This window comes from Hydra viridissima, unplaced genomic scaffold (assembly GCF_058129835.1).
Source record: "Hydra viridissima isolate aposymbiotic clone 2 unplaced genomic scaffold, HvirCarnegie_v1 scaffold_8, whole genome shotgun sequence".
Lineage (NCBI taxonomy): Eukaryota > Metazoa > Cnidaria > Hydrozoa > Anthoathecata > Hydridae > Hydra > Hydra viridissima.
In genome coordinates, this window is record NW_028324307.1 from 3,566,972 (window position 1) to 3,639,060 (window position 72,089).

General features: G+C 31.5%; 1 protein-coding gene, 1 long non-coding RNA gene and 7 pseudogenes across 4 annotated transcripts; 8 read left to right on the forward strand and 1 right to left on the reverse strand.

Moving 5' to 3' along the window:
- Positions 1-16,228: 16,228 nt before the first annotated feature.
- Positions 16,229-18,931, forward strand: LOC149884562 (uncharacterized; annotated as a pseudogene). The gene is made up of 3 exons (XR_016454832.1): positions 16,229-16,974; positions 17,914-18,114; positions 18,189-18,931. The product of XR_016454832.1 is annotated as an uncharacterized LOC149884562 (transcript).
- A 411-nt stretch (positions 18,932-19,342) lies between these two features.
- LOC149884563 (uncharacterized) lies at positions 19,343-21,084 on the forward strand (annotated as a pseudogene). Its single transcript, XR_016454638.1, has 4 exons — positions 19,343-19,529; positions 19,873-20,061; positions 20,217-20,711; positions 21,034-21,084. The product of XR_016454638.1 is annotated as an uncharacterized LOC149884563 (transcript).
- On the forward strand, positions 20,903-22,088 carry LOC149884564 (uncharacterized). Its single transcript, XR_016454828.1, has 2 exons — positions 20,903-21,302; positions 21,771-22,088. It is a non-coding gene; the product is annotated as an uncharacterized LOC149884564 (long non-coding RNA).
- A 235-nt stretch (positions 22,089-22,323) lies between these two features.
- LOC149884565 (uncharacterized) lies at positions 22,324-24,044 on the forward strand (annotated as a pseudogene).
- Positions 24,045-27,896: 3,852 nt separating this feature from the next.
- Positions 27,897-31,464, forward strand: LOC145196357 (uncharacterized; annotated as a pseudogene).
- A 2,345-nt stretch (positions 31,465-33,809) lies between these two features.
- Positions 33,810-36,460, forward strand: LOC149884566 (uncharacterized). Its single transcript, XM_090095386.1, has 3 exons — positions 33,810-34,661; positions 34,765-35,521; positions 35,744-36,460. Exons 1-3 carry the CDS (start codon positions 34,079-34,081, stop codon positions 36,372-36,374), a joined length of 1,971 nt encoding a protein of 656 aa, XP_089951512.1. The 5' UTR covers positions 33,810-34,078; the 3' UTR covers positions 36,375-36,460.
- Positions 36,461-46,513: 10,053 nt separating this feature from the next.
- Positions 46,514-53,740, reverse strand: LOC149884567 (uncharacterized; annotated as a pseudogene).
- An 8,795-nt stretch (positions 53,741-62,535) lies between these two features.
- Positions 62,536-65,255, forward strand: LOC149884568 (uncharacterized; annotated as a pseudogene).
- A 2,053-nt stretch (positions 65,256-67,308) lies between these two features.
- LOC149884569 (uncharacterized) lies at positions 67,309-68,664 on the forward strand (annotated as a pseudogene).
- The last annotated feature ends 3,425 nt before the right edge of the window (positions 68,665-72,089 follow it).

Here is a 72,089-nt window from a genome sequence, read left to right on the forward strand (position 1 = left end):
GAGGACAAGCATCTTGCTCTTTCTACTGATGATACTCAAGTCATAGCTATGGATTTTCAAAAGAACCTGCTTCTACCTGTTACTGGGATTGGTCAGGAATACTACAAAAGACAGCTGGCTGTGCATAACCTTGGCATTCATGATGTTTGCTCTGGAAATGTTTCGATGTATATTTATGCCGAAAAATTTGCTGACAAAGGACCCAATGAGGTTCTTTCATGTCTGGAACACTATATAGATGAATTGCCAGAGTCGATAGGGAAACTGGTCATTTTCACAGATAATTGTTTTTCACAAAACAAGAACCGATACATTGTTGGTTTTTTGCAAAATTTATGTATTACTAAACTCAGTGAAGTTGTTATTAAGTACCCTATTCCTGGTCACAGCAGAATGCCATGTGACAGAGACTTTGGCAGGATTGAAAAAAAAAAAATTAAAAACAGATAAGTTTCATAAGTCTTCTGACCTGGTAAATCTTATTGCCAAATCAAGCATTAATAGTTCATGGAAAATTGTGTATGTCGAACATCCATTTACTGACAATTTGGAAATGGACAGTAGACCTGTTGTAAGGGTTAAAGATTTTAAATCTAGCCTGGATAAAGTAATTAAAGCGCCAGAGGGTATTGCCAGTCTCAGAGGGATTTTATTTGAAAGGCTGAAGAACCCTGTAGGCAGAAGCTCAATGACTGGCCCCCTCACTTCCACTTTAAATTTATTAAAAAGGGGAAAATCATTGAGCACCTTAAAATCGGCAATTAAAGATTGCCCTTTGGCATTCAACGGTTTTCTTCCAATAAAAAAAGCAAAATTTAATGATATTATGTCACTTTTGTCGCATGTCCATCTTCCAGAAAGTGTAACTTTTTACATTTCCCTCAAACCTATAGAAATGTCTCCAGAAGAGGATGAGCAAGCTGATGATTTTGAATAGGGCATTAATTTAATTTAAATTTGTATAGATAATTATTATGGTAAATAGTGTTACCATCAAGATTGTAAATAATTATCACATCACATTTGTTTTACTATTTTTGTTGACCAATAGTGTAAATTCACTTTGTGTTTATACTTTTTTGTTTAAAATTTGAATGGAAATAAACATTTTGACATAATCATAAACAGAATCTTGTCAAAAAAGTGTGTTTATTGTTAAAGAATATTACTATTTGCCATTAGATGTTTACCTTAAAGGCAGTCTTTTAATAAAATGATTTTCCAGTAGGTATTATTCAAATAGCAACTATAACAAGTATCAGTAGATTATTCCATCTTATTTAACCTACACTAATAGGCAGATGATCACTGATGAACTTACCACTGGCAACAGAAATGTTATCTACCCATTAATTAAACATCATACTAACAGCTGCTTTAATTATAAATAACAGGGTGTGAGAAGGGGACTATTATAGATTGACAAAAACATTTATTGGTGCAAAACATTGCTGGTAAATTTAAAAATTAAGTTGAAAATAAAAATTTAGGGCAAAAAGTACCTAAGTGCAAAACATCTTATTTATCACAAAATCATTATTTTTTTACAAAACAAGTATAAAACTTGGTTTAGATATGTAGCAGTGTGTGCTGGATATAAAAAAAAATGTTACAGTTGAGTAAAATGAATAAAAGGTATTTCAGCTTCAATTTAAAAACTTTGACCTACTTTTTCTCAAAACTCTCAAAATACACTTAAGTACTTTTTCCACTGAGCCCTTCATCTTCACTTAGTTCTTGAAAAATTGGTTTAATTACATCCCTTATAGCAGGTGGTAGTGTGAGTCTTGAAGTACGTGTGCTTTTACCTGTCACTTTATTAGATTGCCGTTTACACCAGCTATCTTTTGTACGATGACAAAACTTATGACGTTCTTCTTCAGTAACATTTTCTGAACAGTGAAATAACATAGCCATAATAACAATAGCTTTTTTCATCACATAAACTTGGTTAGTTTGATGAATTGCCATACCATAGTACGACTGTGATATATTGATGGCTTTTTCCGTCAAACGACCTTTTCCATAAAGTTTTTTGCCATCTGGCAACAATTTATTTTTATATTTTGTTTTTAAATTACGTAACGTTGCACCTAAACGTTTTTGAACGTGATTAACACATTCTATTTTATGAATTAAAAAATCATCACCATAAGGTTATGATTCTACAACTTGTATCCCCATCTCAAATGTAATACTTGTTTTAAGTTATGCCTTGACACTGATCTATGAAATATTGCAACTGCCCCATCTGACTGACAGTTATACTAGATAAGTTGATATTACTAAAGGTATAAAGCATGAAGGCTTTACACCTTTTATTAACTTTAAAATTGTTTTATCATTGTTTATCAAAAAAAAAGTATGCAAGTTAATTTGGATAATTCTGATGTAACAGAACTGTAATAAATAATGTAACAGAACTGTAATAAATGTAATGGAATATTTGATTGCATCCTAATACCCTTGTAGCTACTTGAATAAAGAAAATATATAAAAAATTTTTACATCAACTAAAAACTCTAAATGTAGGTATTGGATGTGGCACAAAAATTTCATTTTTTGCACATCAAAAAAAATTATGCTAGAATACAATAAAAATGTATAATGTATGTGTCATATTTATATACATGTATAAATATACGGGCTGATCTTAGAGATCGGTGCCGGTCTTAAAAGAAGATAGATAATAAACTTAACATAGCGCTATGAGTATGTGAAGAAACGTGGGAAAACTTTTTATTATTATCTTGTTCAATCCTACGAATTGTTGCACATAAAATGGCAGAAAGTGGTAAATGAGGTGTTTCTCCTCCAGTGTTGGATTTAACTGTAGATAGATTCGCTGCATTTCGTTCATGGATTGAGAAATGGCAGGATTATGTTTTGTTGTCAGATTTAGAAAAGAAACCAGCAGCATATCAAGCTGCTATGTTAAGATATACGTTTTCTTCAGAAATTCGAAATATTTATGAATCATTAAACCTAACCGAAAACGAAAAGACAGATCCAGCTATTATATTGGAGAAAATGGAAGTGTTTGCTTAGGGTATTGTTAATGAGACTTTAGAAAGGCATAAATATTTCAAACGTTTTCAAGAAGATGGTGAATGTTTTCATGATTTCTTAACAGAAGTAAAATTGTTAAGTAAAAACTGCAATTTTTGTAACACTGCATATTGTTTTGGCAGTTTATTAGGAGATAAAATTGTATATGGGATAAGATGTGACAAAGTACGAGAAAAATTGCTTTCTGAAAAGAATTTGACACTTGATAAAGCAGTAGTAATTTCTCGTTCTTCAGAAAAAGCACAAGATGGTGTATCTGAACTACGAAAAAATAACACTGAAAGTGTAGACCGTATTGGACAGCAATTGTACAAGAAAAATAAGTTTACTTCACCCACACGGAATTGAGATGTAAATTCTGTTTAAAAAAGCATCCTTTTATTCAGGGATCATGTCCAGCATGGGGTAAAAAGTGTAGAGACTGCGGTATTATGAACCACTTCTCGAATAGTTCAGTTTGCCTAAAAACAAAATAAAATATTCCTGATAAATGTGTTGATCAACAAAGTGATAATAAAAATTTGTCAAGCACGCAGCAGCATCTAGGCGCATTGTTTTTGGATAGAGTAGGAGTAGATAATCAAGAAGGACCTAGGGAAATACAATTAAAAGTGAAATATGGAAAAATAACATTTAAAGTTGACACATGTGCAGAGGTAACAGTTATAGGAACTAATCATTTAAAAAAGTTTGGAGTTAAAATTAAACATTTACATGTTACTAACAAACAATTAATAGGTCCTGATCATAAAGCACTTGATTGTCTTGGTTACTTTCAAAAATCATTTTCAATCAATGGTCAGCACAGTGAATTAATTACTATATATGTTTGTAGGAATGTACAAACTGCTTTATTGGGAAGAACTGCCTTACAAAAGTTTAACATGGTTAAAATAGACATTCCAGAAGGATTCATGTGTGCTACAATTACAAAATCAAAATGTAGCATTATAGAACAGTTTCCATCAGTATTTAAATGATAAGGGACAATTAAAGGTGATTCCGTACATAGTACAGTACAAGAAAATGCAACACCATACCACATTGGAGCGCCACGGCGAGTAGCATTCCCACTACTTGAACCACTAAAGTAAGAACTTTAGCGAATGAAAGAAATGGGTGTTATCAAAATAGTGAATCAACCTACAGACTGGTGTCATCCAATAGTAGTCGTGAACAAACCAAACGGACAGCTTCGTATCTGTATTGATTTGACACAGTTAAACAAAGATACAAAACGTGAATTCTATGAACTTCCGAGTGTAGATTATACGTTGGCGCAACTAGGAAATGGGTGTAAATATATGGCTAAGTTAGATGGCAACTCAGGATATTGGCAGTTACCAATGGATGTTTAAAGTCAATTAAAATGTGCATTTACTACACCTTTTGGTCGTTTTTGCCCAACAAGGGATCCATTTGGGCTGACATCACTCCAAGAAATTTTTAGTAAAAAAATGGAATATGTAATTGAAGGTCTAAAAGGAGTAGTAAAAAGTATGGATGACTTTTTAGTTTTTGGCAATACAGAAAATGAGTACAATGAAAACCTTGTAGCATAGCTGAGTAGACTAGCAGAACATGGAGTTACCCTTAATTTAGAAAAATGTTTATTTAATCAAACTGAAGTAGAATTTTTAGGTCATAAAATTTCAGCAGAGGGAGTAAAACCATTGACCAAAAAAGTTGAAACTATACAAAATTTTCCAAGACAAACAAATATTACAGCTTTACGTAGCTTTCTTGGTATGGCTCAGCAATTATCAAAATTTAATCCATCGCTTGCTAAAGTAGCTCAACCTTTAAGAGATCTTTTAAGTTCAAAATCAGCATGGTTTTGGACTGACAATCATTCAAAAGCATTCAATGATGTAAATAATAGTTTGACTAATACACCCATTTTGGCCCACTATGATACTAAAAAACCTGTAAAAGTAAGAACAGATGGAAGTTTTGTAAACGGACTTAGTGTAGTTGTTTACCAGAGTCATAATGGTGTATACAAACCAATTGATTGTGCATCTAGATTTTTGACAATGACTGAGAAAAATTATTATCCAATCGAAAGGGAAATGTTAGCTGTAGCATGGGGGTGCACACGCATGTCAAATTATTTTTATGGTCTACCAAATTTTATATTGGAAACAGATCATAAACCATTAATTCCCATATTAAGTTACTGTTCACTTATTGAGATGTCTCCGAGAATTCAACGCTTTAGAATGAAATTGTTAAGATTTTCATTTACTGCAAGCATGTTTCTGGCAACTTGATCACTGACGCAGATGCAATGTCTCGTGCACCTGTATCTCAACCCACAAAGGAAGACGAGATAGCAGAAAATGATCTAAACACATATGTTAATTCAATAATAAAAAGTATGCCTGCGACAGAGAGTCGGTTAGATGAAATTAGGAGGAAAACTGGAGAAGATGAACTTTTTAAACAATTGGAAGAAAGTATAATTTCAGGATACCCTAATAAAAAAAAATACTGTCCAGCTAATCTCCAGCCTTATTGGGATTTCAAAGATAAAATAGTTAAAATTGATGGTCTTTTGTTATATCAAAATACAATAGTAATCCCAATTAGTATGCGAAAAGAAATTCTTTCAAAATTACACGAAGGTCACTTGGGAATGAAGAAGTGCAAACAGTGTGCCCGTCAGAGTATTTTCTGGCCTGGTTTAAATAACCAAATTGAACAATTAATTCGAAAATGTGAGGCATGTATGAAATATCTCCCAACAAAGCCAAAAGAACATCTGTTATCTCCTGTAATTCCAACGCGACCATGGCAAAACCTGGGAACTGATTTGTTTCAACGGGCTAATAAAAACTATTTAATTATTGTTGATTACTATAGCCTGTGGACTGAAGTGTTTCTGCTTTCAAGTACTAGATCAACTGATGTAATACAAGCATGCAAAGAATCATTTTCTAGAAATGGTATTCCAGAAGAATTAGTGTCAGATAATGGTACGCAATATAGTTCGAAATTGTTTCGTCAATTTTCCCAACAGTGGGAATTTAAACACATAACGAGTAGTCCACACTATGCACGGTCGAATGGTTTAGCAGAAGCCACTGTAAAATCAATAAAATTGTTGATAAAGAAATGCTACATGTCAAATAAAGACATTTATAAAGGTATCTTAATATTACGTAATACTCCAATAAGATGTGGCTTATCTCCAGCAGAGTTATTACATGGACGTCAACTGAGGGACAATTTACCCAGATTTCAAACTCAAAATAAGGAACAATTGAAAAAGTTTAGAAATTTAGTCAAAGAGAGAATTCAATCTAAAAAATACTATGATAAAAATATTGGTCCTTTTATACCACAGGTCTTTAGGCAAGGTCAAAATGTTGCAATTCAAAATGAAGTAACTCGCGAATGGAGTTTAAGAGGTAAAATAGTTAAATGTGTTGCCCCTAGATTGTATGAAGTAAAATTGAATGAAAATGGACATATCCTTCGTCGAAATCAGATTCATCTTAGAAAAGTACATACAATATCTGCGCCTTGTTTGAGTTGGGATAATACGGCAATAATTCGCAGAAGCAATCCTAATCTTCTGGTTAATGAATACAGTAGTAACGCAACGGTTTCACCTGATTTTGATAGTGAGAAAATGATAATTGCAAAAGAAAACAGATTAGTGGAAGATACAAGAGAAGAACAATTACGAGTATCCAGTCGCGGACGAATAATAAAGAATAAAAGGCCACTCGATTATGAGGAGTTATGATTTTTTGACATTTATATTTAGGTTATGCTTTATTAGGGACATGTGTCATATTTATATACACGTATAAATATACGGGCTGATCTTAGAGATCGGTGCCGGTCTTAAAAGAAGATAGATAATAAACACAACAATGTATATTATGCATAACAGATCAAAGTATCACTCAAAACGAAGTTAATAACCAACTTTTGCTTTTGCTCTATACCTTTATTTAATACAACATGTACAACACTATACGCATATGGAATTATACTTCATGACAGTATATAAGTAAATATATTAAATGGAAGTATATGACAATATATGACATATCCCAGTGAAAGAAACAAATATTTTGTATTAATTTTACAAGAAGCAAGTCAATCTAAATTGAATGATGAGGATAAGAAAATAAAAAAAAGTCAAAACAAACGAAAAAAAAAAGCTTAAAAAAGAAAAAAAAAAAACAAAAAGAAAAAAAATCACAACAACAGGAGAAAGAAATACAAAAGTTATCTGAAAAAGCTAAATAAAAAGTTATCTGAAAAAGTTCATTTCAAAAAAGAAGATTCAGTTCAATTCCAATGTTAAATCAAGAGATAGTCAATAGATGTTAAGTCAATATATAATAAAAAAAATGCGTATTACAGTATCAGAAAATGTAAATCTTTCCTTTGATAATAATACTACTGAACTAATATAACAACTAGATGTACATTATCAATATATTGACAAAATTCCTAAGTATATAATAACAATATTTATTACTCATATATTGACAAATACATTTTTATATGCAAGTTCCAACCCTATAACACCTATGTTACAGCCAAAGCGACTTTTTATTTAAAAATTTGCTTTAGATACTTTGCCCTTTGCATCTTTTCTATTTATGTTAAATTTTGAGTTACAATAGCTTAGATCTGACTTATTGTAAGCTTTGTAAAGTATTGTTATCCGAAGGTATCATGAATAGTAAAAGTAATACTTTTTTATATTTAGGCTATAACTAGATTATTATGTAAGAAAAAGTAAATTTTTTTAAAAAAGTTTTTCACATTTGTATTTCTCTTCTTTAGAAAGTGTAAGAAAAAAATATTGTAATGCAGAGAACCTATACATTGAGCGAGCCTTGATCACAGATTTCATCAACTCGAGAGACAGGTGGGCGTGCGAAGGGCAAAAGAGCAAATAAAATTGCTCTAAATTAAAGTTTATTTTATAGACCTACATTAATATAGTGTTAAGAAATAATAAATGAAACTAACATTTTTATAGTTTGTATGTTATTTCTTTGTTTTAAAACATCATGGATTTAAAGTAACTTTACATTATTTATTAGTTAGAGGCAAAAGGGTAAATAATAAACCCATATGGGTTTTATATGGTTAATCACACATGGGATATTGGTAACAAATTCCACATGGAACAAAATAATAATCTCCGCATGGATTACATGCGGAAAAACAACGCGTATGATATGTGCGCTTTTTCACTGAGCTAAAGCACGGTTAATAGTGCGGAATTTAAAATTATGAAAAGTTGATGACAAAGCTTTTAGGTTCTACGAAAATGAAGTAGACAGGAGTTTCAGCTTCACGAAAAGAAGAGAGTATAAGAAATAGTTTTTATATAATTTAAAGAGGAGAAACATTTATCAACGATAACGATACTTAAAGGAAAAAGAATTCTTATTACTACAGTTTAAACAAGAAATACAGCGCGTAAAGAAAAGTATGCGTATAAACATTATTAAATCAGAGTACTACCATAATACAGAGTCAAGAGGCATCCCCATAGCCCTATAAATCCAATCCGCCTAACATACGAAAAACTAATCCCGCCATTCCATCAGCCTAACATTAATAAATCGGAGTGTTAAATACACGTAAAACCGTTTAAAAACCACGTCTCACATTGGAGGTCTTACCGAGATTCAATTCGTTTCTCTACTTTAGCATAATTAGAGAAAACTTTATTGAATTCAGTATTCATATATAATTCACATAAACGTACAGAACATCGATAACCATTCACCGTTTTAAAGAAAATTGTAAGAACAAATTTATAATAACAAATTTATGAGAATGAAATATGAGTCCTACATGAACTTTGCCTTTTCATAGTGTATAATCAAATTCTTAAGACTTCGTTTAATAAAGTCAAAAGAATACTCTCCAATGGAAAGTGTACTACATGCGTTTCACACTCTGTACAACAGTAACGACAAGATAAAAAATGATCTACCCACACCAACCGAAGTCGTAAATATTAAACAACAATTAATTTATGAAATTGAAGAAGGTTAATGGAAAATTGAAATTTTTGAGGAATGCAATTACAAAATATTTAAGACAAACACACTAATCCAAGATTTTTTCGAAATTCGCCGATTTCCCGCCAATTTAATGAGTATTCAAGCCACATTGAATACCACGTTATTAACACAGAATGGTCATTAAACAGATCAAATTTTTGAAGTAGGAATTTGCCCCATCAATAACTCCTTAAAAGTTATTGCGTGGAAAGATCCTCAACACGACTACGAAGAAATGCATTCCCTCGAAACACAAGCAGGAGACTACGTTTTAATCTCAAGCTTCCAAACTGGTGAGGCTATCCAACAATTACTCGATAATCAAGATAGAACAATCCAACTAGACAACAACCTAAACCTTAACAACAACAACAAAAAATCGCAAAATCCTCTAAAACCATTGAACGACGCAGTTAGGGAATACGCCAGGTCTGTCGTGGACACAGTTGTTACTCCACTTCTAGAGACATACATACCAAAAACAATTTTTTATCAAAAACAAGTCATGGTTAAGGAATGGGAAAGAACTTGGTTTTTGCAAAAATAAATATCTAAATTCAATACTGGATGATCGCTACATTTCCAAACATTTTGTCAAGATGGATCCGGCCAGATGCCGGAATTCTTTTACATACAGTAGGCAATGTCCTACAGCTGAAGAAGTGTCATCAAATATAAAAATATAAATTGCATTTTGATCAAAAAATTTGTGAACTTTATTTCACAAATTTTTGTAAAACAAGTTTCACTAATTTTCTTTATTCGGATTTTCCTATATCCGTAACTAATGACAACATAACTCAGTTTTTACGGGTAATCGACCATCACGCAGTTAAATTCACCCCGAATATACCATGTAAAAGTAGGCCTTCAATTTCAGTTTTGTGCAAATTAATTGCATCAAAATCAAAAATTATAAAAATCCAGGAAATTTTACGTTTTCTAACTCTAATAAAGTAAAAACTCATACACTAATATTTTGTGTATCCTCTTAGTGCTGCTAAAACTTTCTACACACATTTTGGCATGGAATATACCAAATTGTTACAATTGTTTTGGATGTCTATGTCTTCAAACCAAATCTGAAGGATAGTTGTGGTAAGCTTAGTTTTAATTGTGCAGTGATGTTTTCATAGTCTTTTTTTAACAATTGCCCTGAGATTCTCAATTGGATTAAGATCTGGGGAGGTGCCAGGCCATTTAAGTGTTTTAATATTATTTGAAGTTATCACTAAAGTTAAAAAAAAAGAAGCTATCATGTATTTCCAGTAATAAAAGTTGTTTTTTCCTATTGGGGGGCACCGTACATATCAGGAGAAGTAGATGCCAGCTAGTTTCTTATTGTCAGTTGGAAATATTAACAGCAAAGTATGTCATTTAAAATAAATTACTGTTTGATTCAAGCAGTTTCAAAGTTTGTTTACATCACAACCCACAGTATTCTTAAAAATAACTGAGTAGATGTTCATAGAAAAAGAATGCCAAGTAAAGATTAACTTAAGACCACTACGAGCAATTGAAATTTTTAAGTTGAAATTTAACGCAAATATTTTGTGAATATGGTTAGAATTTTATGTGAATTACATTTTTTTAAACTTTTTTTACGCAAATATTTTCAAAAAACTTACAAAAACATTTGTAGCAACTTTAATGAATAACTTGCCGGTCAGTTCCCGGTGCTGCCCTGGATAAAAAAGAAATCTTTAAAATTTACTTATAAAAATTTCATTGAAAAACAACAATTATGATTTTGCTTTATTCCTTTCCACTTATAACAACTTTTGCAGAAAACACTTTGTAAGATTTTGGCTCCATAGGGTACCCTGTGGAGTAAATCATGGGAGAATCAAGGTAAAGTCAGAGCATCCTAAAGTTTGAGCACAATATAGAGAAAATTTTGTTACACGAACCCATTGCAATAAACAACTTTGCTAAAGACATTTTGTAAGACTTTGCCTCCTTGGGGTACCCTATGTTGTTAACCAGGGGGAAATTTAGGAAAAAATCAAGACATCCTACGTTGTGAGCACAATACCGTGAAAATTTTGATATTCAAACCCACTGTGGTGAACAACTTTTGGTAAAGATAGATAGTGAAATTCTACTTCTTTGGTGTACCCTGTGAAGTACATAAGGACGACCTTAGTAAATAAGGTACTCCCTAGGGTCAAAACTCTAGGACGAAAATTATCCGATGACCTTGCCCTGGTAAAATGAGGGGTCTGTGCAAAACTTGGTGAGGATCGGATCAAAACTGTGGATTTGTATAAAGAACTCACCCACATACTTACAAAATTACAAACCTTAGGCTTTGTATATTAGATATAACAAACTTCACTGCTCTTTTTTTGAAGCTTTTAGTTGAAGTTATTTTGAAGCTCATTAAAAATGAGGGGTTTCTAAACTTGGTTATATTTTTTGAGAACCGAAATAAAATGTAGAAACAACTTATCTAAATGGCCGTCAGCAAGTTAAAGAGTTGGGAAAAATTAAAAAAAAAATGACAGCTGCTTCTGTGCTATTTGCTGATTAGGGCAGGACACTTGAAGAAGCAATTCATTTCGCTAAGAATGCTTTCAAGTAGTTGGTCCAGGTATTTTTCACCCTTGAAACAAGAAAGTAACTTTTCAAAACTTAAGTGCCTAAATTACCTTTAAAATCGTAAGGCCTCTGACAGAGTTGTTTCTCATGTGCTAAAAGAAATATCTGCGGCCAGTAACGGCATAAACTTTAAACCAGCAACAGGAGGAAAGGTTTTTGATGTCAAAGTTTAGAGAGACAGATCACCTATAAGACAAATAAGAAGTGAAACCATCTTGAACTTGAAAAAAAACTACGATCTTTCAGATTGTATGATGATAGGTATAATGAAGGATATTATTCAAGATTTTAGTAGAACCGAGATGCAAGAGAGCACCAATTTGGATGTTAGAAACAGGTCCCACTACTTAGATAGTTTCCCCACCCCCCCTTTTTTTTTTGATTGGTTTGTTAGAGATATAATCTATATTAGGCATTTAATCTACAAATCCATCTTTGTTTATACATACTACATATATCATAATCTATTACATTTAATTTTTGACTGTAAAATGGTTTACAATAGTTCCTTTTTAAACTTCGATTTTTAAATCCTGCAACTTAACATCAAAGAATTTTCTCCTTTGCGGCAGATAAACATAGGTTTAACTTGCGTAAATTATGCAAGATAAAGTTACTTTAACGACTTTTTAAAGTCAAAATCTTGTTGTTTTTGTGTTGCTTTTTTTGACGCTAGTAACTTGCTATTCTCAAAATGGTGAATTTTAAGGGGTAAAAGCTCTCAATTTTTTTCAAAAATTGGATTTTTTTTTCTAATAATTGTTGACCGAAATCTTATGTAGGTTTTGAATCTGCAAAGAAAGTTATAGACTTCTTTATAAGTTTTTGTTTAACTTATGTTTTTTTTAAACCCAAGTGAAAAATATTTGCTTTACTATGTGGGTGAATATTTTGTTTGTGAACATTTCCAGGAGAACTGTTTCAAATATATGTTTTGATTTATATCTTCTTTGCTAATTAATGTTCTGTTCATTATATTCAAACATAGACTATTTACAATTGCGACTTTATCAAGTTATCAAAGCTAATTTATCCAACAGCAGAAAAAAAAAAAAAAAGATAAAATCCTTTAGATGTTTTGGATGATTTGGATGTTATTAGAAACATAAAAATGAATGATAGAGTAAAGCAGAGAACAAAGTACCACAAACAAAGAAGAGTATTTAATGTACAGAGAAATAAAAGTGCATGTAATGTAAGTGGATTTGAGTTAAATGACAGTAATATTTTAGGCGCATCTGCTAAGGAAGTTAAATTCATTACAAATATACTAAGTAAAAACATTTAAAAAAATTAGTGGTTACAGAATTATGGACATTGAAATTTTATCTAAAGTTCTTTCACTCTTAATGTGTCCTATATATGAAAATTGTGCACTGTACCTAGGTGATCACTATGAAAAAAAGAAAGGTCTAGCATCGTTGCTATATTAGAAGTGTACTACACTATCTTGAGATTATAGACATGAATTTTATACATCAGATAATTGTGATAAAGGGTTTGATATTAACAACAGGACAATATATGGAATGAGAGTAGTAGGACATGGTCATACTGGAATTGAAAAATTTACTCAGCTCAAGAATATGCATAAACTCATATCACCCAAAAACTATACAAAAATAACAACAAAAATAAAAATCTTTGTAAACGAGACAATGTCAGATGCTGCAACTGAATTAAAAGAAAATTCAACTGGTGAGGATATTGTTGATGTTGGTGTATCATGCGATGGGATCGTGGCAGAGAAGAGGATATCAGTCAATAAACGGTATTTTTACCGCAATTTTAATATATAGCGGAAAAATATTTGATGTTGAACATATGAATAAGTGATGTAAAGCATATTGTATGAAGGAAAAATGAAGAAAATCAAACCTTATGCATATGCTAATTGGAAAAACAAACAGATTTGCTTGTACAATTATCAAGGTACAGCTGGTGGTATCGAATCTGTTGGTGCAGTGAAATTTAAACGTTCCATTGAAAAGCACAAGTTAAGATAAACTGAATTTCTTGTTGATGGGGATAGTAAATCCCATCTTTCTATTAAAGATATATACCCAAACACGGAGGTAAAAAAGTTGTAGTGTGTAGGACATTACCAAAAGGTAATTATGCTGGTTTAGCCAGTTTAGAGCTCGGAGTGTACGATGCTGTTGCAAATTATAACATTGGTAAGAAGTCTGTTATTTTAATTTATGAAAAACTAAATATAAAACCAGGAAATTTTAATTAAGCTGGTTGCAGACTCATAAACAAAACACGAATAAATCTATCATCATTTAAATCGAGTGTAAGATTTAAGATTAAACGAAAGTTGTTACGACGTCAACGATTGTCAAAAAGTGATCACAAAAAGTGAATAGAAAAGTACAAGGAGTATCAGAATCTGGTTAATGTTCTTATAGATAAATAGAAATATGATATGGGACGTTCTATTGCTCGAACTAAAAAAAGAAAGTTTTCTTGTAATCAACACCTAAAATCTTCAAAGTTTATTCAGATTGATACATCAATTTCTGAACCAAGTTTATCAGGAAGCTCCAAAAAGTAGTTAATTTTCAAGTCGTTACTGCTTTTCGTGAAATTTGTAAAGGTTATCAATCTATATGCAAATTTGCTGCAGTAATGAACATGCTATCTCCTATGAATTTTAAAAACTATAGTGCAATAAATAACAATTTGTTAAATATTTATAATGAAGTTGCTTCTGGAAGTATGTCAAGCGCAGCCAATGAAACCAAAGATATTATTTCTAAATCAAGCAATGTTAATGATGTTTCTGCTTGCCAGGTTTCTGTTGATGGTACCTGGCAAAAGAGAGGCCATCAATCTTTAAATGGTAGTCACTGCAATATCAAGAGAGAATGGAAAATGTCTTGATTCAGTTTTGTAAACGAAGTTCTGCAAAGCTTATAGTTATTGGAACAAAAAAAAGTCAACACCAGCTTATCAAAATTGGGAAATAAATCATATTTGTGAAGCTAACCACAATAAATCATCAGGATCCATGGAAGCTTCTGGTCCAATATATCCTTCATATCTCAAACCATGCTTTTCAATTTTTCAACGGTCAATTGAAAAGCATGGTTTGAGATATGAAGGATATATTGGAAACGTTGACAGCTCAGCTTATAATGATGTTGTTGCAAGTAATCCATATCCAGGTTTTGAAATAAACAGACTGCATTGTGTTGGACCAAAAGAAAAAAAAGTGTTTTTCTCAAAATGTCATTTTTACCAAATACCTAAATTTTAAAACGCAATATTTTCAGTTTGGGACCATATGTTGACTTGAAATTTTCAGGGTGTTTTTGTTATAAATTGACTTAGGTAAAGAACCAAAACTACAAATAAATATGATGTATAAGTATGTTTAAAATCTTTTTTTCTTGCTTTTTTTGTTAAAAATTTTCTTAAATATATAGAAAATTATTTTTAAAATGTTCTATGCATCTTTAATGCATGATTTTGGTTCATAACCACTTCGTACCTTTTAAGAACATAGTGTTAAAATTTCAGAGTTAAAAGATATATAGAACTGGAGATATCTTGTTTTAAATTACACCCATATTTTGGCAATTCGTATGGAATAAGTGAGGCAAAAGTTGGGCAATCAAGATTTCTTATTCAAAAAAAAAAAAATCAACATACTTGTTTTAACTTATGTATTGTAGTTTTAATTTTGTATTGATTATTTTAAGGAAATTTTTTAGAATGGGGCTGTACCACCTTAACTGAAGTTTAACTTGGCTTCTGACCTCAAACTTATCAACATCGTCATTGCCTTATCTGTAATTACCTTACCTCCTTACCTTGACGGTAGATCAAATTTAAATTTTAAGTAAGCAATACTTATAAGTTTATTTCAAATATAGGGCCACGGTGGAAAATACTCATGTCGCTAGTGTGAATATTGAGAAGGGAATTCTAAGGACTTTCTGATCACAAGCAGATGCAATTGAAAGGTGCAAATTTTATGGCAAATCTTATTTGCACAAATGTCACTTATCCAAACCTGTTAGGTGAGAAATTGGATGATGAACTTATCACACGGCGATCTGTTTTCTGATATTTTTTGCACTTTTTTTTCAGTTCTGTTTACTGAAAAAAAATTAACTTAATGGTTTTTTTACTTTTTTTAAATTTGGTTTTCTGTTTTATTTTCTGTAACTATTAGTCTACGTTGTAGTTTAAAAAAGATTGTGAATATCATATTTTTATTTTGAATTATAGAACATTAAAGTTGTGCGTCCGTTCAGGATATTTCTTGTATCCGTTCGGGATATTTTATTTTCATACTTTATATTTGATGGTACGTATTGTGCGATTTCTATCCGAAAAAAATTAATTTAAACTCCTAAACTTAAGATGAAATCAAAATATTTTTAAGAATTACATTACAAAACGCTTATATTTATAATTTATCATTACATTCAAATTTTTGTATTATTTATTTTAAAATAATCATTTTTGTCATATGTCTGTTCTGTGTTATACATCATTGTAAGCGAGAAATGTTTCGAATGTAAAATAAAAAATAATTTTTGTAATAAAAAAAAGGTTTGTTTTGAACTCTTGATTTTAAAGTTATTTCGCTATTAAATTATTATATTCTAAATGGAATGTAATGGATAGGAATATTAAACTTTGGTGAAAAAGTTGATAGTAATGCATGGGATACAGAAGAATTAAATGAGTATTCAGCAAAAAGAAAGTTTGTTTCGAATTCAGGAGAAGAATCATTTATAATTTTAAATGTTATCAAATCTTTAAATGGAACACCTTTATATGAAGGAATATTTATGCGTGATAATAATATACTAAAAAGTTATATCTGCACTAATCCAACATCAATATATCGTAAAGTTATTTTTTTTTGGTTTAAAAACAAAAGGTAGACTCAATGGAAAACGATTTTATGGATTAGACTCTAGCAATTTTAAGTTTCGTATAAGTATACCCGGATTTGAAAATTGTAGAAAACAATATCAATCCCTTGTATCTAACTTAACTCCCCACACAAGATTGTGCTCATGGTTAGGTGTTGTAAGTTATGGTACTGGAATAAATTGTGACAGCTTGTTGTACATAAAAACAATTGGATCAGTTAAATGTCGCATTCAACCAGGGTATGAAGCACAAAGGTTATTAAAGCTTAATGATGTTAATGTGGTTACAACAATGAAGATTGAGAAATCAGATAATGGTCCTGTTTACCAAATTGTTGTTTCTGACTTATTAATTGATTGCAAGTCATTAGGGGAGAACCTTAATGAACGGGACGATTATTGAATGGGACAAACTCAAATTCTTATAGAAGCATTGATGTAAGGATATTCAAATTCCTGTAACAAAGGGTGATAGAAACAAGAATTCAACTGACCGACTCATCCATCCTATTGCTCTATGACTGTAATGGCAATGGATGTTATTGTGTTTTCGAATGTAAAAAGTAATTTTTAAAAATGTTTTTTTTTTTCTGATTTTGCAGCAATTTTTGAAGTTACGGAAAATAAAATTCCATGCTTAAATAGATAACAGTCTCTAGTACTACAGTGAGTAAAACATTCAAGCTTAATGGTGTTTTTGGTGTGACTAATAATTTTTGGATAAAGTGTTGCGCATATTGAATGGGAAAAAATAGTAACTATTGAATGAATTTAATAAAGTATTATTTACAGCTCAGCAGAGGGATGCTGCAGTTCCTTACTTTTATCCCCATGGGTAATGGGTATTATTTACACACTTTTATACTGCAATAATTTACTTAAATAAAAATAACTAAATATAATATTCTAAAATGAGAAAGTTCTACTTTGATTGAAATTTAATTAGAGTTAAAATGTTTAAAGTTAAAAATTTTTTTTGTGTGGTCTTTATGTATGTATCTATATATTTAACTACATTTACAATTAATAAACTAATTTGAAAAATGATTAAATTAAATACGTTTATTTTTAATTCTTTTGTGTTTGTCCTATTCAATGACACATACTTAATGAATGGGACAAATATCATGCTCCAATACAACTCTCTTTTTACCAATAGCCAAATGCAAATCCAATATTTTTGTTTTACTATATCATTGAGCAAGAGTTGGTGGTTATCAAACATATTTAAATATAATTATTAAACAATTTTATTTAAGTTTAAAAAGTATTTTGCAAAAACTGTCCCATTCATTGAGGTTTTCCCCTACATTCCTCTTCGGTTGTTAAAGATGCTTTTAGAAAATTAAACTACATTAGTTCTAAAAACTGGTCTGGTTTTCAGTTTTTTGGCTTGGATAGAAATGGAGTAATCAATATAACATCTTGTCCAATAATAAAATTTATAAATAAGACAATTCATTCATTAGTAGAGTTAGCAAGCTATGGTGATGTAAAAAGTAAGTAGTTCTAATGTTCTATATTTTATTTTAATTAATTTATTGAATCTATAAGATTTAAATCACTTTTTTAGGTTTTGTGAGCTACATAATGAATGAGTGCCCAGAAATTGTTGAAGAAGTTATAGATGAAAACACTGATTTCTTAGTTCATATTGTTGAAAGGCTTAGGTTTGTATCATCTATTAAAAATCTTGATTGTCATCAAACTGCTTCAATAATGATGGATAAAATTGAAATTTCACAAAGATCTTATAAAGTTTTAAAAGGTACTCTAAAGAAAAATAATGTAAACATTCCTACATATGACAACCTTAGAAAATACTGCCTTAATATAGATGTAGGCCTAATTCAACATGTTCATAATGATGCTAGCGTTGACTGTGAGTCTTTTGGGTACTCTTGTAATATTGAAAATACACTACAAAGAGTCCTATCAACCCCTTCCTTTTATGAAAAATTTGAGTTTTTCTCTATTGAACAACAAGAAGTGATAAGGGATTTTTTAATTCTGAAGAATAAAACTCTATATGAAAAATTTGACATAAATAGCAAAACTTTAATTCTGCGTGATACTGGAGATAATTTTCGTGCTGCTAGTTGTTATCCAACTCAGCACACTTCTTTTGCTATATTGAATTAAACTCCTATGATTAACAGCCCATACGGACAATTTGTAACAACTCTTTGGCGTGGTAATGAAAGTCATGAGAATATTGAGTTACATGTGCAAAAAGTATACACAGATTTGACAAATCTAGTTAAAAATGGATTAACAGTGTGTCTTAATGGAAGTAATTTGAACTTTTTAATGTGATTTTATTTATAGTTGCAGATATTAGTTTTACTAAGGAAGTTATTGGTAAATGCTCCAGTAATCAAACATATGGTTGCAATCATTGCAAGTTGCCAATTTATGACTGGGCTGCCATAAATAAAAAGATTGGTCCTATTCAATCAGTTGTTGATATGCAAAAACGGGGGGACCATGCAAGGATTGAACTAGGGCTGAGACCAAGCAAAGATTCAGCACAATATAAGAAGCTTACTGATGACAATTATGGACGATGGGTAAATACTTTTTGTACTTTTTGTATTAAGTTAATAACAACAGTCTTATAGTTAAAACTTAGGTACTTCTAAAATATGAAAGTTAAAAACAAATGAACAAAAACAATATTTATTATTTAAGGGAACAGTGTTCAATAAAGGATTGATTATTTATTTCATGCCACCATGTGGCTTGCATTTAATTTAGGCACACCATAGATATCTTTGGAAATTTTTATTTGATGTAATAAATAAGCGTTATATGATGTAATAAATAAGCGTTCAAAAGAAAACCTTTTGTCTGACGGATTAGGAAAGATTGGGTGTTCATATTTAGCATTTCAACTTGATTGTTATTTTAAAAGGTAAATAAATCATTATTGATTTTTGTGTGATATAATTTGTGTATTTTATTTTTAGCTTTTTTTTATGATTTATTTTAAATTTGAGTGTAGAAATTAGAAAATAATTAGTTAATTGTAAACAGGTCCACTAATAAGTGGGAGTCTTAAGAAGCGCTACATGTTTTCTTGTTTTACCCGTAATGAAATTCAGTACAATATACTATATAAATATAGTATTTAATTATAGAGTTTTAAGTGTATATAATAAATAATAATTAGTTTTTTAGTCCGATGGACTAATAATTATGGACTTGTAATGGTTTTCATAACCATTAAATCTTATACTGCACATAATTATTTTTAGCAAAAAGAAACATTATGATGGAACAGAGAATTTGAGAATGATGAGAAATGATTGCAAGATCTTAGAAGCAAATATAGATACTTTCCTTACTATTTTTGTTGAGAACAAAGGTGTTTCATGGCAGTCTCAAAAAAGTCTAAAATTAAGACATATCCTTCAACTTTACAATGCATGGGCTGATTTGGCTCAGTACATTTTTTAGTTTATTTTTTTTAATTTTATAGTTATTAGTAATAAGTATCTTTTAAGTAAATTGATTATGCTGGAAATAATTTTCTTTAGTTATGGAAAACTTTTATTTTCTTACATACATATACTAACATGCAAGTTATAAAATTTTATAGGGATATTCGTTCCGTTCACCATAATCCTGATCGTATTAAATCCTTCAATTTTCAAGCAGAGGCATATTTTCAACTATTTCTGTATAATCCTGGTACAAATAAAATTTCAAAAATGCCATATATGCATTATTTGAGAAATCATCTTGGTATGTTAATGGAAACTTATTCCAAGTTATTTAATTCGGGGTATGGATACTTTAATGCAAATGGAGGAGAACACTTAAATAAGCAAATAAAGTATTATGAGATTTCACAAACCTATCTAAGCAAAAATCGATTCTATAAACTATTCATTTGATCAGATGCAAGCAACGTTGTTTTACAGAAAAAATTCCTCCATCTTCAAAAGTTATTACATGTTCAAAATGTCACCAGGAAGGACGCAATAAGAAAAAAAAAAAAGTTTGTCCCTTACATGAAAGTCATCCTGAAATATTTTTGCTATATATGTCATTTGTAATAAACAATAGTTTAATAAATATCATAATGTATAAAGTCTCTCTCTCTCTCTCTTTCTATATATATATATATATATATATATATATATATATATATATATATATATATATATATATATTACTCACCTCCCCAAGTGGCCACTTCAGTTGAGAAAGCTACTTTCCTTTTCTTTTTTTAATTGTGATTACAATGAGGAACAATTTATTACTCAAAAATATATATATATTATTAAATAATAACTTGTTCTAAAACATAGAATATATGGAATCGCCTGATGTTTTCAAATTATTATAAAGAATCTTTTATTTCTAAAATGTATATGAAATCTTTTATAACAACAACAAATACACATTTTTAGGTACAAAAGGTGTTTTTCAATAAACTTAACATTTTTTTTTATAGCTTCTAGATAAATGTCTGATCTGCACAAAAACCTTTTTGATTGTGCTACAAGGAACATCGAAAAGCGAGTGAAAAAGAAATTGAAGGACAACAACACATTAATATCTGATATGGCTACTCCACATCACAGAAAAGTAACATTATCGCATGTCCCTAAACTTACATTTACGTGGGTTTATGGTAGACAATTCGATGCACCTACTGAAAAATGTCAAGGTACCAAAGGTAAAAATACCAAATAATCAACTGCTATTTTTTGTCTTAAATCGTATTGTTATCTTAAAGCGTATTGTTACAATTTTGAGTACAGAAGCAATTATAAAAGTACATAAATCAAACGATGTTTCACTTATTACTCTTTGGTATAATTTGTTAGATTCAAAAATTATATTTGATGATAACAAACATTGTTTTTTTGAAAATGGCACTCTTGTACTTCCAATATATGAAGAATGTGGCGGAAAAATGGTAGTTTTTTTTGTGTGTATATTATCCTTATAACCTTAAATTCAGCATTACACCTCACTTACATATACACAAAAGAGGTATTGTCAGTCTAGATCTAAACAAAGATTTTGTATCTGTTCAAAAATATCAAAATATTCAAGATCGCGATTTTCTTAAGATACTTGACATTTATTTTGAAATAAGAGATGTCACGTCTTGTACAGATTTTGATGTAATTTGTTTTAGAACAATTCTTAACAAAACTGCAAACAACTGTAAATATAAAATTGTGAAGTCACCAACCTTTCGTGGCAATATAGCGCATGTGGAAAAGTCTTATTTTAACTTGTACCGTGGTGCTTCTCTGCAATTGAATAAAATCGATGCTGATGAATATAGTCAGCTAGATGTTACGCGTGTTTTAACTGCCTTGGTTTTTTAGTTCACGAAACGCGTGTTTTAACTGCCTTGGTTTTTTAGTTCACGAAACGCGTGTTTTAACTGCCTTGGTTTTTTAGTTCACGAAGTTTGTATTAAATATTTCAAAATGTGATGGAAAATGAGATTCGGAAACAAACAAACAAAAAAGTTCTTTTTCTTTTTTAAAGATAATTTTTTTTAAGTATAGAGTTTTTACAAAAATTACTTAATAAGTTATTATAAAAATTAACTCTTATAGTTTTTTAGCGTGAAAACTGATGACGAATGAGTTATTAGCAAACGTGATGTAAATAGTTATTCTTTTTAGAAGCAAAAAAATATAAATTAAACAAAACTGCATAATATAAAAATATAAATAATGAAAGAAACCCGTGAACCTGTACAAAAAATATTATAGATATATAAAAGTATTATAGATATATAAGAATCCTATTTGCGCAAAGCAAAAATTAATTTCAGCATTAATTCAACGCGTTAAATTAATGCTTTGCCCGAAATTTGTCTTATTTAAAATATGTGCAATTTGCGGAACATGTAGTTAAAACAATTCAAACTTCGAGTCTTAATGTTTCACTTCCAAACGAAGATCGCTGTGTCAATATAACTCCACCACCTGAATTTTATCTATATTCTCACAATGTAAGTAAAATTACTGTTCACCTTGTTTTAACTTGTTTCTAACACTTTTTGAAACAGATTTTTTTGATACAATCTGTAGAAGTAAGGGACAAATTTACCTGAGACTAATTGCAGATAATGCTAAGACACACAATTATGTTAATGTTAATATTTTCAACAAATTAATATTTTGTTGCCATTTGGGTGTTCGGGATTTCCCAATCCTACTTAAATTTTGGATTCGGGTCTAGAAAACTAGAGGAAAAACCCGGGTGTTCGGGATTTCCTAAACCCGAACACCCAGGTTTTTCCCCTAGTTTTCTAGACCCGAATCCAAAATTTAAGTAGCGAAAAACCCGAGATTGGCACCAGAGGCAGAATATAAAAATGCATTGTGAAGACGGATTTCCACATAGCGAATTATTTCGCGCGACGCGATTTTTTTCACCGCGAATGTTTTTGAGCATGCGTAGAATATTATTTTTTATGGCCTGGCAAATTACTTCCTTTCAAAAAAAAGTTGGATTGACTTCTGCTTTATCTGCGGCTTATTTATTGGCTTAAATAAAGAACCAATCAGATCCTTTTAAATATGCAAACTCAGCAATTGTGTTGAAAAGCAAACAAATCGAAATTGTTTAAAATAAATTTAATTTAAAAATGGCCGACATTAACGCGTTAATAGATTGTAATTACCACTAAAATGTAGAGTTAATGGTTTTATGAAAAGCTTTGCAATCACGGATTAAGTCGTTAACAAAGTAGTCGAAAGTGAAGAGCTTTCAATCGCGTACTTGTCAACCAGCTGAATTTGATAAAGATACTTGAAGCTGTTCGTAAGTTACCAAGCTTGTGAGATGTGAATAATGTTACATACAAAGACAGGACGCGGAAGACAAATGCTAGGAAAAAACTTAGTTGGTTATTTAACAAAGAAGAGAACTTTCTTTAGAAACAACTTAAAAAATTGAAAGATAAATTAAAGAAATGTTTTGACAAACGTATTCGTATGGCTAGATCAGGAGCAGCAGCCTCTAATTTACCAAAACGTAAGTTTTTGATCATAGGGCATTTTTGCATGAAAATAGTGCAAACAAACCAACTGAATCTTATGTAGATATTATTCCAGATTTTACTTCGTCGTCATCATTTCAAACACTGTAGTTTTTCACGATTAAGTCCAAGTACAAGTGCAGTTGTAACAGTTGTAGTAGTTGTAGCAGTGACTTAAATCTAACTGAAACTCATAAAAGATTAAATTATTCCAAACCACCCGTAAAAAAGAAAGCACGAGTCACAAATCAGAACGAGAATTCATTCTCACAATTGTCTTAATCATTAGTAGAGTGTGACAAGATTTTAAAAAAGACGATGTAACATGGTAAAGACGATGAAACTACTCTATTTTGTCGAAGCCTTATTCCGATTTCGAAAGAACTCCCATTGAAAGACGGACTATGATAAAATGATAAAAATACTTCATTATGCAGCGCTTGCATAATAATCTGATTGCCATCTATTGTACCTACAGCATGCTGGAAATCGCAATTATTTTCAAAGTCTTTGCAATTGACTTTTATTCATGTTTTCCTGCTGGGACGTACAGAATAATTCTCTCTTTCAATGAATTCCAAATGGTTACACACGTTTCACTAATAATTCTACTGATAGTGGAAGCGCTGATTCTGAAACTTGTAGTAATAATAAACTCAGCATATCCTATTATAAGGAATCTAAATGTTACGGCCAACCTCTAACTTGAACTGACAGAATCTCTCGTCATAGTTCTTTGTTTCACAATGAGAGGGGCGCTACAAACGCAAACAACTCTTCGTAAGTTGTTGGAGACACGAAAATACTTAAAAAGGTATTCGTAGGCGTCCAAACGTAAATTTTGTTCTATTAAATAAACTTTCCTAACTGTAGGCGTTCAGGATAAATATTCTTTACCCCGAATCGTTTCTTTAATTTTTCTCGTTTTTTTCTCATTTCCAATATCTTTACAATAATTATTTTTTTACTTATCAACCACAATTTTTCTCTTATAAACAACATGTTTCCTTTTAACGAAAAAAAGCGCGCCAACTTGATGGTGGAAATTAAAATTCTGATTCGGCGAAAAACGAGCAGCGAAAAAAGTCACATCGCGCGAAAAAATTCGCTCCGCGGAAATCCGCCTTTAAGCAATGAAAGTTATATTTAAAAAACACACTCTGCCTTAAATAAACTTTTTTGCGTGGCTAGTTTTTCGCAGAATTACTTTTTGGCGACGCCAATTTGTCGCCATGTCAGTCTAGAGTAGCGCCAGTGTGCTGTTATGCTAGTCTCACTCGAGAAACTCCTCTGTGCAGAAACATGTTTCAAATTTCACGCTGATTTCATGAAAAGCAAAGTAAGTCAACTGATATACACACACACACACACACACACACACACACACAAACACACACACACACACACAAATATATTAACGAAAAAGTCTTGATATCAACTTTAAAGTTTTAAATCCATTTTATAACTGTTAACTTTTGATGAAAAAAGAATTTATAAGATAAAGAAAATCATTAGACTTCTGGTGCACAATAAATTTTGCTCATCATTAGCCATTTTTAAGATAATTAAAAACCAATTTTAAAATAACTTTTCGCAACACAAAATATATTTATTGAAGTAACTTTGTTTAACAACTGTTAAAAAAACAAACAAAAAAACAGAGCAAAAATATTGAATTAGGGTGCATTTTAGTATTTTGTATGCGCACCACGAACTTTCACACATGCACGAACACGTTCACAAAAAGCTCTTTGAACTTTTCACCAGCCAGCCTCTTGACGATTAATTTTGACTTGCGATTTATCACCTCCAAGTTGGATTCGTCGCTGAAAATGACTTTGGACCAATTCTTCTACAGACCAGTGAAGCCTTCCTCGACACCACTTTAATCTATTTAATCAATTTGAGACACACAAAAGTGGTTTTCGAGCAGCGACATAGCAATCTAAGCCTTTCTTATTTAGGCATCTTTGTACAATTAGGGTTAGTTAGTCCATCTACTAACACTTACATTACCAGGCGTATATGTGAACCCTTCGGCAAGTTCGCGTTTCGAAATTTTAGGGTCTTGTTTAACCTTTTGATAGAGATAACTTTGGTCTCTTGAAGTTAGCTTTAAAGGCCTACCAAGCCTTAGTAAATCTTTGACATCATCATGTAGCTCGTAGTTTTTCAACGAAACTTGTACACATTTAAGCGAAACATTGCGCATTCGAGTTATTTCTGGTTGGCTTTTTGTTTTATCTTTTAGCAGACCTACAATATGTCATCGTCCGTTGTCTAAAACAGCTTTTATGCCCATTTTTATCTTTTTACTTTACCAAATAATTACCAATGCGAATAACTCAAGATATAAAAATGATAACTTAATTTTATTTTCGCAAGAACGTTTATTTAGTTCGAAAGAAACCAACCACCAAACTTTAGATCGCTCGGATAACATTTCATTGAGATATTTCAATTTAAGTCGTTAAATTTTAGTTGACTCTGAATTTTTGCTACATTAGAAATGCAGGTATGTTCTAATTGAATTAATAATTACTCAAGGCTGGTTAACCTAACTAGTTCAAATTATATACCATTCGATAGAGTATCAATGAACTATCACATGTAATACGTTTTTAATCGTATTAATTTGTTGGTTTCAAAGATAATTTTGAAAAAAAGAAAAATTTCGCATAAAATAACTAGTGATCCTATAATTATGCAACCCACTGTATATACTAGGGTGCCCCAGAAGAAAAAAATTTGAATTTAGTATTGTGCACTATGTCGATCCTCCTTATATGGTCCCAGTAGACCACCACAAAAATATCTGGGCTCAAAGTCATTGTTAAGCTGAAGGTGTTTTAGAAAAGAATTTCATACACATTTTAATGAGTTTGCAGAGTTTTTTTTACATTTTATGATTAAAACCAGGGTCGTCCCGAAGGGTGGGGGTGTAGGGGTGTCACAACGCTGTATCTCAAAATGAATTTATTGAACAACTAGCTAAAGAAACACGTAACATAATAATAAAAGAGATACATGAAGCAAACATTTATTCAGTATCTTCTAATACTAGACCATATATATTACATCAGGATCGTTTATCAGTATGTGTCCGATATGTTAATTGTCAAGGCAAATCTGTTGAGCGACTTTTGGAAATTGAAAAAAGGAAACGATAAAACTGGTTCGGGTACAGCATCACAAATAGTCAACATTTTAGAAAGTAATTTATTAAATCCGGAGTTAACACCCTTTCAATCCTATGATTTTTAAAGTAATATGTCAGGGAAATTTAACGGAACCCATGTTAAACTTTCTGAACTTGTTGGTCGCAAAATTATATTTATATCATGCCAAGGTCATCGGTTGAACATGTTTTTAGAGCATTGTTGTGATGCTAGTAGTATAATTGGAAGTACTATTGATATATCAGAAAATCTGTTTCTTTTTTTCCTCAAGTAATAAAAGATATGGTTTGCTTAATGAGAAAATTTCCAAAATTGAAAATGTGTTACATTTAAGAAACTTATCAAAAACCTGGTGGAAAGCTCGTGCTGAAAGTGTTAAAGCTGTATGGAATTCATTAGAAGCTGTTGTTGAAAGCCTTGATTAAATTCTATTATTAAACGAATGTTTTGATAAAGGAACAAGATCAAAAGCAGTTGCTCTTCGAAAACAAATACTTCCTTTTGATTTTATTGTTTCTATATCTTTCATGAAGAACATTATGTACAAACAAAAGGATCTTACTGAAACTCTTGAGGCAAAAAATTTATCTATAACTGATGCAATAACTTTAATTGACAGCACAATGAAAATTTTAGCATCAATCAACTCTAATGATTATGCAATGAACAATTTCATCAATAGTGCTAAAGAGTTTGCCACCTTACTTGGAATAGACTCTGAAGCTGATTTTCGAAACCATCATCGTAGAAGATTAGCTCGATTCGATTGTAATTCTACAACGCAAACAGAGTTTGAATGAATTTGTTTTACAGAAAAGAGTTTAAAATAGTTCTTGATACCATTTTAAAACTAACAAATGAAAATTTAAAAACATGTATTTCTTCTATTGAACCATTATATCTATTATTTTCTCAGCTATTTAATAAACTTAATATTTCATTGGGTAATGTACAAAAATCTATTTCAATATTTCCACCAACCAGTCAAGGCGCAAATCTTCAAGATTTTGACTTATTTCAAACAGAACTAGAAATATTATTTAATATATTAAAAGAAGACGAAACATCATTTAATTCCTTAATGGAAAAATCAGAACAAGTAAAGCATATTTTACCATGTGCTAATCAAATTTATCGTTTAGCCTTGACTTCTCCAGTTACTGTTGCAACAAATGAAAGAACACTAAAATTGATAAAAACACATCTTAGATCAACAATAGTTGACGAGAGATTGAATTCTTTAGTGTTATTGGGTGTAGAAAAAGATTTTGTTGACCAGTTGGATATAAATGAAGTACCACATCTAAGGTCGCTTTTAAAAAACCAGGGTATAAAGATTTAACAAGTTTATACAATTTATTATAAAATTTTTACTAACGTCAAGAAATATTGTTTAGATATTATATAATTTTAATAATCTTCTTTTAATAAATAGTATTACAGTATTAAAACTGTATTTTGATATCATAATATACGCCCATTTCATATATGATAGTTATTACTCCAATGCTCAGTAGGCCAGAATATTTTTTCCGTTGTCGAAAGTTCCAAAAAAGTGAATTCTTCAAACATTTTCTTTCTTTTATTATTAAAACATAATTAGTTTACTCTACTCAAAAATATTTGGCATTGTATATTTATAACTTGACCAACAAGTTCAGAAAGTTTAACATGGGTTCCATTAAATTTCCCTGAAATTACTTGCAAAATTATAGCTTGCCTCAGGCAAGCTCGCTATAATTACTCATAATGGTTTTAAAAATGTCAAATTTTCGCTTATTTTATTTCAAAACTTATCCTCAAAATCTACGTAACTGTACAATGCATTATACAGTTGTAGATTTTAACAATAAGTTTTTTTGAAAAAATAAGCGAAAATTTGTCATTTTTAAAACCATTATGAATAGTTGATGAATAGTTTTGAGTGTTGTGTTAATGAACAGTGTACATTAACACAACACTCAAAACATCGAATCGATGCATGTAATGGCGATAACCCATGCTCTAAACTTTGCGAATCCGTTGGACGGATCAGAGCTTTATCTAAGTTGTTCAATGATTTAGGAGTACAGAATTTAAAGGGTCAGAGATCCCCAAAACCTAAAAAGTAGGTGTATTTAAAAAAAGGCCCAGTATTTCACTGTTTTCGAGTGTTAAAATTTTTTTTTTGAGTTGGCATTTACAGGAGTTTCACCCCCCCCCCCCCTCTAATAACTAGGTTTGGGATGGCCCTGATAAAAACTCTGCAATATTTTTTAGTAATACAAGAAATAAAATTTTAACAAAATATCAGTTATTAGGATGTTGAAAAACAGTAGCACTATATATTGTATACTGCTACTTAATTCTAATTTGAGTAATATGAATTTATACTATATATTTTATACTGCTATTTAATTCTAATTTGAGTATTAATACAATTTTTACGTATATGTAAAATATATATAAAAGTATTGTATATTTTAACATATATAAAAGTATTGTATATTTTAACATATATAAAAGTATGGTATATTTATAGAAAATAATTTTAAATATGACTAGTGCAGGGCATGTTGGAAAAGTCAGTGGATGAAGAATTCTTTATCTGTTGGGGCACCCTCTCCAGCTATTTTCTCGAAAAAGACTTGCAACCGGAGGGAAAGTTTGTCGCAGAATTTACTGGATTAACCAGAGTCATGCAGCTGAAATTAAAATATTGTCATCTAAAATTGGATGCCCTCTGGAGAGTACAGGCAAACTTAAATGCAGTAATGGTATATCTTATGCTGATAGCATAAACGAAATATCAAATGTGCATCATAAGGAAGCTGATTAACATTTGGAACAACGTAGGCTTTTATAAAAATTTTATCACCAGTGAACGGTCGATTAAGTAAGTTACTAAATATCTAGAGCAATTTTCTGTAGCAAAAATCTCTCATAAAAATTAAGTATTCTGTGAAACATATTTATTTGTGAAATATAGCTACATATAAGTTTTTATGCTATATTTTAAAATGTTAACATTCTTTAAGTGGTGCCACTTTTTAATTCAGGAATAGAATTATTGCTCTGTATACCCAGTATGTTAAAACTTTAAAGATGAGAACCCTAGAGTTGAGCAAAGAAACCATGAGCCAACATATTTATAAGTTCTTAGACAAAGCCAATGTTTTGTTTTCTATACACAAGGAGAACATTTTTAATTTAATTAGCCAGAATCCTAGAAGGATTAAAGAGGCTGTAAAGAAGGATTCAACTTGTTTAAAAAGATGTTTGAAAGGAGACATGGTCAAAATGTCCTACAAGAATGACAAAACATTTGTTGAAAGAATGAAAAACTTGCGAATGTAAATGGTAAAATAAGAGCAACATGAGGAGAGACTGAGAGCAATTGGTGAGTAAAAAAAACAAAGTCAATTACTGGAAAAAGCAGAAGAAGAAGAAGCTTTGAAAAATTTTGAGCAGGAATTCTCCAGTGTGTATCGTGGAACAGATTATGGTTCAGACTTTGAAACTCCTACTGTAAAGAAGAAAATATTGTATGATTCAACTAAGATTTACCTTCAACTCAGTCTGAATGATGTTTTGGATAAGTGGTTTCCATTTATGACAAGGTAAATAAGTTTATGTATAAAAAAGTTAAAACAACTAAAATGTTACATAATTTAAAAAATGACAATGCTCTGTTGTTTTTTTTAAATATCAAGTTAGTATGAGAGCTGAAACAGCAATGTTGTCTTCCCTATTCCAAGCTGCGTGAGTAGATATTGACATGTTGAACATTTCTTAGTCACACATTGCAAGAAAAAACCATGAAATTGTAGAGATGAAGCGCTTATAGTATAGAGAGCAGAACCTGGATAAGATAAGAGGTTTAAAACTTGCTCTTCACTTTGACACAAAGTTAGTCTAGCAGTACAGGACGGAGGTAAAGATTTCGGAAACAGTAGAAAGGTTGGCAATTAGTATTATTTCTTCAGAGACCCGCTAACTTGACTTTCTTCTGGAAATATTTGAAGTAGCCTCTTCCATAGGGAAAGATCAAGCACTGGCTATCCAAAGTCTTTTGGAATATTATGACTTAACAGACCAGATCATAGCTTGCTGCGCTGACACAACTCGCTCAAACACTGGAAAACATAATGGTGCAATTAGAAATATTGCAGTTTATTCTCTACCTTGTCCTATTCTTTGGCTAATGTGCAGGCATGATGCTTTACTACATAAATTTTAAGCATTTTTTTCTTTTCGTTTTTTCTGAGAGTAATGGCAGAAAATGGTAATAATAATAAATTTAGGCACCATGTAATGAAACGACATGTTCATCATATTATGATGGAATAACAGGGAGAAAAAATGGGACCCAGTCGATCCTTATACAAAAAATATCAAGATCTTTGGTCAAACATTGAAAATGTTGTGAAAATATTTGCCAACATTGAGAAATTTGATTCGAATAGATCTGAGTTTGTTCTTGGAACCCTCTTTTACAAACTTGCAAATGAAACAATGGAATTCTGCACGACAGCTCTTAAAACAAATATTTTTGACTGTGGTGATTACAAGTATTTATGTCAACTGGCAGCTTTTTATCTCGGAACAGATTTGTTGAACTTCAGGTTTCTACAACCAGGTTCACATCACGAAGAAAGGTTTATGGCTGAGTCATTATCTCTATTAGCAATCCAAATGAACAAGAATCATAACAAGCAACTCAGTATCAATGAGATTAAGATGATACAGGATGCAACAGATTATATAGTAATTTCGCCGTTTATTCTTTCTGAAGAGCCCAATGGCAGCTCAGGCTCCATCCAATCATCTTAGAGCATTTAAGATTTCATCGCAGATCATGATAGATTCACTTTATCCCAAGTAGTACGGAAAGATTTACGAAGCTCTTAGTCTTAGTATTCTAAGACACACTTGGCATTTTTCACCACAGTGTGTAATCTTTGCTTTAGCTGATTAGCACTTAGAGGAGAAAGAGAGGATGGATATTCTTGCGGAATTATTAAAATATGGTTTTCCAGAGATAATGAACTTTGACAAAGAACAACCAAAACCTTTTACACAGGTTTGTCTCCTCCCAAAACTACCAGACTTTGTTTCTCAGTAGTCTCATCTCATTTTTCCCCATCTTGGTATAACTATATAATGACATTCTCTCATGGAAAGAAGAAGGAATGTCAAATTTTAAAAAAAATTCTCAACAATAAGTCTTTGAAGACATTTGTGTCCAGTGTACGTCAATTAGCACATCAAATTGTCACAGGATTTCATTGGAAGGATACATTCCGAAGAAAGGCTCCAAGACACAATGATAGTGGTTTTAGACAACCGGCAGAAGGTGCCTAAACGTGCCACTAAACAAGACTTGAAGAATATTTTGATAAAAAAAGCACATTATGCCTATATTTTTATTTTTGAAATATATTTTTTCCAACAAATTGTTTAATAATTCTTCAGCATTTTTTTTTAATTTTTTTTATTTTTTGTGTGTTCCCTAGTATTTCATTTTAAAAAACATTTTATAACAATCCAATTATAAAAATGAACAAAATTTCAATAAATAAATGGAAAAGAAAGTCATTAAATTTATATCCAAGTTTTTTCTAAAACACCTTCTTCAGCTAAACAGTGACTTTGAACCCGGACATTTTTATGGTGGTCTACTGGGACTAAATAAGGAGGATTGAATAGTGCACAATATAAATTTCAAAAATTATTTTTCTGGGATACCCTAATTTATATATATATATCTATATATATATATATATATCTATATATATATATATATATCTTTGGTCCCGGGTAGAGCTAAAGTCAAAACTAGTGAAATCAAAAGGGCATAACTACAGTTATCTCGTTAAATATTCATAGTATCAAGAATTTAAATGGTTACATGTATTAGGAATGTAATATATACAATATAAAAGCACTTTTTTAGAAAAAAATTCTTAAAAATCATCAAAAACAGCCGATTTTGCAGGTCCAGGGGATAAGTTAAATAAAATTTTTTCTGTGATGCTTTTTACCTATACATTTTAGTAAAAATACATGGTACCGTAATTTTTTTAAAAAAATTTTTTTTGAGTATTTAGATTTGAAAAAATTACAATATTTGATAATATATATACCGTATTTACGTTACTGACAAAGTATTATAACTATTCGTCCAAAATATATACTTTTTACTTTTTTAGTTAATAATGTTAACCTGCAATAAAATTTAGTAATTTCTATGAAATGGAAATTTGACGAGACCCAGCTATAGTAGCTCAAAGAACAGTTGAACGGTTCCATTTATTGGAGTAATAAAGTATTTCGCAACAATAATTTAAATTTCATGTTTTAGGTTTGTAAAAAGGGGATCTGCTGCAGATTTAGCAAAGCAACAAGAATTTAAAGTTTCCCTGATCTTAGGAATACAATAAAAATGACAAAAAAGATCTGATACAGACAAGCTTGAGGATTTGGAGTTTCTGGTGGACCAAGAAGGGAAAAAAAGATTTATGCTTGGATCAGAAGATATGAAGTATAGAAAAATACTCTGTATTTATTTTAAATTAAACAAAAAACAAAAAAAAAAGATTGCTAGGCTTTTTAACCAACTTACAATTTACATGCCACTTAATACGGTTTAAAATAAAAATCGCTAAACAAAAATAGCAATGTTCACTTACCATTTCAATTTCTTGTATAATTAAATTAAATTAAAAAGTAGTAAAACTTTTGTGACATTTTTAGGAAATAGAGAGTAGCCACTGTTGAAAAAAATGACCAAAAACTACTTTGAGCTGACCCGAGAAAACCGCTTTGACAGGGTGAAACTACAATGTTTCCTGACTCCAAAAATGTAAAATTTGAAATCTAACTATTTTGTCCAAGAAAATAATTTTGATTTTTAGTTTTTAGTACTTTGCACAATAGGGCAAAATGACAGCTTTTCAAATTTTGCATTTTTACAGCATTCAAAAACCCTCCAAAAATAGCATGTATTACTCTAAAACATAACAGTCTATATAGCAAGTATAATTTGTATTTATTTTAACTCAGAAGATAAAATTTTACCTACAATTTCATGGTTGAACTATATTATAAACATTTTGTTGCATCAAAATTGTAAATAAGCTAAAAACTCCGGGAATAGGCAGTGAACATGTTTGTTTTAAGTTTTGCATCAAAATTGTAAACAAGCTAAAAATTCCGGGAATTGGCAGTGAACATGTTTATTTAAAGTGTTTCACTTATCAGTTGTGTGAGAAAAATTTCAAAATGCCAAATTTTTCAAAAAATCATGAAGATTGTCGGAAATCTGTCTGTGTCTTGTGTCTGAAGAAGTGCTCTCGAGAGTTGACACAGTTCCTTGTTGAAAAGATCCTCAAGCATTACCATACAAGTCTTGATTTGACTGATACCAGAGTGCCAAGAGGCATTTGTGACTCATGTCGAACAATTCTTCGGAGAAAAGATGAAGGAAAAGATGTTAACTTGCCACCTTTGTTTCCTTTCTCATCTATAAAAGTTAGACCACCAACAAGAGATCAAGGTTGCAACTGTCTTATTTGTCAAGTTGGACATTTGAAGTTGAATGAGAAGAGCCCAGTGGACTATTCTAAACCTGTGGAAGATTGTACCCCTCAAAGATGTGGTGATTGTTTGAGTCTAGTTGGAAGAGGTCTGCCACATCAGTGCACTCCATTCACTTTTAGAGAGAATCTCAAGCAGCTAGCTACAGCTGATCCACTCGCTGCAGAGCAAATAGCTACTCAAGTCATCTCTACTAAACCTTCCACACCTGGTGGTACTGCCAAAATATCGCATCCTAAAGGCGGCCCACCACTTAGAGTTAAAACAGGTGATACTTTTATATATACATATAAAGATGGCAGGTTCAGAGGGAATACCTTTAATTTTAAAACTTAAAATTACAAAAAGTGTTAATATAATTTCATTTTTAGGAAGCTCAAGTGCAAGAGCTCTTTTTCCTGAACCCAGCATCAAAACTGAAGATCTTGTACAAGTTCAGCTAAACACAGGACTGTCCAACCTTAACATGAAGAAATTGGCATCAACCATCAACAGAGTCAGTGACACCAAGATTGTGGAGACTAGTTTTCTAGCTAAGTTTGAAGCCATTGGCAAACAGTTGTCTGAGTTTTTTACTCAAACCAGCATCCAAGTTTTATCAGAGAGTCACTCCACTGACTTTGTGGTTGTGCATTGCAAGGATCTTGCCGAGCTTTTAAATGAAGTCCTGCTTTCTCGAAGAGTTTTCCAGAATCATATTGTCAAGTTGGGAATTGATGGAGGTGGAGGATTTCTGAAAGTTTCTCTTGGCAGCATGGAGTTGGATTCTCACTGTGATTCAAGGTCACCACCACGGAAAAAACTTTTAACTCAGAGGACTGCCAAAGACAGTAGTGTAAAGCGTCAAATGCTTGTGGCTTTATCAGAAGGACTACCAGAAAACTTTGAAAATGTGAGGCAGATCTTGTCTTTAATCAAGTTAGACAAAGTCAACTTTGTTGTCTCATGCGACATGAAACTTGCCAACATCCTTTGTGGCCTTCAGAGCCATGCAAGTACTCACCCTTGCTCTTGGTGCAACACAGAATCAAAGCATCTTTCTCAATCAGGATCTTTGAGGACACTAGGCTCACTTGTTGCCTGTTATCAAGAGTTTGCTAAGTCTGGTGGTGATATCAAAAAGGCAAGATCTTTTTTTTTTTTTTTTTTTTTTTTTTTTTTTTAATTATTTTTAGGTGCCCCCAAGAAGATCCAACGATCTTATCACAGGGCACACCGCGGAAGTGCATTTAACTAGGAAGTTCACGCCTCCTTCCTTACCGTGACACGAAAATTTGTCCAAAGGTCGTATTGAACCAGGAGCTCCTTGCTTATTATGCAAGTGCTCTAACCAGTGCGCCACGGCCGCACTTCTTTTGGCAATGTAGTGCATGAGCCTTTGCTATCTGGTTCTGAAAACAAACTCATCTTGGAGCTCATACCACCAATGGAACTCCATCTTCTCCTTGGTGTGGTCAATCACATGTACAAAGCCATGACAGAAGTTTGGCCCAATGTTGTCAAGTGGCCCTCAGCTCTCCACATTCAACAAGAACCATACCATGGTGGGCAGTTTGCAGGGAATGCCTGTCACAAGCTTCTCAGCAATCTTGACCTCCTTCAAAGAATTGCAGAGACTGAGTCTGCTTTTCAAGTCTTTGGAATCATTGATGCCCTTCGAAAGTTTAAGTCTGTGGTGACAGCATGTTTTGGTATGGTTCTGGAGGATGACTTTTCTGAAAAAATTGATCGCTTCAGAGACTCATATTTGGCAATCATGAACATCAGTGTGACTCCAAAAGTTCATGCTGTTTTCTTCCATGTGAAGCAATTCATTGAGATCAAAAGGGCTCCCTTGGGGATCTTTAGTGAGCAGGCAACAGAATCAATGCATCATAATTTCAGCTCACATTGGCAGAGATGCAAAAGAGACCGCAATCATCCTGAGTATGCAAAGAGGCTTCTTTCATGTGTTGTGGACTACAACAGCAAGCATTTGTGAAGAATCAAATATTGAGAAGAATTTATTTTATGTACCATTTGCTCTTTATGTGTTTAGAATCAAGAGGTTGTTTTTGTGTTTTGGCTTAGAATAACCAAAAGAATTATTTAAGAAAGTGTTTATTATTTCCCTCTTGTTAATGAAAAACTATATCAGTTGTGTCAGAATAAACTATTATTCAAGTGAATTTTAGACAGTTATGTTTTGGAGTAATAAATGCTTATTTTGAAGAGTTTTTGAATGCTGTAAAAATGCAAAATTTGAAAAGCTATCATTTCGCCCTATTGTGCAAAGTACTAAAAACTAAAAATCGAAATTATTTTCTCGGACGAAATAGTTAGATTTCAAATTTTACATTTTTGGAGTCAGGAAACATTGTAGTTTCACCCTGTCAAAGCAGTTTTCTCGAGTCAGCTCAAAGTAGTTTTTGGTCATTTTTTACAACAGTGTAGCGGAATGAGAAAGCAACAAGCGAAACAACGATATAAAGAGTCAGAGGGTGCAACTGATGTTTAGATTAATAAAGATACAGTGAGGACTCATTGTGCGATTCTGATTTTGATCCTAGAGAGTGCTTAAAATAAAACCTTTGTAACAAAAAGTCACTAATGAAACTCCCATAGACGTTTTTCATGGTAATGTAGCTCTTAAAGCTAAAATCAGTGATATTTCTTCAAGTGTTTCGCATAAAGTTTCAGGTGCAATTCTAACTCAATCAGGAGCTGATCTGACAGATTTGAAACGTAGCCAGTCTACAGCAGCTAGAAAAATGAAACATACAAATCGTAATATACGCATTCCACAGGAGCAGATAATCCTATTTTTAAACAGTTCTGTTTAATGTCAGATTAGAAGAAACATCACTAATTGAAGTCTGCTTTGGTTATAATTCTTTGTACATTAGATAAATATCATCTGAGATACCATAGCCATCTTGAAAACTGAAGTTAAAAGTAGAAACTTTTCAAAACTTAATCAACTGCTCCATAACAGTAATGCTGCATCATTATCTAGCTGCTCTAAATACGTATTAGAAACATCTAATTTAGACAAGATACTGACAGCTTCAGTTATATTAGGATCATTAAAATGGGTAAAATTTTCATGAAACTCCATTTTGCGTTGACTCTGTTTTTCAGTAATTAAACCTCTTTCTATTTTTAGGTTAAAATTTACGGTATCATTTTTGTTTGACTGAAAACTGGATTCAAGAAAATCTTTTTTGTCAGGTATTAAGAATAAAGTGAATTAGATAAATGAGCTTCATTTGGAATAGCAGACGGATCAAAAAGATGTATACCACATGCTCAAAAGCCAGATATTTTGTTAGCAACTATGAATGCTTAGTTACTAACATTTTTTAAAGAGTTCACAGAGATTAGACTTAATAACTGTTACTGAATACTCGGGTGATTTAAGGCCAATCAGAGAAAGTGTCGTTTTTTTAATGTTATTGTTTAACCGCGTGTGACGTGTTTTATGTATTCCGTTTTCAAAGGCCGACTTTGTTTTTATCATGGGCTTATAAGAGATGGACGTGCAACCTATTGTTTTACATCAAAGAGGCCGCAGAAATCAGCGAGCCATGCGAGTTTCCGACAAACTCTAAATTTTCACCCGTCAACAAAAAAATTTATTAAAATGGCTGGCCACAGTTTTAAAACAGAAACTCTGATCACGTGGTATTAGTTTAAACTTTTATAGCATTTGTTTAATAACACTGTTCAGGATAAAGTAACTACTTCACGCATTGAAAAGTTAATAAACAAATTACACAAAGGTAAAGGAAATTAGTCGTCGGCACGAACAGATTTTCGTGATTTTTCCAAGATTTGGGAACTTTTTTCGTTTAAACAAAGCTCCATCAATGATGAAATAGACCTGTAATGATAATTTTAAAATTACTAAAAAAAGTGTAGCGAAATATAAAAAAGCTTCAATAAAATTTTTTGTCAAGGTCTTATTTCATTCAACTCCTTGGTCCTTCATTCACCAGTCTTAATTTTTCTGTACTTTTGAGTATTTTTTCCCATATGTCGTCATTTTTTGCCTCGACTACTCTAAAAGTTCCATAATATATATTTCATTTAAAATTTTTTTTAGTAGGTCTATTTTCTAATGGGATATTTTATAATTGCTTTGATAATGCAAAACCTTTTAAAAAGTTATTCAAATTTATAACTCTCTTGCAAATTGAGGCCAGATATTTCATGTTTTCGTTTTTCATGTTTCATATATTATTTCATTAGTCATAAAAGGCACATAATAACCCTTTTTTTTTTGTCAAATAAAAATTAGTTTATATATAGCTGGTAAATAATGCTATGTTAATATTAAATACTTAGTTATTCTTGCGGTTTGCCATAAATTGGCTTTGCTAAGTTTTTTAAAACTGTGACAAATTATTTTTTTCTTTATTTTGTTTACATTCATTTTTCATTTTATGTATAAGTTATTTATCCTTAACTGTTTATATTTCTGTTGTTAAACATAAAAATAGAAAACTTTATAATATTCATAAACTGGAAATCTACAGCTATATAGTGGATGGAGTAGTTCCCTGGACATAAAACCAATATGCTCTAGGTAGCTACAAAACTAGTTGATATTTTGTATTATTTATTTCATCTCTAGTTATACATGTACTAAAGTAGTTAAATAAATGATCTCAATTTCTATGTTATCATCAGCGTTATTTCTTAAAATATTAAGAATATCTAGCTATGTAAAATTAAGCTTAAAACCTTATTCTATTGCTGTTATCTTGAATAATTAAAAGGAAGTTGATGGGACTGGTTAGACGAAACCAAGACTTTTCGACGAATCCGACAAACTTTAATATAATTTAATTTCTATTGTTTAAAACAAAAGATTTGTAACAATGCGCAACGAGCATGGTTCGCAAATAAAACAATAGGTTGTTCGTCCATTTCTTATAGGTCCGTGGTTTTTACTGAAAAAGCTGAAAAGAGATAAAAAAAAATTCAGGTAAATATAATTATTTATATTTAGCAAAAAAATAGTACTTTTTTTTTATTAAATATAAATGTTTATATTTACCTATTTAAAGTGTGTGTTCTTATTGAACTTGAGATTCCAAAATAATCCATGCATTTTAAGAATACTAATTAAAAAAATCCTTAATTGCTTCACCATCCAAACTCCTTTTCTGAAAAAGTTGGTTAATTTACTAGATTTTTTGTAAAAGTATCTTTCTTCGATACAAATCTGAATAAACTGGCACTAAAAATCTTCATACCTTTTCTTTTTTTGAGAATGATGGATTTCTTTTAGGCCTCCTAAAATTTTAACTTTCATATAAAAGCACTTAGACAGTTTAGCTATGTTCTTAGGTTCGAACTTAAATGTTCAAAACCTCCTTAACTTTGTTTACTTTCTTTTTTTTTACAAAATTCGAAATTTGCGCAATAGAAATAGGAAAAACGTAGATTATCCTAACTTGAGCTTAAATAAGTCTTTTGACTTTTTAAGGGATATTTATTACTCGTCTAAAATGCAAAAAGGCATTTTAGACGAGTAATAAATATCAAAACCTCCTCAACTTTATTTACTTTCTTTTTTTTTACGAAATTCGAAATTTGCGCAATAGAAATAGGAAAAACGTAGATTATCCTAACTTGAGCTTAAATAAGTCTTTTGACTTTTTAAGGGATATTTATTACTCGTCTAAAATGCAAAAAGGCTGAAGGTCGACCCTGGTGTATATTTATTCTGATATTTTTATTTTTCACTTTTCATTACCTCAAGCATTGACTGCATCCTAACCTTTGATTCTAACAAATCAGCAGATAATAATTTACTCAAGCTTGGGAAATAAAAATATATAGATAAACATAATGTAATAAAATATTTTCATTCCAAAAACAAATACAGTTAAAGATTTTCTTTTAAACTGCATTAACATTAGGTTTACTGGCCCTGCCATCAGTCTGGTCCACCATATGCTTCACATAACCTTGCATATATCAGCCTTGTCAAGTTCCAAAAGTTTTCCAAAGTAATTTCTAAAAACTAAGAATGGAGAAACTGGATGAAAGAATAAAATTTAGCAAAACCTTATTGTGAGATTTAACACAATTTATTATTTAAATTGATCAATTATTAGTAAAAAAAAAAAGATTAACTAGTATTTAATATTATCATTTCTTACTATTGCTATTAAACAATCTGCCTAATACTATGATTTCATTCCCATACATTGCACTTTAAAGAGTGCTTGACATTTATTTTTCATTCTCCTATGAGAAACAAGGTTTTTCAGTATAAATCCAGTACCTTTTATTATATACACAATATAATCTAGTTATCATGTAATGAATAAAAAAAAAAAAAACGGAATTCGACGAAGAAATTTTAAAAATTTCTCTTTTATAATTGCACAGGTTTTATTTAGACCCACTACCAATTAAAACTTCAAGGTTAACTAAAGAGAAATAAATATACGAGGTGTGTTCAAAAAATACCCGGAATTTTTAAATTTCGCGGGTTTGGAAAGTCCGATTTTCAGATTTTTTCTGTGTTCGTATACATGCACCTAAAGTATGATAAAATTCTCAGCTATATTCATTGTTTACTTTGTCTGTGGTAGTCGTTAAGTTTCAACGTGTTTTTATGAGCTCGGCGATTTTTGCTTGTTTAAAAAATAGAAGAACTAAACAGCCAAGGAATTTGCATTAAATTTTGCATAAAAATATCAAACAAAATGTAACAAATTGTGCGAAATGTTACAAAAAGCCTATGGTGGGTCTGCTATGAAAAAAAACAAGTGTTTATGAGTGGTATAAGCGCTTCTAAGATGGCTGCGAAGACGTTGAAGATGACAAACGTTCTGGTCGACCCAGGACGTCAATAATCGATGAAAATGTGAAAAAAGTGGAAAAAATGGTTATGAATAATCGTCGAATCACAATAATAAAAGTTGCTAATTAAGTTGGCATATCTATTGCCTCATGTGATAAAATTTTTTCAAATGTTTTGCGCATGAAACGAGTGGCAGCAAAGTTCATTCCAAAACTGCTAAATTTAAAACAAAAAAAACAATCTCATGAACATTGCTCAGGAGCTGCTAAATGACATCAACGACAATTCAAGTTTGCTTGAAAGGATTATAAATGGTGATGAAACATGGGTGTACGGTTATGACGTCGAAACCAAAGCACAATCGTCGCAATAGAAGCACCCTGAATCACCAAGACCGAAAAAAAGACGTCAAGTTTGATCAAATGTTAAGGTTTTGCTTACTGCTTTCTTTGATTATAATGGCATAATTCATCATGAGTTCTTAGCACAAGGTCGTACGATTAATAAGGAGTATTACCTTGAAGTTATGAGACGTTTACGTGAAGCAATCCGAAAAAACCACCCCGATTTATGGAAAATCAATCCATGGCTTTGGCACAACGATAATGCACGTGCTCACGCGTCGTTGGTTCGTAACCTCCTTATTCACCAGATACTGCTCCGTGTGACTTTTTCTTATTCCCAATAATGAAGAAAACCTTAAAAAGCCGTCGTTTCACTAGCATAAATGACATTAAAAGCGCATCGCTGAATGAACTAAAGGTTATCCCAAAGATAGAGCTTGAGAAGTGCTTCAAGGATTGGCAGTAGCGCTGGCCCAAGTGCAAAGTATGAAATGGGAGCAACTTTGAGGGAGATAACATTAATTTAGACGAATAAATATTTTTTCAAAAAAACGAAAATTCCGGATATTTTTTGAACACACCTCGTATACATGCATGCTATATACAAGCATGCATGCATACTCTGAGTTAGTTCTATAACCTATACATGCATGCATGCATGCATATATATATACATACTAATACATACATACATACTTATACAAACATACATGCATGCATGCATGCATGCATGGACGGATGGATAGATGGATGGATGGATGGATGGATGGATGGATGCATTTCTGTATGTATGTATGTATGTATGTATGTATGTATGTATGTATGTATGTATGTATGTATGTATGTATGTATGTATGTATGTATGTATGTATGTATGTATGTATGTATGTATGTATGTATGTATGTATGTATGTATGTATGTATGTATGTATGTATGTATGTATGTATGTATGTATGTATGTATGTATGTATGTATGTATGTATGTATGTATGTATGTATGTATGTATGTATGTATGTATGTATGTATGTATGTATGTATGTATGTATGTATGTATGTATGTATGTATGTATGTATGTATGTATGTATGTATGTATGTATGTATGTATGTATGTATGTATGTATGTATGTATGTATGTATGTATGTATGTATGTATGTATGTATGTATGTATGTATGTATGTATGTATGTATGTATGTATGTATGTATGTATGTATGTATGTATGTATGTATGTATGTATGTATGTATGTATGTATGTATGTATGTATGTATGTATGTATGTATGTATGTATGTATGTATGTATGTATGTAAGTACGTACGTACGTACGTACGTACGTACGTATGTATGTATGTATGTATGACAAAATCCGTAATAACCCATAACGTCGTAAAAAATTAATATTTTAATTTTTAACAACTTTTGCCTGGTAACGTTCATTTTAGTAAATTGCCTAAAAAAGTTATGCTCAAAAGAAATGTGTAGTGGTGCAACTGAACACTCATAAAAGCCAGACGTGTCACGATCACTCGGGTGATGCTTATTCATCATCACTCGGTCGTCATCACTCGGGTGATGCTTACTCATCACCCGAGTAAGTGTTCATTAAATCCTGAAAATTAGTATTGTAGTAAATTTTCAGATTGCCAAATACAATTCGGTCAAATGGCTGCAAACTTGTAGCAAACGGTCAAATGGCTACAACTTGTAGCAAAATAACGTTATTTAAAGATTGATACTATTATTCGTTAAAGTTGTTCATTATGTTGTTTTATTTTCAGATTAAAACTAGCCATGTTAAATAATGACTTAACATGAATTCCCCGTTTAAAAGGTGTAATAATTTTTCTGCGCTATTGAGTTTAATATAACTTTCAGGAACTTTATATTAATTATTTGCATTTCTTAAATGAACAACAGAATAGAAAAACAATTTTTTATAAATTTATAAAATATATTACAAATATTTTAACTTTAATCTGATTGTTTTATAAACCTGTTGTGTATTTATAGAAACCATGAAAGATTGAATATTCTGTTTTCTACTAATATGCTTCTTAAAACATTAATGCTTCATTGCTTTATTTATTAAAATAATTTTTAAAAAAATTAAAACTGCATAACTTTTTTTCAAATAAATATAACTGACTACATAATCAAAATATCAAATACCCTAAAAACAAAAAGCAAGTCAGTTTGTCAGCTCAATAACTTGATTGGAAAAGGTCTGGAGTTTCTTCCATCTGAACTCCCAACTTTTAGAGATATCCTTAAATATGTCAATACATACATTATTCAAATAGCAGCCACTAATGTTGTTAAATTGTTGTAACTGTGTAGTCTGGATTCTGGCAAAATATGGATGTGCAATGTCAGCGATAATTCCGATACAATCCGAGAGTGACAATCGGAAAAACGTGTACTTGTTGATATTTGAATTGGCATATATTTTATGGTGGTAACAATTAATTACAGTTCTTGTATTAGTGGTTAACTTAATTGATTCTTTTCCTAAAGCAGTAGCATTCTTTTTTAACGTATTTATAACAATTGGCAACGAAGTAAAAATGATGAACTTGGCTAACATATCGAGTTTTGATTTAGAAAAGGATGATTTATCGAATACATAGAACGGTTTGAAAATTATTTTCTGGCCAATGACATTAAAGATGCAGAACTGAAAAAAGCAGTGTTTTTATCAATTGTCCATGGACCTGCGTGCAAACTTACTCGTAGTTAGTGCAAAAATGACACTTTAAATAAAACTTTTACTTAGATAATATTACTAATGAGGAATCATTTAAATCCTACCCCAAACCTCATTGCACAACGATTTCAGCTTTATAAACGAGACAGGAAAGAGGTGGAATCAATAAATGAATATTTCATTGAGTTACGCAGACTATCAGAGTATTGTGAATTTAGTAAGAAAGTAAATAATTACTTAAGAGATAGGTTTGTATGTGGATTAAACAATGAAAATGTTCAGCAAAAGTTATTAACCATCAAAAACTTAACATTGGAGACAGCACTAGACACAGCAAAAGCATATGAAGCACTATATATAGAGATGCTAAGGTTATTCATTGTACAAAAGAAGGCCCTATAGAACAAGATTGAGTACAGAAGATCGATACTTAAAAAAAATTTGATGAAAATAGAGAATTTTTTCGATGTGGCTACACAGGTCACCTGGAAAAATTACCGTTTTCGCAGCTGAAAGTGCCACACATGTAGTAGAATTGGACATATTAAAAGAAGATGTTGATCAGAAAAAAAAGAATTTGATGGTGGGAAGGAGAAGAAATTAGGAGTGAAACCAATTGAAATTTGTGAGGGATTAACTAAAGGAAGCACTGCTGAAACAGATGAAAACAAAAATGATTTTTTAGCCTTGTATTCAATAGGTAAGGAATCTGAGAGAGTGAATGGACCAAGTATGATTAATTTAAAAATCAATGCTAAAGAGGTTGGAATGGAAGTTGATCCAGGGGCTGCTGTTTCTGTAATAGGTGTTTTAGCTTACAGAAGAATAAAAGGAAATAATGATAGGCTAAGAAGTTTTGAAGTGGTGTTAAAGACTTATACAGGAGAACTTGTTAGACCAGAAGGAATAGGGCTTGTTGAAGTAGATTATAAAGGACAATCTTGCAGTTTACCTATGACTGTAGTTAAGGGAAATGTGCCCACATTAATGGGAAGAGATTGGATTCAGTTACTGAACCTAGAATGGGTGGAACTTTGTAAAGGAATGAGAAATGTTAATGGTTTGATTCGAGGGTAGAAGCATTATTGGCAAAATTTCCAGAAGTGTTTAGTGATAATTTAGGATGCCTAAAAAATTTTAAATTTCACATACCCTTACGTAAGGATGCACAACCAAAGTTTTTTAATCCAAGACCAGTATGCTTTGAGGACTAGGATTGAACAAGAGCTTGATCTCTTGGAAGACAAAGGGGTTAGGAAAAGAGTCCAGTATTAAAAATGGGCAGCACCCATAGTGCCTGTTCTAAAGAATTCATAAGATTCTTTGAGTCCGTTGCGTATATGTAGGGATTATCAAGTTACAATAAATCAAGCTGCCCCTCTGAATACTTATCCAATAACAAACACTATTAATCAGTTAGCCACTATTCCAGGTGGACAGAAATATACCAAGCTCGACTTGTACCAGGCATTTCAGCAACTTCAGTTAGATGAAGCCTAACAAGAATTTCTAACAGTAAATACGCATCAATGTTTATTTAAGCCGACTCGTCTTCAGTTTGGTGTTCATAGTGCAACAGGGATCTTTCAAAGAGAAATGGATAGAAGGTTGGGCAGTTTACCATTTATGAAAGTACAAGTGGACGATATACTCATTTCTGGAAAAAACTGATAAAGAGCATTTAAGCAATTTAGAATCCGTATTAAGAATATTAAAGGAATTAGGATTAACTCTTTAAGCATCTAAGTGCTCTTTCATGCAACCTGAAGTGGTAATCTATGGTTTTATAATCAGCCAAGAAAGTTGTAGACCAACAGTACATAACGTGGAAGCAGTCAAGAATGTTCATCGACCCACTAATGTCAAATACTTAAGACACGGTTTGTAGATTTGGGGTCCTCATATCTATGAAAACCCTTTTAGGTGGTAACTGTGTATACTAATTGTAGCACAAATTAAGTAATTTCAAAATCCTGCATTAAAACCCAACGGACTTATTTGACATTTAAGTTTTTATCCAAAAGTGTTTCTTTCATATACGCTATGGATAGCTTTTAAGACCAAAGTACTTGTTTTTGTTAAATTTTTATAAAACATAACTAGATCTGTAAAAATAGGGACTTTCTGTTTTATTCATTTATTTTCTACTTTAATTTTCTTTCTGATAATTGATTAGAATACTCTTTAAGAAAAGACACATGGGAAAGCAAATGTTTCAAACATTTTTTTCGGAAATAAATTATGCAAAAGATCTTTCTTGTACAGTGCTTAAATTTTGTTGCTATTATACTCAGTTACACATTTTATGAGATGCTTGGCATAATCAGGGTGGGAAGAATCTCGTTTGTACCTATCTCAATGAACCTTGAAGTTCGAGTGCAAAGCTTCTGTTGCCAGCCCACTGAAGGGGCCATTTTTTTCGTCTTGATAAAATGAGGCACATGGAAAAACACTGCATGCGCTTTAGGGGTAACTGAAATCCAAAGGTGGGCACTTCCGATAAAAGTTCCGATAATCGATAATCGATAATTATCGGATTAAGAAAAAATTATTGATTATCGGACTAACCTAACTATCGGACTATCGATTATCGGACCGGCAAAGTTGAACTTCCGATAAAGCGATAATTATCGGATCAAAGAAAAATTATCGTAATAAATTTTTTTTTTAAACTATTGGACTAAATTATCGGACCGACTCAAAACTATCGGACTAAATTATCGGACAGACTCAAAACTATCTGACTTCTATTTTTTAAAATGTTCATATATTTAATATTTTGAATTTTAAAATTGGGGTATTTTTCACGAAAAAGACGACATTTAGAAAGCCTTCCGCGGCATTCTTGGACAGGTGGCGCGTAATTTGAACAATTTATAATAGTAACTCCGCTCTCGCTGGGTCCTTGCTGCATTCATTTCATCGTTCTGAGTATCACCAGAAGAGTCTGAGTGTCTCTGTGCTTTTAACAGCAGTTAAGTCTGCTATTATTAAAATGGACAGATTTTTTATCCCTTCTACAAGGCGGCCTTCTAGCGCCATGAGCCTAAGTGATGAAGAGCAAATCTGTGAAGGCACTACCAGCCGGGAAGTCAGCCCGTTAACACAGGAAAATGTCGCTTCTTTAGCCAGGACTGACATATCCAGTCAGGGGGACAACCAGATTGCCCATAACAGCGGAACCAGCAGGACCAGCTTGTCCGAGCCCCTGCCCTTTGTCTTAGAGTACATCAAAGCCTACTTTGGACCAGGCAAAGGCAGTTTGAAGATGAAGTGCAAGGCCACAATGTACAACAAGGATATCAGCTACGCAGCGTCCTCTTACAACAACCTCAAGGTCCACTAAAAAACACAGCACCCTCTGGATTATCCGGCCTTCGTTGCTGCCCTGAGCGCCGGTTCCAAGCGTGGCAGACACTCTTCTGGAGCAAGGTATATTTAATTTTAATAGTTACAGGTTTCTTTAGTATAATATCTCCAGTATTAATGTATCTGATGTATAATATCTTCCGTATACAGGTATCTGTTGTATAATATCTTCAGTATACAGGTATCTGTTGTAAAAAAGACTTCAGTATACAGGTACCTGTTGTATAATATCTTCAGTATACAGGTATCTGTTGTAAAATATTTTCAGGATACAGGTATCTGTTGTATAATATCTTCAGTATACAGGTATCTGTTGTAAAAAAGACTTCAGTATACAGGTATCTGTTGTATAATATCTTCAGGATACAGGTATCTGTTGTAAAATATCTTCAGGATACAGGTATCTGTTGTAAAATATCTTCAGTATACAGTTATCTGTTGTGTTGTATAATAACTTCAGTACACAGGTGTCTGTTCAACAGATACCTGTGTACTGAAGTTATTATTCAACAAATACCTGTATACTGAAGATATTTTACAACAGATACCTGTATACTGAAGATATTTTACAACAGATGCCTGTGTACTGAAGTTATTATACAACAGATACCTGTATACAGAACATATTTTACAACAGATTCTGTTGTAAAATATGTTAAATGTTATATGATAAAAAATTTTTATCAGCAATTTCACATGTTTTATGTTACAGAATTTCCCATTTAATATGAAAAGGGAACAATTTTTTTCTGTACATGTTTGTAAAAAGGTTAGATTAAGAGCTGGATCCTTAACTTCGGATATGGATCTATATCAAAAAGTTTCTGATCTGGAACACTGATAGTAAGAAAGTCTCTTTAAATAGGTTTGTTGTAAATTTTTTCTTTTTTTTCAGTGACACTTCAGAAAGCGGGATCCTTCCTCCTGCGAAGAAACAAAACAGCATCGAGTACGCTTTGAAAGAGAAACTTGACCAGAAAAAGGCCCTTAACCTCTACTATAACTTCTTCATCAAAGACATTGTGCCCGCTCACCTGACAGACTCTCCTGCCTTGAGGGATTTTTTGAAACTGCTGAATCCAAACTTCATTGTCCCTTCCAGGAGGAAGCTCAGCAGGGACATAGCCGTGAGAGGAGAGGAGGCCAAATGCATCCTGGCCAATCTCCTGGCAAAAGTCAGCTATGTGGCGACCACAGCAGACAGCTGGAGCGCCCACAACAGGGCCTTTATTGGAATGACAGTGCATTATATCGACCCTGTCAACCTCGACAGAAAAAAAGCTATCCTGGGCATAAAGGAGATAAAAGTCCAGCAAACTGGTGCCTACCTCGCCAGGGTCATGCTCGACCTGCACCAGGAGTTCGGCATCTCCACTAAGGTCATGAGCACAACAACTGACAGTGGTGCTAACTATGTTGCCGCCAAGGCGTTGATAACATACCTGCTGGAGAACCCTCAAAATCCACATGTGGCCTTGAAGGGGAGGTTTGAGAAGATGTTTGAGGATAAGGACCTTCTAGTGGCCACTGCCCTCCACCCCCATTTCAAGCTAAGTATGGTTGGGTATCTTAACCCAGCCTTGAAAGGTGACATCAAGAGGCAAATCGTCAGACAGATGGTGATCAGGGCCAGCCCTGGAGAAGAGACTGGTGAAGAGACTGGCCAGATGCAGAAAGAAGATGAGGAGGACCCCTTCAAGTACATGAGGGACGACGACGATCTGTTGGCAAGAAAGGGTGTCCTTGAGGAGGACATTGAAAAAGCTTACGATGAGTGGAACAGAATCAGAGTGAACAGTAAACTACGTGTCTCTAAAGACCAGTTCCCCCTGCTCCACAGAGTTGCCTGGTTGGATATGTTCCTCAAGTACAACACCCCCCTCCCCTCCTCCACAGCTGTGGAGAGGCTGTTCAGTAATGGTTCAGATATCTTGAGGCCTAAGCGGTCGAACCTGACAGCCGAAAACTTTGAAAAACTTGTTTTTATCAAGGGTAACCTTCCCTTGCTTTCTTAAAATAAATTTTTTGTACGTTTTCTTTTTACAACTTTCTAAAATTTGTTGGAAAAATTACCATTCTCTTTTTTGTCGAAATTTTCAAATGCAAAAATTTTTGTGGTTATTTTTTTTATATGCTGGACAGCAATTTTTCTATATACCACCATGGCATACTGCTTTGGGTGACAAGATAAACTATAACATGCATTTAGTTATTTATGTTTTTGATATTTTGAGATAATTATGATCGGAACATGCATTTTGGAGGTCAACATGTTAAAAAAAAACCTCAGAGGAAATTTTTTTATTCTGGAATTTTTTAACATTAATACACAAGATCTTTCAAGAGAAGAGATAATTTCATCAATTAATTTTTTTAAGTAAGATTATCGGACTTAAATTATCGGACCGGTAAATCTGGGAAATTATCGGACTTAAAATTATCGGATTGGTCTTTTTTTTGAACTATCGGACTATCGATTATCGGACCGGTGAATCTGGAAAATTATCGGACTATCGATTATCGGACCGGTGAATCTGGAAAATTATCGGACTATCGATTATCGGATTAAGAAAATAAACTATCGGACTATCGATTATCGGATTAAGAAAAAATTATCGGGTGCCCACCTTTGCTGAAATCGGAAGTTTAATGTAGTTCTGTTGGAATTGAGCAATCTTGGATTTGTAGTCAGGGTCCAAATTCTGGCCAAAGCAAGAAATCACAACATCATTGAATAGAATAAGTGTTTGCATGAAGCCATGAGCTTGAGCAAAATTTTCCTTTTCAGAAAGTAGTTGGAGTTTGTTCACACCTCTCAAGAGCTTCATGCAGTCATTCCCATTCAAATGAGCACCATGCAAAGGCTGGATGGGAATGTGAAGTGACGAGGGCCATTACTTGGCTTCGGGCCAATAATCATAAAGAATTTTGATCAAGTGATTTACAACACCAAGTAGCAAATGAAGCTCCATGGGTGGGATAGCCTCAAGGACGAGCTTGTCATCTAGAAAATTGAGTATTGGCAAGTGAACAACATTTTTGAAGTCCTTTGATTTCTCATATCTCCTCCTGCTCTGATGAATTCGGAATTTTGTCTTCTGATCTCACCAAAAGTTCTCAGGTGGCCGCAGTTTTTGAGGTTTGGTGATGAGGCATCACACTAACAACATGGATGGTTGCTGCTGTGAGACTGTATTCCACATAAAATGTTTGCCACCTTGAGATCGCAAGAAATGGTGAGAGAATCTTTTTGACATTCTTCTTGAACTTGAGTGAGATTCAAAATAGCCTTTACGTTATGGTAGCTCTCTGAAGTGTTTCGTGCAAGTGCTATCAGGATTTGTTGCTTTACTTTTGTTGCTTTGGTTGAGGGTTGAGACATCAGTTTGATAGTTTTCTGAACTGGGATGTTTGGGGACGTTTTATTGTCCTCCAAAACAATGTGAGTGAAGCTTACTTTTAGAAAGGAGCCTCCTCCATCAATTCCCAACTCCAAAATGGCAGATTCTGTTAATTTTTGAGCTGATTAAAGGCTTAACTGAGACTGCTGAGACGTTAGCAATGAACCACATGGAATGATTCCCTATTTTCTGCCAGAGTTTTGCTGCTGACAATAAACTGATCATGAAGCTTTTGGCCAGCTTGAGCAAACTTTACAGGGAAACTTGGTTCCACCAATCTTAGAGGACTAATTTGATTCAGGGCTGAGCCAAGTTTTTCATTCCATTGTTGGACAGTCCCGTATTCTGCTTTATTTGAACCATAATTTCCGTTTTAAGAGGTTCTTTAAAGAGTTGCTGAGCTAATGATAGACCTAAACAAAAAAAAAAATAGAAATTTCAAAATCAATCAAGTGATTAAACTAGATAAAGATTTGAGAATTTAATTTAGAACAAAATATAATAAGATTATTTTTTAAGTAAATTAAATTAGAATCAATTAAGAATATTAAAGGAGCATTTTTAACTTACTTTACTTTTGCCTCTCCCTATTTAGCCCTATTAAAATATTTGATTGAAAAGTTCAAACGTTTTTTTAAATTAAATTACCAATATCAAATCAGTTCCCTTTCTCATAGACAACATCTTTCCACTAGGTTGACTAAGCTTGATGGTTCCATTTGGAGAGGCACTTTTAGAAGCCAAAACTGCTGATGCAACTTGCTCTACTCCTACGGGATCTGCAGTTGCAATTTTCCTCAGATTTTCATGGCGAGTTCTTAAAGTGCAGTTGTGAGGAAGCCCATATCCAATAATTGACAAGCACTTTGTGCAACGTTTTTCACCACTTTGAGAATCCTGGTGTGGGAGTTTGGGCTCTGAGCTTTGTAATTTGCTGTAATAGATGCTTTTCTTTTCCCTTGAGCTTGGCTATTTGGCAGAGTAAACACTCACAAGCATTAGAAAAACAAGTTGCAGGTTTGATTAAAATTGTCTCAAAGTGGTAAAGTTTTGGCAGAGCAGTTGTTTTACCATCACAAAGCTTTCTATTCTGAGATCGGTATGAGATACAAGTTAGCAAAGGTACTCTCTCATCATTGAAATCGAGATCTTCCTGGATTTGTTGAAGGTTTTTTGATTTGTAGTTTTCAGTCAGCTCTTGGTCACGTTTTTTCATGCAAATGACCCAAACTTTTTACAACTTTCTCTGTTTTGTACAACTGCCTTTTACGGAAAAAATTCTGGATACGTACATAAGACTCGAGGTTTGCTCTTGAATCATCGTAATAAATCAAATTTTGAAAAAAGTTATAAAAGTAAGAAAACTTAAATTTATGATTGGCAACATTTCTTATTTTATGAACTTTTTTCACAGAGCATGTTTACTGTATGAAATTAGCTCTGACAAAATCCGAATTTAGATCATTTAGTTTATAAATACTTAGAAATACAAATTTCCATTCGGATGTTAATGAGGGATTTAAAACTGCCTCAATATGAACTCCAATAGACATGTGCTATTACCAAATAAAAAAGGATTTTCATAGGGTATTTCATTGATAATAGGACTCCAAATCTACAAACCGTAAAAAAATTTCATCAGTTTTTATATGGGCACAAGTTTACTTTGTTCAGTGACCATAAACCTCTGCTGGGGCTTTTTTAAGAAAATAAGGAACTTCCTGCAATAGTATTACTCTGGGCCCCGCTCCTGTCAGCATATGATGATAAACTGCTTTATTGTCCTGGTAAAAGGAATGCAGCTGCTGATGGTTTAAGCCGTTTACCATTAGATGCATCGAGAGAAAGTCACGCAAAAAAAAAAATTATGTGGCTATGATGGAGCTAGTAAAAACCCCTGTCACAGAGAAACAGTTGAGGATAGCCACATAAAATGATCCAAAACTAGGAGTGGTTCTAAATAAAGTGTTAGATGGGGGATCAATAATGGAAGATATTAAAATGGGCTGAAACCATACACATCTAGGTTTTCTGAGTTGTCAACAGAAGGAGGTTGTTTGTTAGTGGTGCCTAGAGTGATGTTCATCCGGGAGTGAGTAAAATGAAAGCTTTAGCTAGAAGTTATGTCTGGTGACCCGGAATCGATTTCGAAATAGAGAAGAAAGAAAAAAATTATGAGACCTCTCAAAGAAATCAGAAGTGTCCATTAACTGAGTCACATCCGTGGGAATATCCAAGTAGACCATGGGAGAGGTTACACATTGATCAAGCAGATTCAATAAATAGGAAAATATTCCTAGAAGTAGACTGTTGCTCAAAATGGATCGAAGTGAAAAATGTGAAAAGCACTGAAGCCAAAACAACAATTAGGATACTCAGGAGATTGTTTTCAACCCATGGTATAGCTAGAGTTATTGTTATTGATAATGGATCTGGGTTTTCAAGTGAAGAATATAAACAGTTTTTGTCTTCAAATAATATCAAACCAGTCTATGCAGCACCGTATCATCCAGCCTCAAATGGTCAAGCAGAACAAATGGTTCAAACGTTTCAGAACTCTTTAAAAACTTTTTAAGGGAGTGATGTTGAGATGAAATTGTGTCGTGTGTCGCTTCCATTTTCAATATCGCTTAAAACTACATTCTACAACTGGAGTTTCTCCGGATGAACTTTTATTTGGTAGAAGAATAAGAAATCCATTGTCGATGCTTCTTCCTGAGGCCATCACTAAAATCAACGAAAAACAGCTTCCAGATATTTTTAGAAATATAAGTCAATATTGCAATAGTGGAGTAGTGGATCTCAGCCATTATTGTATCGGCAGTTGGAAAGATTAACTATAAAATGTTGATATGGGATGGTCGTATCCAGATTAGACATATAGATCAGATTGTAAAACGTCACGTAAAAGATTGCATTAAACCTTTAGTTAAAGCAGCAGATGGCATGAATAGTCCTTTGTTAAACAATCAATTACCTGAAATAACTGAAACATCAGCTCCAAGTGATAACATGTATAATAGATGCGAACCGATTATCAAGGATATTACTCCCAACAGAGTATGTAAACAGTTTGAAAGTAAAAACTTTGGTCCCAAGAGACCTTGTGAACAACCTGAGTTGTTTTCTGACCCCATTTCTACAAAAAGCCGAAGGTCAGGTCGAACCTGTCTTAAGCCACCATATTTAGAACAGTATGAATGATTCGTGAGTGGAGGATTGTTGTAACTGCGTAATCCGGATTCCGGCAAATCATGGATGTGCAATGTGTCAGCGATGATTCCGATACAGTCCGAGAGTGACGATGGAAAACTCGCGTACTTATTGATATTTGGATTGGCATATACTTTATGGTGGTTACAACTGATTACAGTTCTTTTATTTGTGGTTAATTTAATTTAGTTTTTTCCTAAAGCAGTAGTATTCTTTATTAACGTATTTATAACAGAAATATAGATACAAAAAAAAAAAAAAAAAAAAAAAAAGGAAACATTTATTACAACGACAAAGACAATAGGAAAACAGCCAGCCCAAATAAAAAAAATAAAAAATAGACAAGGAAATATATAAATTAAGAAAAAGATTTTAAATTGCCCAAGGCGACTCAAATGAGACAGTGTCCATTTTTTTATTTGCAGTTAATATTTTGTGTTTTGTTTCAGTAGTTATAGACATTTAAATGCACAATTATGTAATATAATTAGTAAAATGACTGATTTGGCTGATAAGAGGACATTGGTAAGGAATTTAATGAGAATAGTTCAAGTAAAATGTGTGGGATTTAGGTTCTGAAGATGATTATATAGAAGAATGAAGGAAATCAAGCAACTCTAATAAAATAATCAAAAAAAGGCAAGGAAATTGTATCAAGCAAAAGATTTCATGTTGTCCCAAGGCGACTTAAAAGAGGTCTCTCTAGAACCCCATAATCAAAGAAAAAGGAGTACTTATTAAATAAGCAAAAAATTAAATAAAAAATTGGTTTATATAACACCATGAATACCAAAAAATATAGCTTTAGCAAGTGTAAGGAGTCATACAGGTTTAAGGGAGACTGCAGATATAGCAACTGTTACTCATATTGATGCTAAAAGTATTACACAAGGATATACTAGTCTTGACATTGATCATGATAAAGTTAAAAGAGCACAGGAGAAAATTGGAAAAAACTTGACCACAAAAGATGAAAAATGAACTTACCAATAATCGTTTGAGTTGTATACTTTTTGATAGTAGAAGAGATGAAACTAAAGTCATTGTTAATGTTAAAGGCAGGAAATTCCCAGTAAAAAAAAACTAAGTTAGAAAAAAAATAAGTGAGAAACTTAATTGGATTGCATGTGATCTACACAATGAGGAACAAGGGCTAAGTAGCCTTATTAAATTCCTTGATGGTTCTACTCAAAGTAACAACAAATGGTCAGGAGCAATTGGTAAGATGATAAATATATCTACAGACCTTGAAATTAATCCAGATTTTATAAAGGTTTATGAAGCCTCATTTCCTCTTACTTATCTCACTACTGATAAAGATCTGAGTACTAATTAGACCTATGCATACCAGATAGAAGAAAAGCGAAGAGAAACTGTTAATAAAGTAGCTGAATTAAGAGGAGCCAGAAATGATATACTTAAACTAATCGCTTATTGAATAGTTGATTGTAATAGCTAACCAAGCCAGCATCGTTGTTTCAACATTGATATTTGATTGAAGCTTTGTTTCAACGTTGGTTAACCAAATCGCAACGTTAAAATAACGTTACTATTTAAACTTTGTTCAGTAAACGTTTTTTCAACGTTATTTCAACGTTGACAAAATAAGTAAAGGTCAAAAAGTAAGTGAAATAATCTTTTAGTATGACACGGAATCGGTTATGCGTAAAAACCGCATTATTTGATTTCACAAGTCTTAGTTGGGGCATAGTCGTATCCAATATCCGGAACCGAATACCCAGGTAACCGTACCATTAACTTGAGATCCGGATCCGGATCTAATTGGCTCAGAAATTCGGTTCCCGTTTGTTTTTTTACATTAAACTTTTTATTATGTTGATGTTGGATACCATTATAGCCTCCACGTAGTTTGAAACTTGCACTTTAAAGCATAATAATATTTCAAATCAATTTAGAAAAACAATTTTAAAATGACTTTTCAAGAATCTAAAGCAATGCTCCTGTTTGGAAGCATTTCTTAAAGAACAAGCTAATTAAAAACTGCTCAATGCAAAACCTGCAGCGTCATTGTAACAATTAAAGGAGGCTGCACAAGTGTTATGCGAAAGCATCTAAAAATAAAGCATAAAATAGAAATGCCATTATTACATCCTACAAAAAAAGCTCAAAGTTCATCCCAAAAAGATATCAGAAATTTTGTTTAAGCAAAAGATACTATTGCCAATATACTAACAGATCTCATTGCAATTGATGGACTTACATTTAATTGTTGCTAAAAGTAAGAGGTTACGAGAACTTGCTTTAGCTAAAGGACACAAAATACCTTCTAGTTCAGTTTCCATTAAAAGTATTTTACTGGATCATGCTAAAGACATTAAGGCTCAACTAACAGTTGAATTAAAAGACATAAAAGCTAACAATTGTAGATTTAGTTTAACTGTTGGTGAATATACATCAATTAAAACACGTCGTTATATGAGTATTAATGTGCTCGCAAATGGAAGCCTTTACAATCTTTGAGTTGCGCGTATTGTTGGAAGTATGTTTTCTAAAAAAGCCAATGAGATAGTAAGTGAAATGTTGAGTGAATTCAAACTGGAATTTAATAATCATATTGTTAGTACAACTACAGATAGTGCATCAGTTATGGTTAAATACGGCCGTTTAATCAATCCACTACATCACATTTGCTATACCCATGCAATCCATTTAGCAGTAGGGGATGTACTTTATGTGAAACCAACTTAAGTTTTAGACCAAAACGATAATTTTGGAAATAATATTAGTGACGATAACAGTGATGATGATAGTGAAGAGCTTAATCCAGGTGAAGAGCTGGACAATATTGTATTTGAAAATAGTTCATTGTTCACTGTTGTTATAAAAGATTATTTTTCAATTTTAAAAAAGGTTCGCACAATAATAAAATTGTTTAAAAAATCACCTGTTAAAAATGATGATGTGTTACAGAAACATGTAAAATCAGAGTTTGGACATGAACTTAAACTTATTTTAGACTGGAAGACACGTTAGAACTCATAATATGATATGGTTGAACGATTTGTCAAGTTAAGCAAATGTATTAAAAGGACACTTATCCAAGTGCAGTCTCCAATAACAATATCAGATTCAGAGCTGCTGATTCTTAAAGATTTAGTTAAGGCTTTAAAGCCTATAAAATTATGAGCCGAAGCACTTTGCCGTCGACACTGAAACTTGCTTACAGCAGAAAAAGTTTTTTGTTTTGTTTTAAGTCAACTACAATCATATGAATCTGACATAAGCAAACACTTATATGATGCTTTAAAAACAAGAGTTTTAAGCATTAGAAATCCTAACTTGATTCACCTCATGGAATATTTAAACAACCCTAGTTTTCTATTATCTGGTACTTTAGATGCTTTTAGAGTGAAGCCAAAAAATTCAGCAGTTACGTTGTTAGCTAAAAATCTTTTACTAAGGCTTTTATCTCAAGCAATCAAAGAAGATTGTGAAGAAAATACTGACTATGATTTTGAAATCGAAGTAAAAGAAAATTTTAATATGAAAACACAGCTAGAAAATTCTATACAAAGTGCTGAGCTAAAACAAGAATTAAATAATGAAGATCTCAGTATAAAATCTCTCTATAAAGAATTTTCTGTCTTTGAGTCAACAAGAAAACGTACTTCTAATTTGGAGATTTTATTTTAGTGTTTAAAAAATATCCAACCACCATTTGTTGAGAGTGAACGAGCTTTTAGTGCATGCGGATTGTTTGTAATCAAACTTAGGAGTAGCTTAAATGATAATACTATTGATACCTTATGCTTTTTAAAACGTTAGTAAAAAAATAATAAACGTGATGAAAATGAAAACTAAAATAAGTTTGTTGATATGAAATGCTACAAAGAATTTATTTCACAAAGTTAGCTGTGGTTATATATTTTAAATATAAAAACTTCTTGCGTAAAATAGTTTTTTTTATTTGTTTTTAAGTTAAAACCGTATCCGGATTGGGATCCGGGTCCAAATCTTAAAAAAACATCTGTTATGTAGAAGAAGAAAAAAATTCAGAAAACGATTATAAAAGTGATGATTTTTTGGATGATTATCTGTCTCAAAGCGACGACGATAATGTATTTTTCTCAGAAAAATTGAGAAAAACAAAATTTCTTTTGACAGCCATATGGCGAAATGGGCAGTAAAGCATTGTTGTTCACGACAATTTTATAAACGAGTTGTTATCTATACTGATAGCAGAAGGGCATCATCTTCCGAAAGATACAAGAGCGTTGCTTCAGATTCCAAAATCAGTTATTGTCGAAAGCAGGTGTGGTGTTCATATAATCACTTTGGTGATAAGACTGGTTTATTAAAAGCTATTTCTGCATCAAGCAAAGATTGTTTAATTTTTAGAGACGAAATAATACTAACTGATAAAAATATTGATGGCTTACCTTTGTTTAGGTCAACATAAATGAACCTTTGGCCTATTTTATGTAGAATTGTAAGTTCTAAGGCCATTATTGTTGGAATATATTATGGAAAATCTAAACCATCTAATATTTATGAATTTATGCTTGATTTTTTAAACGAATACAAACAACTTCAGTAAGATGGCATTTATTTTGGACAAAAGAAATATAATTTTTTTATTAGGGCACAAATTTGTGATGCACCAGCAAGAGCATTTGTCAAAGGTATAGTTAATTATCATGGATATAACGCTTGTGAAAGATGTACAATTAAAGGAGCTTGGAATGGAACGGTGACTTAGGAAATCATACTGTACAAGATTTACAATCAGATGAAAAATTTAATGAAATGGGATATAAGGCTCATCAAATTACCAAATCACATTTAATTTCAATCAAAGTAAAATGTGTTCAAGGATCTTCCTTAGACTACATGCACTTGGTATGTCTTGGAGTGGTAAGGCGTTTTCTAATTTTTTTAAAAAATGGCCCAATGGGCAGTGAGAATAATGTTGGATGGGAATAAAGAAAGGAAATTATCTAAGCAAAAACTCATCATTTACCTTGTTGCAAAAGGCATCTGAGTTTTACGGAAAGACTTTTTGTGTTCATAACGTACATGGTTTGCTGCATCTTCACGAAGATGGTAAATTTTTTGATTGCTCCCTTGACAATATTTCTGCATTCTCTTTTGAAAATTATCTTGGATCAGTTAAAAAGATATTAAAAAACGCTAACAACCCTATCTGTTTGGTAGTTAAGAAGCTTACTGAAATAGAAAAGTGTAGCAAGCTCTTAGAGACCTTAAAAGACCATTCGTTTGTTATCTCTTGTCGTGAATTTGGTAGCTGAATTTACTTGGAAGACAGTTTTCCTTTAGAAAAACGAGGTGAACATTTTTATGTGACGTTATCAGCAAGGTTGACATGAGCAATCCATTTGAAGTCCCTTGCTCTTCAAAAATTTAAAATGTAGCATAATGTACTTTTAAACAAACGCCTCTAAGAAGACCAAAATATATATAAACTTTCAGCTTGAATGGTTTTAAAGCAGCTTATCTGCCGTACAAACAAGGATATGCTGTTTTTCCTTTGTTGCATGTTATATAAGTAAAATTTAAACTTATTTTGAAATTACTTTTTCTGATTTTTTACGAGCAATAAAATTTTTGGTTTGTATAAACAGCGTTCTATAAAGTAAGCCATTCTAAAAAATCAGCCGTATTTATTTAGATATGTTTAACTTTAAAATATTCCTTTTAATTTACTTGTTTTTGTTATTTTATAAATATATATAAAGACATATATATACAAAATATATATATATTTATATTATATATATATATAACATATAAATATATATATTTATATACAGGGTGCGTAAAAAGTTTCCGCACTCAGTATTTAAGACGTAAAAACACGTAGAACTATCATAATGTGCCAAAAGTTTAAACATTTATTCTTGATAACATACTAAACAAAAACAAGTCAGATTTCAAAAAGTCCTCCTTTCGTCTTGATAAACGCCCTGAGGCGCTTGGGGAATGCTTCAACCGCGGCGGACACCATATCATCGTAAAGAGTGGCCCATTCTTTTTCGAGTGCTTGTCGTAGAGAGTTCAAATTTGGATGACGAACAGCTCCAACCTTAGCCTTTATAATTCCCCAAATGGAATAGTCGAGGGGATTAAGATATGGGCTGTTTGGAGGCCACTCTTCTCGTGTGATGAAACCCGGAAAATTGGCTTTGCACCAATCCTGGACGACCGTTGCTTTGTGGGCTGGGGCGGAGTCCTGTTGAAACGTCCAAAACCGCTGTCCGAAGTGTGAATTGGTGCAAGTTAATACCTCTGTCATTAAAATATCATGCAGGTAGTTTTGAACTCTGATTTTCACTCCTTGATTGACAAAAAGCAATGGCATCTTGCCGTCTCCTGTAATCGCTCCGAAAACAATTACTGCTTGGGGGTGAGCTGTCTTTGAAGCAATTCGACCTTTCTGGTTTGCTTCTGGAACGTTTCCACCGATTATCCGGTCATTCTGATGGTTCACGAACTGCTCGACAGTGAAGAGACACTCGTCCGTGAAGAGAATCGTCGAGGCGTCCGCCGGCCTCTTGAATTGATTGAGAAGCTCCTTGCAACGGGCCAAACGAGTGGCTTTCATCCGATCAGTATATCCGTGAGCTTTATGAATTTTGTACGAGTATTTTCCGAGCTTTATGCGGACGATTTGCCGAACTGAACCTTCCGAAATCCCTTCATCCTTGGCCATTTGTCTCATCGATCGTTTTGGGTTGTACCAAATCTTGTCGTGGATTTTTTTTGACAATTTTACCCGAAGTTGCAGTTTTTGGTCTTCCAAAACGTCGACGATCATCAATGGAACCAGTTTCTTCAAGTCCCTTCAAGCAGTCGTAAACCGTACGCCACGGAACATTCAGAAGACGAGCAATCTCCTATGCTTTCTTTTTCTCTTTAGCTAGCCTTTCGATTGCCGGCCGCAAATCTCTTGATTTCGTCATACATGCATGCATGCATGCATACATACATACATACATACATACATACATACATACATACATACATACATACATACATACATACATACATACATACATACATACATACATACATACATACATACATACATACATACATACATACATACATACATACATACATACATAGATATATGTATGTATGTATGTATGTATTTATATATATATATATATATATATATATATATATATATATATATATATATATATATATATATATATATATATATATATATATATAAATAAAATATATACATAGATAAATACAGAAATAGCTTAAAACAGATAAAAATACAACATTGATATTTATTTAATTTTATTTCATGAAAATTTAAGTGTAAACCTATTCTGTTGAATGATACATTCTAAAACATTCGCCAATACATAACGGAGGTCTATTTTCACAAACAGCACATTCATATCGTGTTTCTTAACGTTTTATTTTAGAGCAGACTCGACATGGTTTGGTTGGGAATTTTTTCTTTTCATTCGGTGTTATTAAAGACAAGTAGTGAAAGCTATTATTGGTGATTCGAGGCACAATTTCATTCAAACGTTCACCCAATAAATCCGTAACAACTATTTCTCTAAACTTTAGCAAGGAAATTGTTTTATCTACTTCATATTTGCTGTTTAGACAGAAAGCATTAATCAAAAAAGTATCAAAGAGATGAAGTGCTACTTTTTTTATACCATCTAATTGTCTTTCTTAGGCAATCATAATATAATCCCATTTCTTCCGCCCTATCTACTCCTGACATACATTGATTGTAATCTTTAATAATGTTGGGTTTCATTTTCTTCTCTCCTCTTCTGTTTGTCACTTCAATCATTTGCAACGAATGCAAGTTGCTAATCATCTTCAGAATCTGACTCTGATGCAATCAAGCTCGAAGACGTAGTAGTATAAGCGAAAAATGAATCCGAATCTTCACTATCCTCACATTCTTCCATAATCATATGTGCTGATCCAAATGTGGAGTATCTGTATTGAGCTAATAAGAGATAGATAAATTTATAAATTATCTATTTATAAAAAAGAAATTACTCATCTATAAAACACATTAATTAGTATACTTTATAAAAAATTCGAAGTGCACACTAAAATGTTTTTTAATGTATTAAAAAACATCTTATTGTGTACTTCAAATTTTTTTTTTCATATTTTTAATAATATACAGTATAATGTAGTTTTCAAATATATTTTAGCTTCTAGTCTAAAAAACACAACAATTTAGAATTAAGAAAACAAAATATAAATTACCTTTTTTACTCATGATAATTGCCAATGTGCATGTGCAAAAAAATTGAAACACTATTTATAATAATAATGCATAAAATAAGCTACATTACTACACCTTTTCAAGATGTAAGTGAGAATTTGAAAGTTGTAATTAAGAAACGTAAGATGTAATTGAGAAATACAAAATGTAATTTAAAAGTCGCAATATGTAATTTAGAACATGGAAGATGTAATTAAGAAACGAAAGATATAATTTAGAAGATGAAAGTTGTAATTAAGAAACGTAAGATGTAACTGAGAAGATGAAAGTTGTAATTGAGAAAAGCTTATAATATATGTTTCAAATTACATATTGCGATTTCTTGTTTACATGTTGGGTTTCTCAGATATATTTTAAAATTTCTTAATTACATGTGTTTCTTAATTACATATTGCGACTTCTAAATTACATGTTTTATTTCTCAATTACATCTTACGTTTCTTAATTACAACTTTCAAGTTCTCAATTACATCTTGAGAAGATGTAGTCACCGCAATGAGTTATACTCATAACGATGTTAAGAGTACTTTGGCACTGGAGAAAAAAAATTTCTTCACCATTGCCAAACTACGAGTATACTCGTAGTGCTTTTTTTTTGTCAGTTATATTCAGAATAAAAAATACTATAGAATTATTTCAGATTAAAATTATTTTTTTAATTGAAATGTTGATGTCTAGCTTTGGCAATGAGAATGAAACCACGCAAAACAGCCTCGGCAAAAATTAATCATTGTAGACATTATGGCTCGGCAAAGAAATAACCCATAGTTTAAAATAGCTTGGCAGCGAACGTGTTAAAAAAATGTTTTTAATGTGAAACAAAAATAAACTAATAGACCTTTTCATAAATAAACGTCCGCGTTTCAAGTCGAGGCTTAGGGTTTACCGTTAGTAAACAAACAAAATAGATAAACAAACTGTCAAAGTCGATTTAGAAAAATTACAAACGTATACAGATTATCATTTAAAAAGGTGGCTTCTTTACCGTGGCGATTCTCTTATAGATGTAGTAACTTCACGAGACTCTCAAGTTAAAGTTTTACAGTATTTTCACAATGGAACGAATTTAATTATTTGTGATCCAACTCTTGCGAAAAAATGGTTATCAAAAAAGACATGTTTAATGGGTAAAAATATAAAAATACTAAGTATAAAAAAATTTCTTATGTTGCCTGAAAATTTAAAATGTGAGCTGTTAAGTTTGAATTCCAAAATTGGATGGAGCAAGTGTCTAGAGGGACTTCCTGCGTTTTCAGATGAGAAAATTGATGCATATGCTTTAAATGTAAATAGTAATTTTTTTCCTAAATCTACAAAAGTTAAAAAACATTAGTTTAGAGAAGTTTTTCTTGAAGAGCAATATATTGATCTTTCCTCAATTCATTCAAAACAAAGTATTGAACTATTTTGTGTAAAAGGAGTATGTGCAACTAGCATAAAAAAAATTGACAGATGGATTTTTGTTGCTATTAAAAATTAGATGGATCAGTAATGTATGCATTTTGTGAATGCCCAGCAGGAAAAACTGGAACTTGTTCACATGCATTTGCAATGATGAAACTTGTTGCAAAATAGGTAGTTAAAAAACTGAAAACTGTTCCCAATATTAAAGCCTGTACATCAAGAACATGTGCTTGGTCAATACCACAAAGTCGTAAAAGATTTGATAAAACACCAATAAGTGAATAAAAAAAAGAATTTCTCGAAAAGAAAAGTATCTTCATTCGCCACAATTAAGTATGATACTAGAACTGATTTAAACAGAAAAAGTGAAAATGAAAATAAAATAAATGAGCTTTACAAGAATCTTTTAAACAGTGATGTTAATGTGTATATGTTGAATGTGTTAAATCAACCAAAAGAAGGAACAGTCAAAACAAGTCTAGGAAGTGTCCCATTTGGGTCTGTATTATGCTATCAATGTGCTGTAGTTCCACCTAGTTACAATGTTTACTACAACTTACCTGCACCTTTAAAAAATTTAGACAGTGTTCAATACATTGAATACCCTACATTCCCTTTTAATGAAACTTATGATTTTATAACTTGTTATGTTAAAAAAATATTTTGTTATAAAAATATATACATTTTAGAAAATATGAAGTTAGTAAAGGAAATAGTAGTTCAAATTGAAAAAGAAACAAGGGAACAGGATGGAAATTCAAAATGGTTTGATTACACAAGGAATCGATTCACTGCATCTTTATGTAACAAGTCAGAGAACAAATCTCCAAAAGGACTCAAAAGTTTGGCACACATGGTGAAAACAAAACTAAGCTAAACAATTTATTTCATGTAAACTTTTTTATGGTCAATATTATGAACCTATAGCGTTAATATATTAAGAAAACGTTATGAAATCCTCTGGCTATAAACTAGATGTAGAACCATGTGGTTTGATACTTGATGAAAAAAATTTTGTTTTGGGTGCATCACCTGATAGGAAAGTAAGGTGTTATAATGATTGTGGAATAATAGAAATTAAGTGCAGCGAAGAATACAGTAACCTGGACCCAAAAGATATAAGTTTTGTAGCGAAAAATCCATCTATAATATTTGATTAATTTTAGTAAACAAAAACCATAATTATTATGATCAAATCCAAATGCAACTTGGATTAACAACACAAACATGGTGTGATTTTGTGTTTTACACTTCAAAAAGATTGGTTATTGATCGTATTACGTATGACAAAGTATATTGGGAGACTCTAACAAAAAGAGTATTGGACTTTTACTTAATTGAAAAAATAAACAACAATTTTTAATTTGAAGCTAAATATTTTGTTGAAATTTGCAGAATCTATTTTACAGTTTATGCATTTATAAATTTCTGACAAAAAATTGTAGTTATTTATATGTATAATTGTTAAATTCAATGTTAAATTATTTTTATTGTCTCAACACATTTTTATTCATTACTTTCTAAAAAGTTTTTTATAATAGGCTCATGAAAGTTAGTTAAAATTCCACACACTGTAAGTATTTGATTGAGAGAACCAATCATGTTTAGAGGAATAACTCTATCGAATATATGAAAACATTTTAGTATTTGAATCATTCTCTCAACATGTATGCGCTAACTTGCAATTTGCTGACTTGGTATCACCTCTGTTTCAGTGAATTGTTCATTATTTCGAAGAAATGATGGAGTGATTAATTTAACTCCGAGTGGACTTAAATAATCTTGTATAGTAAAACCTCTATCTGCCATAACTTCTTCACCATGATTCGATTAATTTTGATTTAAAAGTCCACTCTTAATGGTTATTTCTTTATCTGATATACTCCCAGGGTAAGCAGCAGATATAAAAGTAAAACCACCTCCTGGGGCAATGCCAAATAAAATCATTACAGTTGTGTGACTTTTATAGTCAGAATAGAGCAATTTATGTACAGTCAATGACTGAGGCACAGCTACTTTTATTTCGAGACAATCAATGATGCATTTAACATTGGGAAACTTATCCTTCATTGACTGAGGCATATTTTGTTTTATTTAAGTTAACAAAGGCCATATGCTAAGGCTACCCAGCTTTATCCCTGACAGCAAGCTTACATTGGCCCAACGCAAGTTTTAACATTGGCAATTTTATCCCGTTGGGCCAACATTTAGCCAATGTTTGTTTTCGGCGTAATATTTCAATACATTTAAAACTGTTTTTAAAGGAAACCTTTTTTCGATGGGCCAACATTTGGCCAATGTAGTTTTCAAGGAGATAATTTTTATTAAAATTTGTTTTAAAACAAATTCCGCAACTTGATTGAGCCAATATTCGGCCAATATTGGTGTATTTTTGTTTTTAATAATTCGTCGCAATTTTAAAAAATGGTAACGTTTAACTAAGTTAAGAAAGGTTTGGAGGTTTTCTTTGCAAGAAAACTTCAAAATTGTTTCAATTTTTATACATTTATTAACATTAAACAATTATATACTATTTAATTTATTACACATTTGAATGTTTGTTGGCTTGAACCAAAGTGATACTCATTATTTTTGATTCTTGCATGGTTGAAGTTAGTTTTTTTTATATAAATTATTATTGTGTCATAATTTACTGAATATATTTGAAATATCACCTGTTAATAAGTCTTAAAACAAAAAACTTTAATGTTCGTTATTTATTTAACTATTGAATTATTTTTATGATGTATTAAATACTTTTAAATATAAGTTTATTTATTTGTTGATGGTTATTAATAATTTTTATTTATTAAGATTTTTGTACTGTGTGTTGAAATTATTTTTAAGATTCTGTATTGTGTGATTACAGAGTTTAAGTGTTGATTATACTATGTAACCACGCAACCTTGAAAATAAATTCAATACACTTACAAACACACACATAAAACTTTACTTTATAAATACTTTAAATGTTATTAATAACCAATACGTACATAGACATTCCACTTTTTTTAGCACAGATGTTAGTGCTAAAATTCTGTCACGTTTTTTGAACTTTGCTTTTTGCTGTAACAGTAACAGTTTGTTTACCATATCAAAAAGTTACTTATATAGTACCTTTTTTTTTTTTCTTCCATTATATAATTTATCTTTTTATTTTTGAACAGATGATCACAATTGAACATGTGATCTTTCTGAACCTTGCTATATTTGACCTTGTTAACAACTCTAATTTTAAGTAGCTATTTTAAAAAGATTATTTACAATTATATTAAAAGTTAATAATAATATTTGTGTATCAATTGATTTTTGTTAATGTCTAATTTAAAATACACATCATTTAAGCAATGCTTTTAATTTTAGTTATATAATTAAAAATTATATATGGTGCTAGGGTTCTTAAAAATAGAAAAAAAATGAAAAAATATAAAAAATATTCTTCGTATTCAACAATTCATCGAAAAGTCAAAAAGAAAACACAAAGTGATTTACATGATTGTAACAATGTTTATAAATATGAAGAAGCAAATGTGAAAAGCTCTGAAAATATTAATTGTGCCATATCTAGCAATTCATCAAATGTTTTTATAAGTAATATGTGTGGTCAGAATTTGGTAGAAAATAATACATTTCCGATTAATAGTAATTTCTTAGTTGATAGTTTTGATAATGAAAACTTAGATTTCTCCACAAAAAATCACAAAGACAAATACGATCATTTCATTAATAGTAATAACTATGACTCAGACACTAGTTCTTCAATTGCTGATAATGACGAGATATCTATCAAAGACTCGCTTTCCTACTGGGCAGTGCAATACCAAGTTTCTCAAGTTGCAGTTTCTGCTTTGCTAAGTATTTTGAAACCTTATTTTCCTTCATTACCAGTTGACTCTCGCACTTTACTCAAAACTCTACTTAAATATAATATTAAGACATTAGTATGTGGTGGGGAATACTGTCATAAAGGCATTGAGAATGGTTTGCGGCAAATTTGTAAAAATAGTTTTTTGAATAACAATTTGTTTTGTTTTGAACTGCAATTTAATATAGATGGGTTGCCATTATTCAAAAGTTCATCTAGCACTTTTTGTTCAATACTTGTGATGATTACAAATGCCTCTGTAAAAGAACCCTTTGTAATTGGCCTTTATTAAGAAATGATAAAATTGCAAAAAGATGGAATTGAAATTAATTGCAATACATATGCTGTTAAAGTTCATTTTTTTGTTTGTGATGCTCCTGCTCGAGCATATGTTAAAGGTATAAAGTATCACTCTGGTTATTATGTCTGTGAAAAGTGTATTCAAAGTGGAGAACATACAAAAAAAGTAATATTTCCAGAAACCAATGCTGTGTTACGGACTGATCTTTCATTTGATGACATGATTCATAAAGATCATCATACTGAATCCTGTCCGCTAAAACCTTTAAAAGTTGGATGTGTCACTCAATTTGGTTTAGACTACATGCACCTTGTTTGTTTAGGTGTAATGCGACGGCTATTACTTTACTGGAAAGGACCTATAGGTCCCTATAATGTCAGACTTCCACCAAGAACTGTTTTGAAGCTTTCAAAAAAATTGATTTCTTTGTCTTCATTTGTACCAAAGGAATTTTCAAGACGCCCACGTTCTGTTGATGAATTGCTGCGTTGGAAAGCAACTGAATTTAGATTGTTTGTTCTGTATATTGGGCCTGTGGTTTTACAAGATATTGAACACGCTAATTATGCTAAGGATTTACTAGTATCATTTGTAATAGAAGGATAAAACCTATATGGACGAGATTTTTTAGTGTATAATGTTCATTCATTAATTCATTTAGCAGATGATGTGAAAAGAGTTGGATCTCTAGATAACTTTAGCAGTTTTCCTTATGAAAATATGCTAGGAAAAATCAAAAAGTTACTTAGAAAACCACACTTTCCGTTGCAACAAATTGCTCGTAGACTAGGAGAAAAATCATATTGTGTAACTAATAATTTACCATGTGAAGAGGTTAAACTAAAAACTGAGCACAGCAGTGGACCATCATTAAAAACTTTTATTGGTGCAAAAGAATACAAAATGGTTTGCTTGAAGAAATGGACCATAACCATAAGCAAAGGAAACAACTGCATTTTTTTAAATGATGGAAATATAGTGTTAGGGAAGAATATATTTTAAAAAAAAAGTAATGATATTATTTTAGTATGCTCTAGTTTCACCAATATAGCTGATGCATTTATTTATCCATTGTCATCATCAAAATTAGGGATTTGTAAAGTAAGTAATGAAACAGCTGACTTAATTGCAGTAAAAATTGAAAATATTGATAGCAAGTGTTTGCAATTGCCGACACAAGAAAGTGGAACAGAACTTTATATATTTCCAATGCTACACTGAAAAACAGCTTCAAAAAAAAATTTTATTCTTCTTTATTTTGGTTTTCATAACTATTTTTAAACATTATTATAAATAGTTGTTAGTACATTATTATAAACATCATTATAAATAGTAAAAATTTGTTGTGATTTTACCTTATTGAAGTTTATGGAGCTTAAATTTAAATAATTTTGATTATTTCGTTAAAAATTTTTATATTTATAGTAATCTTATAATATAATAATTAAGATAGTATGCATGTTTGCTAAAATAATAACATATGTATTAATGCACATTTCATAATTTTTAAATATAACTTCTTAGTTCTTCTTAGCTAACTTAGTTATCTTGTTTTGTGTAAAGATTTTTTTAATATTATTCCTAATTAATATATTTAACTTCATTATATTTTCAGTGTATTATATTTTTAAATTGTTATTTTTAGTATGTAACATTTTTGATGTATTAAATTTTCAATGTATTATATTGCAGATGATTACATGGTACTGTAATAGTATAACAATATTCAATGTGTTTGCATTTAAAGAAAAATGCAAATTGATTTATAATTATCGAATTAATAGAATAGAATAATATTTTTTTGTTATGAATCTTTTCTTTCTAAAGATTTGATATTCAACAAACATGTTTGCTATAGTACATTTTTTGGATGAAAATACAGTAGCAGTTGTGCCAACTAATTGGCTCTATAAAAATGACAGCTGCTTCTGGCCTAAACTACGTGGAAGAAAACTTGAAAAAGCAGTGGAGGAATGTGAGAAACCAGAAAAGACTTGGGATATAGTTCCTAATATAAAATTACTTCATAGATATGGTAAGCTTTATTAAAACTAAAATATTAGAATGATAGGATAATAAAAATTGAATGATATAATTTCATACATTAATAAATGTTCGAGAAAAAATTTGATAAGTGGATTGAGAGCTTGTGGTTTGGTGCCATTTAATCCTAATGCTGTGTATATCAAATTATCAAGTGAAAACATCGTGAGTCCTCGTAAAGCTTTAGACCAGAGACTTTTAGACATATTAAATGAGAAAAAAAAACGAAGATGGTGATAAGAAAGATGTTACACAAAGTAAAAATAAGAATAAAAAAAATATTTCCAAAAAAAGACTTAAAATTGAACCAGGAAAATCTATTTCTCTAGATTTCGATAGTGAGACAGAAACAGTATGTGAATGTGAATCAGTCTCTATTGAATTTATGATAGAATTCTGAAGAGATGCCTAAATTTTGCATAAAAAAACAGAGTTTATGTTACAAATTGTTTTTTTATTCTTTAGTACTCTCTTATTTTTTGCTTTTTCTGACATTTAATTAAAAAATTAGTAAGCTTTTTAAATCATTGGGTTAAAAAATAATTTAAAAAAGTCAAATTATTTTAGCTAATGTTTCTTTAATACTGTTTATATTTATTTTTATTGTCCCTGTTTTACTTTCTTGACATATTTCAGGTACCCCTTTTTGAAATAAATGCTAACAGTAAGTTTAAATTACATTAAATGTGGTTAATAAAACTTAATTTATATCCTTTGCTAAAAAAAACAATTTACTATGACAAAGTTACCCCATTGCCGGGTAACATTAACCACCACATTATTTCCATAAAATCTTGGATATGGTGAATACAATTAATACACCATTTTACTAATTAAATGACATTAATAATGCAAAACTTTGACCATCAAAATAGTTTTGGGAAAATGTTGCTTTTTTTCAAAAAGGTATCTTCTTCACCAAAACTGGTACAAAGTTACCCCGGTTTACGGTAGCAATATAGAAATAATTAGTAAAACAAAATTAAAATATTTTTTATCATTTTTTTTATTGCAGCAGTTTAGTAATTGTGAATGTCTAACTTTTTTAGTTTTTGGCTAGTACAAGCATAACATTTATTATAATGAGCTATTTGTCTGGGAAAAGTTTATACAAATAGTATTTTAATACTTTTGTCATTTCAAAAGAAATGCAATGTGTCTGATTTCCTTATTTTTGACTGGAATAAAATAAGTTTTTTATCAGTCCATTATTAAAGCCAACCGCAAAATGTTAAGATTTGTTAAATTTTTAGCTCTTGTTTTTTTTTTCATTGATTGTTTTGGCTGTTTTTATTATTTTGTAATATATATAATTTACCTATACCTAACTTATTTAATAATAATAATAAATGATATCTAATTTACTTAATACCAATACCTCTGATTTTTTTCTTTAATAATTTTCATCACAACTTTTTATAGTTATTAATAAGATTATAATAAAAACCAGAATAATAATAATAACAAAAATGATAATATTAAATAATCATATTTAAGTAGTTAAAAATTGGTGCGATGTTGGCTATTATTTGTTGTCTATAAGTCCATATTTAGCTAGGGCTATTATTATTTACTAACAGCAAATTTAATTTTAAATAGTTTTTATGTTATGGTTTCTTCATTTTATTTATAGTTCATAAAAGATTTTCGAAAGCAAATATGTGGAAAGAACTGTTTAGCAAAAAGATTTGCAAGAAGAAGAAGGTATAATTCCTTCTATTTGGATAGATAATAAAACAGTTTATTGGCCTCCAGTTACCAAAGCTTTGAACGCAATGAAAGCTCACTAAAATCCTGAGTAGAATTGGCAAAATATTTCATTAATAAAAGTTAAATTCTCTTCAGGTATTACGTCCATTTCTTAAAGTTATTATTTTTCAAATAATGGACTGAGAAGAAATGCTATTATAACTTTTTCTTTTCCACAGAAAGCAAACAGGATTGTGAAAATTTTGAATTTACAACCACAGAAGAAAAAAGTGACAATG

What these genes read in the sequence shown, in the direction of transcription:
- LOC149884566 (XM_090095386.1), top strand. Translation starts at nt 34,079, where the DNA reads ATGCCAAATTTTTCAAAAAATCATGAAGATTGTCGGAAATCTGTCTGT. An exon ending in ACCACTTAGAGTTAAAACAG is followed by an intron (nt 34,662 to 34,764) that starts GTGATACTTTTA and finishes TTTCATTTTTAG; the next exon opens with GAAGCTCAAGTGCAAGAGCT. An exon ending in GGTGATATCAAAAAGGCAAG is followed by an intron (nt 35,522 to 35,743) that starts ATCTTTTTTTTT and finishes CCACGGCCGCAC; the next exon opens with TTCTTTTGGCAATGTAGTGC.